The following is a 72,089-nucleotide window of genomic DNA, read 5'->3' as shown; positions in this document are numbered from 1 at the left end:
AATTTTGAGTTAAACGAATAGAGTTATTCGAGTCAACTCGAATTTTTTTCGAATTTCGCGTTCAAATCGAGTTAAGTTTTCAAATTCGAATAATTCGAATATCAAACTATAATATTTTACATTTTACCCCAAACTTCCAAATATTTTTACTTTTCCCTCAAAACTTTTACTCCTTCCCACTTTCTCCCAAAACTTTTACTCCCCTTCCATCCTAACCCCCCAATCTACCCAAAATCCATTTTCCACCAAAATTTTACTATCCCATTTACTTTTTCTCAAAATTTTACTCCCCAAAACCCTCAAAACTTTTTATTTTCCCCCAAAATTTTTACTCCCTCCCACTTTCCCCCTAAAATTTTTACTTCCTTTCCATCCTACCTCCCATCTACCTAAACCCATCCCCCCCAAAATTTTTTAATATTTTCCCTCCAAAATTTTACTCCCCCTATTTATTTACTTTCCCTCAAACTTTTAATCCCTAAAACTTTTATTTTCCCCTAAACTTTTACTTCTCACCCTTTACTCTCAAATAAAAATCAAAATTATCCAAAAAATATCACTAAACATAAATAGTAATAATTTTATTTATATCTACTATTTATATTATTAAATTAAATTTCACATTTTATATTATTTATATTATTGCATTGTTTAGTCATATTGAATATTTATATTAAATTGAATTATTAATTATGCCATTAAATATTCATGTTAAAATTTTATATTGGTATCAATTTCACATTTTATCTTTAAAATAACTTTTATTAAAAATCACATTTTTACATTTTCTATATTTTTAATTCCAAAATATATAATGACAAGAATTTGAAGATAATTGAAACAACTAAGCAAGAAAAGAAGCTAACCCAGTATATAAAAGTTTAATAAATAAATTATGAGGTGATGAAAGTTAATAAAAAATTTGATTAAGGTGGACAAATTTTATTACGATGGGTAACAGTGGTTATAAGGACCCAAAATTATTTTTTAAAATTTAACTCGAACAAATATATTCAATTTGATTCGATTCGGATTCCATCTCACTCGACTCGATTCGAGAAAATTTCTAATCAAATTAGGATGATAAAATATGATTCGTCAATTCGATTAACTCAAAATTTTTTCATTCGATTCGATTCAATCGAACACTTACCCATATAATTCGTAGCTTCAATTTCTAATGCTTAGGTTGTTATTGCTCGTTGTTCATCAGGGTTTTATCACTGACATATTACGCTGCCTTCTTGCTTAGCTAGTATCTTTGACAGAAAACCCATAAAAACAATCACATTTACTCAGCTGGTTTGCTCCACTGCAACTTTAGGAAGATAAAATTTGGTTTCTTCTATCCATCCCACTGCAACTTAGGGGTATGGGATTTGTATCATCTTCAATCCATCCCACTGCAACTCAGGGGTATAGGATTTGTATCTTCTTCAATCCATCCCTTTACAACTCAGGGGTACATGATTTGTATATTCTTCAATCCATTGATCTGGGTAACATGACCAGATGTGTATGCAGGAATGTAGAATGTCATTTTTTTCTAGAATGATATCATTTTAATAATTAGGTTGCTTGTTATTCGTCAAGGTTGTATCACCGACGTGATATCTTATCTCCTCGTTCAGTTGATATCTTTGACAGAAAATCTGAAGAGATAGTCACAATTTAGACTCCTATTTCTCAAACATTTCCAACCTTTAGGTTTGGTGAGTTCTAAATAATAGTCCTCTTTCAAGTTCTTGTACTATTTAAAAGCCTTCAGAGTAATATGCATAACTTCTTTTGTAAAAGTTTTATTAGTCTATTAATCATTATTTCAATGCAAAATGCTTGAAAATATCATAACAATGAACAAGAAGAAATTTGATTGGGAGCATAGCTTGAAATAAATTAATCAAATACAGTAAATGCAATAAGAAGGAAATTAACTCGAAATGAATAAGCTAATCAAAAATAGCAAATGTAATAATAAGGAAAATGATTGGGAGCGTAGCTCAAAACGGATACAGTAGTCAAGGATAAAAAATTCAATATGGGTAAGATGAAAACTAGGTTCCCCATATATCGCAACCTGAGCTTTTCTGTATGAACTTTTTGAGGACCATTTTGAGCTCGACATGTGTTTAGGAGATCTAGAGTACTTTGTCGATGCCCCAATATATAGCATACCTCCTCATTGTTAATTTAGGCATAGCAAAACTACCGCATGCCCCACTTTTGATCAAAATTTGAATTGCCCTTTACGAGTTTTCAATTCAAAACCCCTTTGGTCTCAAAACGCCTTTTACGGTTTTTCGCCTTGGCCTCTCTTTTTTTATTTTTCTTTTCTTTTTTTATATTTTTTTGTTGTTTTTTTTTTTTTTCTTTTGAAGATACTAAATATGACTAAATCTGAATTCACCAGATTGGGCAGGTCCTTACCATCCATTTTGGTCAATATCAATGCTCTTCTAGAACAGGTCTTCTTTACTCCATAAAGTGCTTCCCAGTTTGGCATCCACTTTTCTCTGAAGTTCTTTTGTATAGAAAGGATCTTCTTCAACGCTAGGTCCCCCTCGTGGGATTCTTTAGGATGAACCTTTCTATCGTAAGCTTGCATAATTCATTTTTGATACGTTTGACCATGACGGGTAACTTCCAGCCTCTTTTTTTCATTGGATTCATTTTGTTTCATCTGATTCTTTACTTAATCGAAGCTTGAAGAGAAGGAATCTCGACTTCAATGGGCAAAATCGCTTCCAATTCATAAACTAATGAGAAAGGTATTGCCCCGGTTAAGGTCTTGGCCGATGTTCGATAAGCACAGAGGGTAAATGATGACTTCTTATGCCAATATTTACAAGTCTCGATCATTTTTCCCATGAACTTTTTTTTCAGCTGCCTCTGTTGCACCATTTATATTGGGGTGATATGGCATCTGTTCTTGAACAGATTGCAAACTTTCGATATCGTACTATTGTACATTGTTAGATATAATCCTTTTTGGCATTCATTGTCGGCACATGATTTCGTTTCTTTTTTTTTTTGAATTTGATGACTGTCGACTTTGTAACATTGGCATATGAAGCGATTTTCACCATTTAGCAAAGTAATTAACGACCACAAAGATGACAGTGTCTGACGATATCGGCCCAATAACATCCATGCTCCACATCGAGAAAGTTATAAAGAAATGAAAGAGGCGCATGAATCTTGTCTCCACAAATTTGGCATTTACAACATAACTGATGCGATCCCTTTTCATGGTGGACCAGCAGTATTCGAACCTCGTGATTTGCCTGGCCATTGTAAAACCATTAGCATGTATTCTTCAGACGCCCTTATGGATCTCTTCTAAGATCTTCTTAGCCTTAACAACATCCATATGTCTTAGTAGCCCAGGCATATCTTGATACGATCGTGCAAAAACATCTTTGAATTCTTGCAATAACTCAATGACGTCTCGCTTTGTCACTGTGGTGATATAGGCTCCGATCTTCACCTCTTTCTCTTCTCCTAAGCTCGCGATGTCCATTGACCCTTTGTAAAGAAGGATTTGTTTCTCATCTTATTCTACCATCCTTAACAGATTAGGAGATAGGCTACAATCTCTATCATCTTCAAAGTCCTGAGATCCCTCTAGACACATATCTTGCTCAAAAGGAGATTCTGGGTCAGTAGCAGTGTCGCTTATATCGTTGATATCTAGAGACCTGTTGTAGGACGAAGGAATATTCCAAAGAATGAATAATTATTTGTATGGTATGATCATGAATGAATAATAAAATAATATTTGAAAGAAAGTCCAAAGAACAAAAGAATCTAAGAATAATTATTTATACAGAATAAAAGAATATTTGCTCGAAATGATAGCAAAGATGCATTTTATTGAAATAAAGATTTTGGACATAAGTCTATTTTAGAAAAAGGATTCTTATTGCTTTTAGGCTTAAAGCAACAAGCATGTTTTGCATATTACTCTAAATTGGCTCTAAAAAATACAGGGATCTCTTCCACAGTCCCATTGTTCAAAATACCCCCAAGTACGTAAGGGCAGACGCTTGGAAAATTCTATTCCTTAATTCTCTCTTCAGATACGTTGTTAATGTCTAGATTCCCTAACATTCCTACCGGACCTTCGATATCTTCATAAAATTTGATTTATTTATTGTCCATCATGTCTTGCACCAGGGCCCCGAACTCGATGCATTCTTGGATTTCATGCCCCTATTCATTGTGGAACTCCCACTACATTGAGCGCAGATAGGTCGTCAAACTTCACAATCCCTATTTTAATAAATCTTTCAATTAGTTTTTTTAACGCGGTGCAATTTTCAATTGAACGTTCAATGAATCCAGCATGATATTCGCACTGAGCATTCACGTCGTACCATTTGGGAAAAGGAGTTGTATCGGTTCTAGGTAGAAAGGGGACATCATATGTACATCAAATAGGTTCTGATACAGCTCCCTATACGTCATAGGTATAGGTGTGAACTGTATCCTTTCGATATTCGTCTTTGTATTGGCTTCTTGTTTTGGGGCGCCCTGGTGGTTGACAGTTACCGTCTTCAGTTGGTCTACAATGAGTGACTTGGAATGACATTTTCTGTACATACTCGTGTTGTTCACCTCATTCTTTCTTTTCCTTGGGGCTGACTTCTTGGTACTATCCTCTGCCTCTATTTTACCGCTCATTACCGTGTTCACGATCATTTCGCCAGTTATCACTATATCTAAGAAGCTTTTAGTGGCGCTCTCCAACATATGAGTGATGAATGGAGCCTTTAAGGTATTGATGAATAGATGTGGCCAGACTTGTATAGCAACCTCCCTCCACCTTTGGGCATATTGCCTAAAGCTCTCGTTTGTTTTTTTCTCCGTATTTTGCAAGGTGATCCTATCAGGGGCCATGTCTGTCACGTGACTCTACTTCTTCATGAAAGCCTACGCAAGATCTTTCCATGAATTAATTTGGGTACGACTCAATTGGTTGTACTATTTGGATGCTGCCCCAACCAGACTTTCTTGGAAACAGTGAATCAATTATTGGTCATTATTGACATAGCCTGCCATTTATCTGCAGAGCATGGTAATATGAGCCTCAGGGCAGCTATTCCCGTTATACTTCTCGAACTCAGGAGTCTTGAACTTAGGGGGAAGCACCAGGTCCGGAACCAAGCTCAAATCTTTAGCATCTATCTCAAAGTGATAGTCAGCACTTTCTATAGCTTTGAACTTCTCCTATAACCACTTGCATCAGTCTTCAAATTGTTTCGGGAGCTCCACTCTCGCTCTTTTGGCTTCTACCATGTCATCCAGATCAAGGACTACGGGATTAGTTGGGTTAAAGCCCAAGCCTACTTGATAGTTAATTGGCATTGAAGTACCGACCTGAAATTGCTGGGGCCTGATTGTTATGGATGGCCTTTGCGTGTACTCTTTGGGTTGTGCCTGAGCGTTTGTCGGGGTAAAATCAAGGGGTAAAGAGGATCTTCATTGTCATCCCTAGAATTGACTATAGTGCTTTTTTATTTTTCTTGCCCCCTAGTCAACAACTGGATCAATTGGTTCATCATATTCCTTTGGGACTCCAGCACCTGGTCCCTCATATCCTGTTGAATCTTTGCCAACTGTTCTTGCATCTTTGTGTGCATCTGCTATTGTATTTCCTTCTGCATTTGTTCCAACCTTTCCAGTCATTTATCCATCACTTTAGTTTTTTTTTTAGGTTCTCTAATTATGCGTACTTGGTAGGTTTTTGTCAGTTTTCAGATTAATTGAATTAATTTTTTAACTAATTACGGCACTTTTGTGACATTCAATGCATATGATGAAATGCAATACAGATGCATGAATTCAAAAAGAGACGTTGATTCTGATTCAATTCTGTTAGAACAACTTTTTCTAGATAACAAATCTCTTTACATAAAGCGGAAACATATACGGCCTTGCTCTTATGCTTCAGGCGAAGATATCGATCCCTTTCTTTATATCCGGATGTTAAGATCAGATCTTGCGAAACTTCCCAATAAATGCCTCTACTAGTACCTTTTTACTTGATTCGAGTCGACCCATTGCTCACTCATCCCCGTGAGGCTTGTTAGCTTTTTTAAGAAAGTTGACGGCTCCTGAATAATCTTTTTCGGCTTGAATCCTCGAAGCATAGTCGTATATTCCTCCACGGATTATCAGCCTTCTCTCGTTGTGTTTACTCGAACCATATTCGGACGGCTGTATTATATTTCACTTTATCAAGAAATCCATTTTCCATGACAAGCTCTCTATTTAGCAACTAAACGTGAACCAACACCTCTTTTCTATGATAATGCAACGCAATGTAATCATAAACAAAACAAAACAAAATATGTTAGTACAGAATAAATAACAAATAGAACACCTATTCGAGTAACCATTAGGGTTTAGAGTGGCTCTACCTAGGGTGGGCTCTTAAGGCTCGCTATAAATGGTTTGGTTTTAAATAAAAGGGTACCTGAACCAGCTAATTCCTCGATCCTTACCCATTATAGGTTCATACGGACCGAGTTTAGTTCAGGGGAATACATTTCCCTATGGCTACACGGAGATGAAAATCTTACGAATACCTAAGTATGGATGTATCCCGAAAGCGATCCACTATCCTACACGAAGGTGAAAACCTCACAAATGAGTAGTTTCTCACTCCCACTTAAAAGGGTAAGATCTATTGATCATGTGATGCAATATGCAAATACATTCCAAGACTCGAACTGATAAAACAAATATCACAAAAAAAGACGAATGAAATGCAATGAGAGGATCATAATTTTAAACCGAATTTTTAATTTTTGACAAAAAGACAAAAAATAATCAATTTGTAGCTTGACTCTCTTATTTGAGTCCCCAGCGGAGTCGCCAAGCTATCGAAACCATTTTTTCCTTTTAAAAACGGTTGACTTTTAAAGAAAAAAATTAAAAATGGGAGTCGCCACTAATCTTTTTTTTATGAGGTGTGATCGGATCACCTTGTGATTGATCGTTTTAATAAAACATTTTGATTTAGTAAAACAATAATTTTGGTTTACGAAATTCGAAAAAATGGGTTCGGGAGTCGGTTACGTACGAGAAATGATTAACGCCCTCATAATGCCCAAAATTGGTATCTAATTGATTAACTAATGTCTTAACGTCGAAAGTTGAAAACTTTAAAGGAATTTCAAATACGATCCTTCCCTTTTTATGCTGACTTAAAAAGATGCTTTGATAAATTAAAATGAAAATTAAAGACCCACTCGAATCTAGATAACAAAATGCCACATCCCGTGAGTTAGGACACGACATTTGAACCCTCGAAAATAAGCTTGCCTTTTAATAATTTTATTTTGAAAGTTGTAATTTGATCTTTAAAAGGATATTTGGTTGTTTAGACCTATCAAGGAGAATCAAAACCCTGTAAGCTAGGGCACTACTTTCTCGAGTCTCTAAACATAGAATATTGCCTTTATTTTATTTAAAACTCATGTATTAAAAAAATAAAAAGATGTTCCGTTATTTAAGTTTAATGAGAAAGTCGAAACCCCGTAAGTTAGGGCACGTTTTCTTGAATTCCCAAAATACGAAATATCGCTTATTTTCAAATTTTCATTTATGAATTTTAAAAGATAATAAAATGTTTAAAAAAACATATGCATATTCATATGATTACATTGAAAAATGGTTAAAATGCGGAAAGAGTCATACTTGGCGGAAAATGATAATGCAACATGCATTTGTAGTGACAAGGATTATAATGTGCATGATAAAGAAATGATAAATAAACATGAAAGTATTGAGAGGGACATAAATAAATAACAACGAAAAATCTCGAATGAAATGATAATAATACACCAACTTTGTGCAAATGAGCAATTATAAATAGAAATATGTTTTTAGGACATGCGCATAATAGCAAGCAAACAAAGGAACAAGAAAACATATATAAATGAATAAATAAATCAGATATACATAATATTGGATTGAAGTATCTTAAGAGTAAAAAAATATAAATAAATCAACAAGATGAAATTTAAATATTAAAATATGGATATAAAACAAACTTTGATAAAAAAAAAGGGCAAATTAATGAATAAATGATACAATGAATTAAACAAAAGGTTATATTAAAATCAGTACAAATTTTAAGGGTGTAAATTATAAATAAATAAAAACAATGGACCAAGCAGTAATGCGTGAAAACTAGGGGGTCATCGGGAAAATATCCCCTGTTCCCGAAACGACATCGTTTTCAGATGTCAGTTTCCTCTAATGGTCCTAAAACCAAGTTGAGAACAAAATCAAATTGAAGGGAACAATTAAAAAAATGAATAAAATAGAACCAGATTAAAATAAGAATCGGTGAAAATGCGGAGGGATCATATGCATAAATATCCCTTTTTTTAAAGGAAACATACAGATCCTCAGGTACTGGGTCGGGTCGAGCACGGGTCAGGTAAAACGGTGCATTTTGGGCGTCTGATGCTTGCCCCAAAACGACACCATACCAGAGGACTTTAAGAGTGAATTCTTTTTTAGAAAAAAAATCATTCTATCTCTCATTTTTTACAAAAAATGAAGGAAACTCTCTCATTCCTTCTCCTATTTCCTGCCAAGGGGTCCGATGGCCCTCCGTCGTGGCCCCGCCATAGACGGCGGTCGGAGGGCATAAAATCGACCCTTTTTGGCCTCTTTTCGATTCTCTTTTCCCTTTTTCCACAAAAAATAAAATCTCTTTTGATTTAGAAATAGAAAAGGAAATGTTCCGAAAATACAACAACCCCCATTTTTCTTGCCTTTCGAACCTGTATCAGAGCTCTTATGGGCTTTTGGGTGTTTGGATATTGACGACGTTCGACAGAGGGGAAGGCCAATCGACGGGTAAGATTTCTAATACTTATTTATTTATTAAAAAAGATAAAAAAAAGGTTCATTTTTTCTTTGAATCTGTTTTCAATTGCTATTGATTGCGTAAAAAAAATACAAGATTCATGTGCGACTTTTATAGCCGAGCAATTACAATTTCTATTTTTTCCTTTTTCTCTACTGTTATTGTTGCTGTCGTCTTTTTTGTTTGCTTGCAGGTACGGGGTTTGCTAGCTCGTACGGAGGTACGGAGAGGGTACGTGGCGAGGTGGTCATGGCTGTGGGCGCACGGAGGTCGTACGTGGGGGCGTTGGTTGCGGTGCAAGGAAACTCTAAGGTTCTTGAGAGAGTTTTGATTTTGGGTTATTTGGGCCAAGTTTAATTTTATTATTTTGTTTTTTATTTATTTGGTTTTGGGCTCAGGCTAAAATTAGGCTTTATAGATGACTAAAATAATTTTTTTTTGTAAACTTAGGACAAGAAAAAATCACTATACCAAAATTATAATGATATTGAGTTATGTAGATCACATTTTTGTTAGAAAAAAATAATTGTTTTTGTTAATTTTTTCAAATACTTTAGCTTATTGAAAATATTTTGTCAAAAGACTTCTTTAGTCTCTTTTAATTTTAAAATTGAGCAAATTAGTCTCTTTAAAAAACATCAGAGTGATTTAATCATTACCAACTTTGAAAACGAGCAACTAATAACAATTAATCATTATGATAATGTCTTTTGTTAATTGTATATTTTGATTGGTATAGCAATTTTGTTTACATGTTCTGTTAATTTGGTATTGATTCTAAAAAATCAATAAATTTAGCATCAACATTTACACAAAGGTTGCAGGTTGAATTTGTTAACTTGAGACAGTATTGACAAAATATCTAAATTTTGAGAGCTAATTTTGTTATTATACCAATTAAAATTACATAAAATTGACAGAAAAATTAAAAATAAATTATCATTGATTGTTCACTTTCGTAATTGATGAAGATTAAATTACTCTATTTTTCTTAAAAGGAACTAATTTGCTCAATATCAAAATTTTGAAAGTTACTTTAGAGGCTTTTTTACTAAAATATTTCAATTCAGTAATTTGCTGGGTATGTACAAATAGAAGAAAACTGTTGGGCCAAGCATTGACTCGCTAAGCCCAAACAATAGTAACACTAATACATGGCAGAGCAGCAAGAGAAGAGAAGAGAAGAAAAGCCGCAGGAACCAATAATCCCTCCATTTCCCAGCAGAAAATTCCAGCGATGGGTTACATGCAGGAAGCTCGTGAGAATCATGTCAAGAAGAAAGTTGAGGAAGGTAATAAATTACCCTCTGAAAGGGAGAATGAAAAAGAAAAACTTAAACCCATTTCTCATCTAACCCTTGCTTTTGTTTATGTTGAAATTTTTTTCATGAAAAAGGAGGGGAGGTTTGGTCATAATTTTGAGGTGGATTAATTTGGGTATTTTTTTTTCAGCTTTGAGGAGCAAGATGAAGCAAAAAGCACTAAAAGAATGCGATGAGTACACTTCGAAATATGCGCAGTGTGCCGCTGGGAAGACTCTTTCTATCGTATGGCAATGTCGTAAACAAGCTAAAGAATTGAATGATTGTCTTCATCAATTGTAAGTTTGTTTTCTCTCTCTTCCCCCAAGTTTATACTTTATACACACGCATAAATTTTACATAGAGGAAACCTTTGCATAATATATCTATGAAGTTATTTTCTTCATTTTTCATCCTTGTCTCTAGAGTTAACAACGTCCTTTTCTTTTTCTTCGTACTGCGTTTTGTCCCTTGAGCAAGTTTGGTTTAGCAATGTGTCTTTGACGTGCATGTTTGATTGAGAAATGTGGCCGTTGATTGCACGTCTATGTTAACCATCGTTTAGGAATGTGGCTTAAAATGTAGTTTAGGGTTATGAAAACAATAGATTCTGAAATGTAGTATTTTAGGATGCAATAATTTTAAAATCCTTGTATGCATATATATATTTGAAATATATATATCCTCTCTACCGACTGAGTTGGTTGATTGTTGTTAACTCCTTTCCCCAAGGAAAGCGTTATTAAGTTGTGCCAAGTGAAAGCCTTACTGATGAGAAGTGAAACTTGCCTTAAAATTTAAGGTTATGCACTTGCTTCCATTTGATAAGCCTGGTGACATAAATGTTTATCAGTTGGTTATTTTAACTACTAGGATATTATTGCTGATGAATATGATAGGCTTGTTGATATCCGATATTAGTATATAACAACATATAGGTAGTTTGAAGTGTAAAGTTCAAGTTTGGCTTAAGTTAGACTGTTCATATTTGTGTGATCTCAAGAGATTTTGCATCTTGATTCATTAATCAAGCTATTAACGAAGTGAAAAGAATAGAATGGCTTTAATCTCTTATACGATGGTATAATTATGAATAATGTTAGAGTTAGGCATTCAACTACAAATAAAATGGCTTATTCCCATTTTAGAAAAAAATTGTATCCTGTTTACTTCATTCCTTAAAATCTGCATATTTCATATAGGACTTCTCGAGATAACTTTCTTAATATTTTTCCATACATTCCTTATTACGACCGAATTACACTTATTTAAAGTCATAAAACCTAAGAACTTTTTGTAGTTAGCCTTTGCCTACTTTGCATTTGACACATTTATAGCAATATATCTTTGGCAACCTAGCTTGGGCAATAGTTAGGTTACAGTAATACATTGACCCATTATTGTAGCATGGATTTCATTATATTCTTATAATATTGGGAGCTTTATTTTCAGAAAGAAAAACTGCATAAAAATGGGTTAGAGATGGAACCTGGAAATAAGTTAGCCACCTATAATGAAAAATATGTTCATCGATCTTCTGCACAACAAGTAGCAGATATTGACTTTGAAGGTTTGAAACCATAGCTTAAATTTGACTTTCAAGGACAGCGAGATTTAGAATTTAAACTTTATAATGCACAAATATCTTGCCCTATAGAAACAAATTGGTTTATGGACATTTTATTGTTTAAGTTATTTACAGGTCTAGATTGCTTATACTTTCCTTAATTTATAAATTTATATGAATAGAACTTCAAGGTAATTATAAATAATGAAAGGACCCCATACTATTCTAGTGGGCAATTGTAATAATCTAATTGGATGGTTTATTCTGATACCCCAGATCACATTAGATATAAGCGTGAACGATAATGCCCATATAAGAGATTAAGTCCCACCAGACCAGCCACCTGAGTTTAAACTTTTTTGGTCTGTGGGTTTCTGCCCTAAAGGCTGTTTGACTACTGATGCTTGGGCCCTGGGCATTGAGTATCCATGCCAATTGTTACTCTTTGCCTACTATGTCTTAAGTGTCTTGTGTAACTTTGTAGTCATTGTCAATATATGGCCCCTAAGTCTAAGATGCTGCTTGGGGGTGAAATGAGAAATGAAAAGAATAGTCTGCTTCCTCAAATCAGTATAGTTGAAAGCAGTTAGGTTTCACATTTGCCATCGTTGTATGGATTCTGGAAAGTCATGCAGTTAATTTAGAATGATGGTTACTTTGTGTTTTTCCAGTTTCCCTTTTCTTTCTTACTTCAAGAACTTGTTGAGAAATTTGAATCAAGGAAACTGCATACAATTATATATTTTTATAATATCCATGACGTCTGGTGGTTAATTTGAAGATTAACAGACACATGATGCAAATAATGGGAAAGGCTTTGATTTACTGTAATTTGAAAGAACTCAGTTTCTCTTTTTTTTTGGCAGCACCAATGATGCTGTCTTGGAAGAAATGAAGAAAGAATACATGCTTCAGGAAAATCACAGAGGATCTGCAAGAGTCTAAGATCATTCCCATTTCCTGCGCTGGCCACAGAGTCTTGCATACAAGTATTCAACGTACAACTTATTCGTTTTAATCCATATGCTTGCCTTGGAACTTCCATCTTTTGCAGTGTTATAGGGCAAATATCTATATGCATATTTATATATATGATGGTCCTATCTCCGATAGTTGCAAATACTTTGTGCATTGATTAAATCATGGATCTATCTGGAACTGCAGTTTGAGATTTTGGGATATCTAAACCAAATGTTGTTTTTTAGAGTAGAGTAGATTAACTTATGCAAGTCTTCTTTTCTGTGTTGTTTTCTTTTTTATTTCATTCCATGCATTGTATATAACTCCTCAAAGTCCATTGTTGTCCATCCAAATCCAATGGAACAGAAATTCGGAATGTTACCAACCAATCGTACTATACTGAAGATTTCTCATTCATTTATTTTTATAGAAATTAAGTAGATTTTGTTTTCATAAAAACTAAATTGTACACACTTTGTTATGGGTCTACTTTAATATTGTGTGATAATTTGATAATAAATGGATAATGTAATTCAGAAATAACTAAAATAATGAGTGAAATTTTGAAAGAAATTATAAAAAAATGAAAGCTATTATTGAAGTGATGGACTAAATTTTAGTCAAAGTTACGATTTAATTTATAGGTTTAAACATGGAAGGGTCCTAATGTTCCAAATTTTGAATCTTCAAATATCTCTTCAATGACGTTCATAATAGGGAGTTATGTCGACAATTGTTCTTTTGTAATTATTCTTCGAAATGTGTTTCTTGCACGGATTGCACTTCTTATCTTTGGTGTTTGTTCTTTAAACGAAAGGTGCAATACGGTAGATTCCCTTTATGTATGTATATTGAGTATTGTCACCATGAAAATATAGAGGATCATGAAGGGATGCGGCCTCTCTTAAAAAACGTATACCGCATTTTCAGGCTAAATTGATTTTTTTGAAAATTTAAAGAAATAAATCGTATTTTGAAAAAGTGTGAAAACCTACCTGTTTGACAAAATATATTTTTTTCATATATGGCTAATTTTGCCTCCTTTTCATGTGATTCATTATCATCTCATCTTTGTTCCCTATTTCATGAATATTCTCACTTTATCAGTCACTAAACTTTAAAATATACAATTCAATCATTAAAATTTTAAAATTGTTTTATTTGGTCATATCATTTTTTTATAGGTATAATAATAAATTTAATCTTTTAACTTTTATATTTTTTATCAATTGACTCTAATTTTATATAAAATGATAAAATATTTTAAAATTATTTTTAAATAAATAAGAAAATTCTGAAAATATATAAACTTATAAATATATAATAAATACATAAAATAGATAAAAGAATTTAAAATTATAAATGCATAACGGAAATCGTTAAAATGAAAATAAAAAACAAAGTCTCATATTCTGTCAGGTATTAGGGGCTCTGTCTTTGCCTTTTTAAACTCCATGCCCATCTTTTCCCAATACCAGTCCTTCACTCTTTTAAATTTCCACTTTTAGGCGTTTTATTTCATTCACTCGACTATTCTATTTCATTTTGCTTGGATCAGTGTTAAGGAGAAGTTTCTTTCGAGTGTTGTTATTTATTTCGAAAGGTGCTCTAATCTCACCGAAAGCCCCCAAAACTTGTAGCGATCCAGCTCGGAAGGTGTAAAACAGTCGACAAAGGCACCAGCAACGTGTTAGAAAAGAAATTTAATTGTTGAAGTATTTGATGGAAGAATTGTTTGGTTTATTCGTATGCTTTATCGTCACGAATATATATAGTCGCGCTTACAAAATAAAATATTCAAAAGATAACAAATTAAATCCAAAACTATTTACAAATTTCCAGCAACAACCCAACTAGAAATAATGAAATATTACTCTAGTAAAATTAGGAGACTTATTCAAATGTATATAATACAATGGACCGGGTAACAAGTGTGATTGAGTTTCGGTCTGAATTAAATATAATACAATGGACCGGGTAACAAGTGTGACTGGGTTTCGGTCTGAATTAAAATTTTGAGATGCAAATCAAGGTAAGAAGAAATTGGAAAGTAAGCAAATTGATTTGGCATTAACCTTACACTGAAAGCTAGGGTTACTACATCTCAAGCTCTAATATATATTTTTTATGAATTTATATATTTTTCACCATTACTCACTTAGCGGTGAGTGACTTTAACAAACCATTTTAAAAATTATTTTAAAAATATTAATGATTAAATTATAATTTTTAAAATTTAGTGATTAAATCAGATTATTTTGAAAATATTAGTCACCAAATTATAATTTTTTAACGTTTAATAATCAAAACAAACAATCTTGAAATTATTAACGAAAGCCGAACCTTCGTTTCCATTTAGGGAGCCACTGGAGTAGATATTAGTTTTCATTAGATTCACTGGCTTCCTTGCCGAAAAAAAGAAGAGAGAAATGACTAGGATGAATTACGTGAGAGAGAACGTTCCTCTCTCACGCTTCGGCGTCTTGGTAGCTCAGCTTGAGTCCATCGTTGCATCCGCATCGCAGAAATCTCCCGACCCTCTCCTTTGCTTTGATCTTCTCTCCGATCTCCTCACTGCCCTCGACGACGAGCCTAAGGTCCTTTTTCCCAGATCCTACCTTTTACTATTTCAGTACACAAACTAATTGTAGAATTCTGTCAGATCGTGTTCCCTTTTAGTTATTTATTCTGTTTGTTTATGTGTGATATTTAGTGAAGTTCATGTCTGTGAAGATTTGACTCGCAATTTCTTATAAACTTCCGCATTTTAATTTGGTAAGAAGCGATTTAGTTCTGGTTTGAAATATTGGCGAGGTGTCACGTTTATCATTCAATAGTTAGCTTTATTATGAAAATGAATTGTGATTATACAGATTAATATAGATAAATCACTTGCTTCACTGAAGTACTTATTAGTTCCAAGTTCAATGTAAATGTAGTAGAAGGGGTCTGACATTTGGGTTCCAGTGTTTTTTGTTCTTAGATTTTAGTGACTTTGAAAATTTATTCTTTTGGAGTGGAGTTTTATTTTCTTGACTTGAAAATATTAAATTTCAGGAATCTATCTTGTTGTGGCAAAGAAAATGTGAGGATGCCTTATATTCCTTGCTTATTCTTGGTGCTAAACGTCCTGTGCGTCACTTGGCATCGGTTGCAATGGCAAGGATAATATCTAAAGGAGATAGCATTTCAATATACTCAAGGGCCAGTAGTCTCCAAGGATTTCTTTCTGATGGGAAGCGGAGTGAGCCGCAGAGAATTGCTGGTTAGTGAAGCTGCAAGAAACTGTATTGTGCTTAGATCATTCTTTTTAACTAGAAGTGGCAGAATGTCCTCGTAACTACAATATTGCCTTGGTACAAGGATACTTTTCAACAAAAACAAATAAGCTAGTATTAGCAATACCTTAGAAATTGAAAAAATCTTAATATTCAATTAAGGAATAAGTATGTCATTGTTATTTTCATCCTGATTTAATAAGTTAGCAGCCTTTGCTGTTAAAATTCAATGAAGGAATAAGTACGTCATTGTTATTTTCATCCCAGTCTAAGCAAGCTTTACTGCCAGCAATTTTATTATTCTTATTATTTCTTTGAATTACTACAGAGAAACTAGAGGTTTTCTATAAACCTACATTTTCTAGAGCTCCATCTTCTTTCTTACGTGTTTATTCAGCCCTAATTTTATTGATTTCTTGCTATTTTTTCCTAATCCCTTTCATTATAAGTTAATGCTCATAATCAATAAATTTGGTCCCTTTTTTCTTTTTGCGGTGGGAAGGCCATAAAATTTTCTTACTGAAAGACTGCTTCTCATGATCTCAAGAGGATTTGTTTTTTCCTCTATAGATATTTTTTGAATTATAGATTGTTTCTTGTGTTATGAGCATTTGATTTGAATTTGTAGGTGCTGCACAGTGTTTGGGCAAGTTATATCAGCATTTTGGAAGAAGAATAACTTCGGGTTTGCTTGAAACAACTATTATTGCTACAAAACTGATGAAATATCATGAGGTATATTCTTTTGATATGCATTTTTTTTATACAATTTATCAACTGTAAGCCATAAAATTTATGTGAAAATATCAGAGAAATTATTGAAAGAGAAAAGCAGTGATGTCAAGGTGCATGCCTAGGTGCAGTATAAGACAAAAAAAGTGCTTCAGACACTTTTGGTCGATCATGTGTACACCTGGTGCACCTAAGCATGCTTTCTTAAGTCGATTAAGTGCAAAAAAGCCTTTTGATTGAAGTCATATTGCATTTGTTTTATTTTTGTTTAATTTTTTCCAGTAACTGTACTTTTAGCTGTAAAATGAAGGGATAATATCAAACTCTTAATTTCTCATATTTGAGTTTTTAATCAGCATATTGGCCAAAAAAAAAAAAAGAAAAAATAAATTCTGACCTGTTTTGTAAGATAAAAGTGGATCACTCTTTGGGTTTTATTAACAGCATTATATATCTTAGGCTTATATATATATGTATATACACATGCATGCACGTATTGCACCTTATTTCATTCAAGTGTGTGGTTCTTTCTTTAGAACCTTTAGCAATATAAGGGGTCTAGTGCCTTTGAATGTGCATTGCGCCCTTAACAAAACTATGCAAAAACCAAAAACCCTGATATCAACAATTTGTTAATCATTTTCCGCTACGGTGCTATCAAGAATTTGGTAGTTGAAAAATTGTTGGTATTAATTTTATTACTCATTTATGCCTGTGTCTTCAACATGTTTATCCTGAATTTTAGGAGTTTGTGAGACAAGAGGCTTTGCTCATGCTTCAGAATGCTTTGGAAGGCTGTGGTGGTAGTGCTGCTGCTTCAGCATATACTGAGGCATTTCGTCTCATTACAAGATTTGGCATTGGAGACAAAGCTTTTGTTGTTAGAATAGCTGCAGCACGTTGTTTGAAGGCTATTGCCAACATAGGGGGACCTGGTCTAGGGGTTGCAGAATTTGATAGTTTAGCTACATATTGCGTCAAGGCAGGTGTTCTTCTTTGTTATCTTCTTCTTGTTGCATTTTTTCTTAAAGTACTTTCTTGATCTCTTATATTTTGGGGTTGTTATCTATCTGCTATTTTTACTTCTATTCTCACTAGGCTCTTGAGGATTCAGTAACTTCTGTTCGGGATGCATTTGCTGAAGCTCTGGGCTCATTGGTTGCTCTTGGAATGAATCCTGAGGCGCAGGTATAGACATGTCAGATTTTGTTTTTTATTTCTTGTTTTCCCTTTTGAGTTTATTTAAACTATCATTATAACTCTTGCTAGGTTCAACCAAGGGGAAAAGGCCCTTTTCCTCCACCGAAGAAACTAGAAGGTGGTTTACAGAGGCATCTGGCTTTGCCTTTCACAAAAGGTATGCTCTTGTTTGGTTGGATGTTATTCAGACCTCTATTATTAGTCTAAAATTGTTTATCGTGCCAATTTTTATTTAAATAGATATTTTAGGCCAGTTTAGTCATGGTTAGCTTCTGATTTAGCACCTTTTGATGCTTGAATAATTTGTCAAGGATAATAACATTTCATGATCTAAAAGTTGGTGCGGTGACCCGGAAGATTTGCAGCCTTTGATGTTCTTATCTTTTCTTCTTTCTCATAAGCATTTGCTTTGAACTGTCAATGAATTTTCTTCAGTAACATCTTGTATTTCTTACTGTGAATCGAGAGAAAACAGAAAAATGGAGAGAAGAAAAAAATATGATACTGTCATGAGAAGAAGGAAGATATAGAAGGGAGAAGAAAGGAAGGAAGAAGAGAGATGGAAAAGGGATTTATTTCTGAATATCTCAGCTTGATTATTTCCTCGAGCTTGAATGTGATTTTATACTGTAATACAATGTACATAAAAGGGAATCAACTAAATTACAGCCTACATTAAATCCTACAACTTACATTATTTACATCCTATTATAAGTCCTAAATTTACATCTATCATTACACTTACAAATTCCTTAATTTACAGCTAGTGGTTCTCGGTCAAAGGATATTCGTGTTGGCCTTACCTTATCTTGGGTGTTCTTTTTACAGGTATACTAAATCATTTACTTGCTCCATTTCCCTCTTAAAATGCATATCCTTTTGTCTTGGCTTTTAAAATCTCTCAATTAGAACAAATTAGCTTTTACTATCAAACAAGTAGCATGCCCAGTAAATTTCCTATCTTATGGGTTTACAAATGATGATGATTTAATAATTTTTTCTTTGAATTCTTTCTGGCAGGCAATTCATTTGAAGTATCTACATCTAGATATTGAGCTTCAAAATTATGCTTTGAACATTATGGACATGCTTCGTATGGATACATCTTTTGATGCCCATGTAGTGGTATGTGGTTGAGAAAATTGGATTTTAACATATCTCCAGATTTATTTATTGGGTGACAAATTGGAACAGAAAAGCATCAAAGAATAAGCAAAATCCCAGTGAAAAGTGCTAGTGTCTGTTATACCTTTATTGTTTTCTCATACATCTGATGTATTGGTATCTGTCTTTCTGTTTGGTATTCTTATTTCTGAATTTGTATTACATTAATGCATATATATCAGAATTAAGTAATGCTTATCTATAGAGGTTCATTTGAGGGAAGTTTATGCATGTTAAAGAAACTGTTGCTATATGTTAACATTTTTCTCATCTTTTGTTTGTGAATTTTTTAAAAATGTTTATGGGAAATTGCCTGTTCCAAATTTCTTGCATCATGCTTTGAGGATAGGTACTGGAAGTCAATGCAGATAATCTGGTGTAACATTTAAGCTTTTGGTAAATTTCAGAAATGTCTTACTGGATTCTTGTTCCTTTGTACAACAAATGTTTTTTGTTCTGTTCTGTAGGAATGGAATATTGCTAAAGGTTGAAGCATTGCTAAGTTTTTCCTTGTACTAAGTTTATAAACAGAATAATCATGTGGTATTGTGGTTTCATTCAAAAGCTGAAGAGTTACCTGTTTTACTGAAGGCATGTGCTCTCTATATCCTACGCGTTGGTGTAACTGATCAGATGACGGAACCTTCTCAAAGGAGCTTTACAGTTTTCCTCGGAGAGCAGGTATGCTACAGATTCGTATTCTGTCTCCAGTCTTCATGAAGTTTCATTTCTAAATTTTTTTTCATTTAATTAAATTAAATTTCCTTTCCCTGTGGGTGGGTGTTGTGTGCTGGCGGACACTTGCAGCTTCAATCTCCAGAAGCCAGCCCTTCAATGAAAATTGCTGCCCTGCGTACCCTGTCATATACTTTGAAAACTCTAGGAGAGGTACTCTTGTTAATGCAAAATTTTCCTCTTTCTTGTAAGCATTTCCCAAAATATATTTGATAATAAGTTTCTAGTAGATGATTATCTAGTGCACTTATAGGATGAAGTCTCCATGTTGATCATGATGTTTCCAAATATATTGTTTCATAAGTTGTTAGTTTTAGTCATTCTATGTTCCACCTCATACCAATGATTCAAAGAACATATATATTAAATCATAAAGTTTGGAGTGTAATTGCATTATGTATTCTTAACATTAGTTAGTTGCTAAAACGCTCACATCATTAAGTTCTCTAAGCTTGATACATGTTTTGTCTGTTAAGGAAGGTGAAAATTTTTGGAAAATGAATTTTCCTACTATGAATCATTGGTATGGTCCATATGGTTATCTTTTGTTGATATAAAATTGTGGAGATACATGCACATGAAAAAGAAGTAAATGTGTCATTTTTGTTACATGGACTTGACACTTTTGGTTAAAGTAACTTGTGCAATACAAAACATTGCAAACAGGTATGGTATTGTGTCAACTTCCTCAATAGTGCTAGGAATACAACATGGTATTTGTAGCCAAAACATCATATTTGGAAGTGTATTGCTTCAATTAGAATTTTTTTTTATGTTTCACCTGGAATATTTGACAGTTAGAGATAGCAATCAGGCAAGTAGATGGTTTAGGGATAAATCATTTTGGCCTTGGCTCTTCTAGGTTTTAGGTTGATTTGGTTTGTATTTTGGGTTCTGATAAGCTTTTTGTTTAAATTTGGCTTGATTGTTTGCTTATTCCACTTTGGGACCAGGCTTTCTACTTGTTACCCAACTAATGGAACCAATTTAGATTTGATTTGGTTATTTATTTAGTAACTGCTATCATCACGTTGTCTCCCTGAAATTATTATTTGGCCAAGGAAAAAAGATTCTGAAGTTAGTGCTCATCTCGATGATGCAGTTTAGCTGTTTAATTCCTCTTATCTATGAACGCTCATGCAGTTTCCAGCTTTGCCACTCAATAGGTCATTATGACCAGTCTTGGAAGTTTTCTTGAGCTATGTTTATTTAATTTTCCCTTTTTAGGTTGCTTGTTGTCAGATTACAGTTTACTAATTAAGGAATATTTAAGTGTATCAGATAGGATTCTGTAAATATTTTACTGATTACTATCCCTAACTTTAAGGCTGTTTTTTTAGACAGCATCCCTAGAGTTAGTCTGTTTCCTAGTATAGAGTTTCCTAAGTTAGGCTTACTATGTGTATAAATATTTATGTAATGTCTTATGAATAAAATGGAATAGAAAAAGCCTATTCTTAACATGGTATCCGAGCCAGGTTTTTAGCTCAAATTCTGGGATTTTTTTTCTTTGTCCGCAACTTCTTCTCATTCCCGATCAACCCTCAAGCCTGTAGAATTTGTTCAAAAGAAACATGGCTGAAACTGTCAAAACCAGCAACACTGGAGAAGGAATTCTCAAGAATCATCTGTTGAGTTCAGTAAAGAAGAAATTGAGAAGTTGAAGAATCTGCTGGGATCATTGGAAAAATCTCCTTCAATAGGTACTAGTAGTTTGGTTTTTTCAGGTATATCCTCTTCTCAAAATTCTAAAATCTCGGATATACCCACAAAAGTTCTTGGGTCATTGACTCAGAGCTACTGACCACATGACCCACTCCTCACAAAAATTTGTTTCATATACACCTTGCCCTAGTAGTAGAAAGATAACAGAGTCGATGGTTCTGTGATCACAGTGGCTGGTCAGGTGATATTGTTATAAACAAAACCCTTACTCTTAAAAATGTCCTTCATGTTCCAAAACTATTTACCAATTTTCTATCCATCCAAAGAATTACCAAAAACTCTAAGCTGTAGTGTGGTTTTCTATCACAATCGATGTCTTTTTCAGAAGCGAGAATACGAGGAGGATGATTGGACATGCTAAGGAAGCAAATGGCCTATACTATCTTGAGGAATCCAATGGAGAAGTTAGTGCTCAATTCCTCACCATTATCTTTCATATCCGAATCTATTAAAACCAATAAAACCAAATTTGGCTCCATCACCTCCGCCTTGGTCATCCATTGTTTAGAGTCCTTAAAATTATGTTTCCTTCATTGTTCAAAGGATTAACTGTTGAAAAATTCCATTGTGATGTCGTGAACTTGCAAAACATAAACGTACCTCTTTTTAGGTAAGCAATAAAAGAACATCCGCTCCTTTTACTCTTATTCATAGTGATGTTTGGGGACCATCCACTATTTCAAATATTTTTGGGGCTCGGTGGTTTGTATCCTTTATTGATGATTGTACCGTGTGTCTTGGATATTTCTTTTAAAAGAAATCTGATGTAAGGTCTGTCTTTCCAACCTTTTACAACATGATCAAAACACAATTTGGAGTGAAATAAAAGGTTTAGGTCGACAATGCCAAGGACTATTTCAATCAGTTTCTCTCACCATATTTCCAAGAAAGAGGCATTATACATGAGTCATCTTGTGTTAGCACACCCCAACAAAATGGTGTTGCCAAAAGAAAAAATGGTCACATTTTAGCTATTACAAGAGCCCTCTTGTTCCAAAAAAATGTCCCTAAACAATACTGGGGGGAGGCTGTTTTAACTGCTACTCATATGATAAATAGATTGCCTACAAAAGTCCTTGAAGCCCTCTTGTTCCAAAAAAATGTCCCTAAACAATACTGGGGGGAGGCTGTTTTAACTGCTACTCATATGATAAATAGATTGCCTACAAAAGTCCTTGAATCTCAAAGTCCTATGCAAGTTCTAGCAAAATTCTTTCCTGATTTTAGTACTTCAAGTAACCTTCCTCCCAAAATATTTGGTTGTGTTGCCTTTGTACATGTACATTCTCAAAATAGAGGAAAATTTGATCCACGAGCTGTCAAGTGTGTCTTTCTCGGTTATTCTTCCACTCAAAAGGGGTATAAATGCTATCATCCACCACAAAAAATTTTATGTATCGTGGATGTTACTTTTGCGAACAAGAGAATTTCTTTAATCGTCCTTATCTTTGGGGAGATCTTATTCACGTAAGATAAGGACAGAGAATTCTTTCTTCTTGACATTCCAACTATTGTCCAAGAACCAAACACTCACATTCCAGCTCTGTCCAAGCAACCAAACACTCACATTCCAGCTCTGTCCAGCAACTGAAAGCAGAGCCTCATACACCCAAATCACAAAGAGGGATTCAGGACACTACTCGTCCTTCTTGGTTTACTCAAGGAAGAAGGCACGGTGCAAGTTCAATCATCTTCTCCTCCTATACAACCCGAGGTAATTGCTGAACCTACTCTGAAACTACTAAAAATTTAGATGAATTTCCCATTGCTATTAGAAAAGGGATTAGAGCCTGTACAAAACATCCCTTGTACTTATTTTTGTCTTACAAAAAATTGTCCCATAACCACAAAGCCTTTCTTACTAGCCTAAATTCTATCTCCATTCCCAAAATTGTATCCGAGGCATTAGAAGATGAGAATTGGAAAAATGCCATGAAGGTTGAAATGGAAGCTCTTGAAAAAAATAAGACATGGGACTTGGTGGAATTACCGAGAGGAAAGAAACCAGTGGGATGTCGCTAGGTGTACACAGTGAAGTATAAATCAGATGGTTCTTTGGAGAGGTACAAAGCAAGATTGGTTGCTAAAGGGTACACTCAAATGTATGGAGTAGACTACCTTGAGACATTTGCCCCTGTTGCAAAGATGAACACTGTGAGGGTGTTGTTGTCACTAGCTGCCAACCGAGGCTGGAAATTACAGCAATTTGACATAAAAAACGCCTTTTTACATGGTGATCTTGAGGAGGAAGTCTATATGGATGTTCCACGAGATTCGGTCCAAATCTGAGGATAGGTAGTTTGCGGACTAAAAAGGCTTTGTACGGACTAAAACAGTCCCGAGGGCTTGGTTTGGAAGATTTACCAAAGTAATGCTCAAGTTGGGGTATAAACAGAGTCAAGGAGATCACACTGCTTGTAAAACACTCATCTTCGTGGGGAGTGATGCTTTATATGTAGATGACATTATAGTGATTGGTGATGACCGGTAGGAATGGAGAATTTAAAGAAATGCCTAGTAAAAGAATTTGAAGTCAAAGAGCTCGGAAAGTTAAAATATTTCCTTGGTTTTGAAGTGGCACACTCTTGGGAAGGAATCTTTGTATCTCGGCAAAAATACATAGTTGATTTGTTGAGAGACAGCAAGTTGGGATGTAAACCAGCAGACACACCCATAGAGATGAATCACAGACTTGGAGATGCACTAGAAGAAGCAGCAGTTGATAAAAGTTCATATCAAAGACTTGTAGGAAGCTCATTTACTTGTCTCATACTGGGCCAGGATATTGCCTATGCAATCGGTGTTGTAAGTCGGTTTATGCACAACCCCAAAGAATCACATCTTAGAGCTGTGTATCAAATTCTACAAGACTTAAAGGGCACGCTAGGTAAAGGAATCCTATTTAAAAGGGGAGAATTTAACCCTTGAAGCCTATCTTGATGCAGATTATGCGAGGTCTATGGTTGATAGAAGATCAACCTCTGCTATTGCACTTTCCTAGGAGGCAATCTTGTGACTTGGAGGAGTAAAAACAGAATGTTGTGGCTAGATTTAGTCTGAAGCTGAATTTAGGCGATGGCTCTTGGAATTTGTGAGCTATTATGGCTAAAAATTATTTTGGAAGATTTGAAGATCAAGTGGGAAGGTCCAATGAAGTTGTATTGTGATAATAAGTCGCTATCAATATTGCACATAATCCGTTCAACATGATCGATGCGAAGCACGTTGAGGTTGAGACATTTTATAAAGGAAAAACGGACGGTGGCTTAATTTGCACTCCATTTGTGTCCACCGATAGTCAACTAGCGACATACTTACCAAAGGGTTGTGCGGAAAGTTGTTTCGAAACTAGTAAGCAAGTCGAGAATGGATGATATCCACTTTCCGGTTTGAGGGGAGTGTCGAGTACGTTTACTAATTAAGGAATATTTAAGTGTATCAGATAGGATTTTGTAAATATTTTACTGATTACTATCCCTAACTTTAATGCTGTTTTTTTAGACAGCATCCCTAGAGTTAGTCTGTTTCCTAGTATAGAGTTTCCTAAGTTAGGCTTACTATGTGTATAAATATTTATGTAATGTCTTATGAATAAAATGGAATAGAAAAAGCCTGTTCTTAACACTTGTGGTAATATGAAGGGGAATACAATGATCTGTGAGATCATACTCATAGATTGCACCAGACATTTAATTTTCTCTCTAAAGTGATTCTTGTGCTCAAGCTAACTATGGAGCTCTCAAGATGAAGTTCATGGATATTTAATTGTTCTTATCCTATCTCTCCTAACTAAAATTGGAGCTAGATGGTAGCTAACTGTTGAAACTCGATTTAAATATCTTAAATTAACTATGGGATGTGAAGAATCCTGATTTATTTGTTTTCTTGGGGTGCATAAATATGCTAATATGCCTAATTCTTTTGGCCTTTGTATGTTACTGTTTGAAAAATGCTTACCTCTTCTATGATTATTTAGTTGAGTAATTTGTCTTTTATAAACAAAAATTTGACGTAAGAGGACTTAAGAAAATCTGATATTATTTCTATTTGTATGTGTGAGCATGTTAACATTGTGAATTCAATATGTCTTTATGTAGGTTCCACTTGAATTCAAGGAGGTGTTTGATAACACAGTTGTTGCAGCAGTATCTCACTCTTACCAGCTTGTAAGCTCGTTATACATCTCTTACATTTTACAGAAGTTAGACATATTTGGTTGCATTAAGAGATTCTCATAAGTTATTAAGTTTACTTGGTTTAGGTTTTATATGTATTTGTATTTTATTGAAATTGTTAGAAAAACATTCATCCATCTGTTGTGAAATAAAATAAAAGTAGACAAGCATAAATCTTGAAAAGTGACTTTGATTTGGGCATTAAACTCATGCATCGGAAGCTTAATTCTATTTTGTAAAATTTCATATATTGTTCAAACCTGCAGCTTCTCATTTTACAATGTACCGCATTAGCATAAGTTAATATTATTTGAAAATTTATGGAAGGTACGTGTTGAGGCTGCTTTGACATTGCGTACATTGGCTGAGGTTGATCCAACTTGTGTTGGTAGTTTGATATCTTATGGAGTGACCATACTAAATGCTTTAAGGGAAAGTGTTTCCTTTGAAAAGGTAATTTAGTATTTTCGGCTTCAAAGCATCTATTTTTGTGCTGTCTTTTTTCATCTGTAATTTGTTGTTGTTCAGTGAAAATCATTTCAATCCCCATGATTTGAAATGTTTTGGTTAGTCCATTGTGGTTCATATTGTTTATTGAACTTTTGGTTTTGTTAAAACTTAACACAAATTGAATAAATTCTCCTACTTTGCTGTTATAAAACCTTTTTAATTTACATAGAAAGAAGAGGTCACATGAAAATCCCAACTTGATTGTTTTACTGGCATAACTATTTTATACTTTTTAACGTAAATTAAGGTAGGAAAAAGTTAAGGTTTATGTAGAATCTTACTTACTTGAAGGTCAATGGTGTAGCCTCCTTGAGTAGCAGAGTGAACCATATTGACTTCTCACTGTTGAAACTGAATGGTGTAAGTTGAGTTCTGCTTGAACAGCTAGGAGTGAAGTATAAATTTCCCCATTTATTATGCTACCTTTGTTCATGCCTAATTTGCTCAAGTAAATGGATGTCAGATTTTTCGTTTTGGTTTAATCAGTAATGCTGTGTAAAATTATCCTAACTGTCATACTTATCGATAACAATGTGAGCATTTTCTTCTGTGTTCCCCTTCGTGGTGTTTATACTCTCTTTTGAAGTGACCACAGACACCAAATTACATTAACATGTTCGCTCATGCGCATAGGACAATGCATGTGTTGCATTATATTTATAATTATTCAAATTGAAAAATTTCACCTTAGAAGCTCTTGTTACTTTCAGACAGCTGATATTCTAAGCCCAAGTTATGAATCTCATTATTATATGCGCAACTTTTATGTTTTAATTGCATTAGCTGTAGACATGCTATTATGACTTGTTCTGACATCAATAACCAGGGATCGTGATTTTTACTTCCTATGTTGATTAAGCATCAATATGGTGCGATATACGTACATGGCAAATGTCCAGGTCCATGTAGTGGTTGTATATAACCAGGAATTTTTTAACTTCTAGGATTCTTCAGATTGTATATGTATTCGTGTCTGTTAGCTATGTAGTTCTCTTTTTGATTAATGTATTCATGACATTCATTACAATTAATTATTTGTTCTTAAACCTTGATAATTCCGACTGAAAAGAAAAAATCTTGAAATGAAACTTAACATCCTTATTTGTTTTTAAAAGTATGACATACGCTGATTACAAAAAATAGGGCTGCCATATGGTGCTAGGCCTATGAATAAAAACATCAGTGTACCATAGCTTGATATCATGCAAGACTGTTTTTCTGCCTTTTTTTTTCTTTTAGTTTTTACTACCGTTATTTTGCATAATATCTTAAGGTTAGCAAGTACCTCTACTAGTGAGGAAAAAAATTATCCCCTCTTGTTGTCACTAATAAAGCTTTTACAGAGATCAATTATAGAAATGGAAGAACTTTCAGCTAATTCTAAGCTTCTTGGCTTCCATTTCCATTTCTCTTTATCTTCCTGTTTTCTTCACTCTCATCCTTTTCTATTTGTGTCTAGTTGTTTCTTTTCTCTTTAACTAAATAACAACAGAAAACTCTTGCTCTTGGTGGTCCTACCTAATCTAAGTTGTACGTCACCATCATGTTAGGGAGGGGAAGGAATATATTTTCCCAATGGTTAAAACCTTTTCTTGATGAATAATACAAGTAAATGTGATAAATTGCGACTAGACTTGTCCAGGGGACAGGCTGGTCCATAGCCCAAAAAGGCCCAATTTGGGCTCGGCTTGAAAGTCTAAATAACTATTTAATATAATATTAAAAAAAAAGTATTTTTATATTATTATTTATTGTATTTTAAAAATTAAATAAAAATATTTTTAATTATTAAACAGTTATTCGGGCTGGGCTTGTGCAAATTACTAATTCTGTTGTCTAAGGTCCAATTTGTTCGAGCCTCGTCTACTTGGTTGGATGGGCAGCTTGACCATTGGACACGTTTGGTTGATTTTCATTATGTTTCTTAAAAGCTAAACTTCTTAATCAATCGAAGAGCAATATAACTAGTTTTATTCAATGAGATACCAAGGTGGATGATTGTCATTCTATACTAGAAATAATCACATGGAATCTTTTGATAAGATGTTCCATTAGGACATTTGTCTAAGTCTTGTGAAACTATTTCATATCAGTTCATTGATAACTTATTTTTATAAGGCAGACTTACTTTATTCCTGAAAACTTGCATAACTTCTGCTTCTGTTGTCACAAAAGATTCACCTTTTTTGTGGGTCAATAATTATGATTTTATGGGCGGAAAAGGGAAGAGAAAGGGTGGGTGCTATTCGCTAGCTCGTGGATATTATTCTATAAAGTTCTCACATAAATTATCTATGTAGCCTTGTGTAGTTCATAGTAGTGTTCCTTCTGATAGATAAGGAACTTGGAGTAAGCAGATCCAACACTACTGGTATGGTGTAATGGTGCTACTGATATGAGCTAAACAACTCACAGAAAAGAGCGAAACAGAGAAGAGAATACGAGAGAAATTTAGAGAGGAAGAAAAAACTGTTCATTTACTGTTTGCTTCTCTCCTCAACAAAACAACAGAAATAAGGAAAAGGAAATGAGACCGTTGTAACAGACATGGCTCACAGCTGTCACAAAAACAAAACTAATGAAACGCATCATTTCATTAACAGACCCAAACATTGAAATGCACTGTTTTCCTAAAAACTCAAAACACCTCGTTTTATTTAAGTTGAAATGCAGTTAAGAGCAGCTTTTTGACAATTGCTTTTAACAACCATATCAGCTACATGATATGGTGAAGTGCTCTTACTCCATAGGTATAACTCTTCTTGCAAGTGCTTTTCAATCTTTCTTTTTCATGCCTTCTTGATTGTATCTTTTATATTCAAGTCTTTACTATCTTTTGCTTGACTTCCTGTGAGCTGACTGACTAGTTTTTAAATGCCTAAACTTCTTAGTAGAATGAAGTGGCTTTAAATCTTGACTCCTATCTTGCAGCCTAATTTAGAGTGGATATTAAAACACTGACTTTAGGCACTAACCTGATCAGACGGTCAGTACTGTTTAAAGGGGTCGGTGTTGCAATAGCCACATTGACTGCCCATCTCAATGGGGCTATGGTGTTATTCTCACCTTTTGATTTTCTTCTGTTTTCATATATTGTGAATCTTTTTGGGTATGATTCCAAAACATAATTAATTAAGTATTCTAGTCCATTGTGTTCAGGGAAGCAATTTGCAAGTTGATCTTAATTCTTTGCACGGGCAAGCAACAGTTTTGGCTGCTTTAGTTTCCATTTCACGAAAATTACCCCTTGGTTATCCAGCCAGGTAATGTTCTTTTATAACAGTTTGCTGTTTATGTTTGCGAGGTTGCTTAAGTTTTGCTCTTGTGGCCATGGCCAGGCCTTAGTAAAAAATACTCTATTGAAATCATAGTTTGGTTCCCACTCTTTTGGGTAAATTAACTTGAAAGTAAACTAACATGTAATTGTCCTTAGATTGCCCAAGGCAGTTCTTGAAGTTTCAAAGAAATTGCTGACAGAATCCAGTAGTGATGCTGTTACTGCCAAGGTGGAACAAGAAGCTGGGTGGTTACTCTTATCATCATTATTATCTTCCATGCTGAAGGAGGTATAGATTATTTCTGTGTTGGTCATTTTGTTTTCTTTCTATTTCTCCCCTTGTATAGGAATATGTTGGTCATTTTCTATAATCATTGTTAATATCTTATGAAGCTATTTTTGATGCATGCAGGAGCTTGAGGATCAGGTATTCGATATTCTTTCCCTGTGGGCTGGTCTTTTCAATGGCAACCCCGAAGATGTAATTGGAGAAAATGGAGATCTACAACCTAGGATTCGGTAAGTCTGTTGATAAGTGTGCTATTCTATACTAGCTTATTTGTTTTGCTATGATTAGTTAGGGCTCTCATGCCTGAGTTGTCTGTCATGGTTCCCAATGGTTTGATTCTAGTCTAGATTCTACAATGGTTTCTTGACAGACTATCATTAGATAAAATTAATTAATTTATATTATAGTACTAGTATGTCTTTGCTGCAATATACTTCCTTGGTTCAATTTAATGATTTTAAAATAAAATTTTGTTCAAATTTAAGCAATTATTTGATTAAGTTGGGTTTATTTATAATTAATTGAAACATAGAAAATAAATAATAAATGTGATTAAAAATAAATAAAGAAATTGTAGTTTTAATTAAAAATGAATACCTATCTAGCCCAAATTTTTGATTCAAATATAATATGACATTTTATTTTTGAATTTGAGACTTGAGTGTCTGTTAGTGTGTTACGTTTTAATAGTAAATTACAAACATCAATTTTGAATACCTAAGTTGATTAAGAATTTAAGATTACTGTTTAAGGTATACAACAACACCGATATTTCTCTTTTTTATTCTTTCTTGAAGGTAAAAATACCTTTATTTTTATTCCATTTGATAGGGTTACTTTTTAATTCCAATGCCTCCAATTTATCACTGAATGAGTAATATGTTGGTGTAATATGTTTTGCATATTAAATAATTATTTACATTGATATTCGAAAAGATATTCTAAGTTTCAATTAAATTGTCACAGTTGGCCTTTTTGGGTCAAATATAAACTAATCCTATGTTTAAAAGTTGTCATAATAATATAAGTATAGATCTTAGGCAATAAAATAATTAAACTATTTTACGTGTAGATCAGAGAACAAATATAGGAACTGGATGAATTTATACATAGCAAATGGCAATTGCATTCTTTGTGGTAATACAAAGTGGTAATTATAAGATAAAATTTTAAAAATATTAGTAATTTATGTAGGCATCATTTTTATTAAAATAATATACATTTTCAAAAATATATTTAATTTATGTTTTGGTCATTTTGGGTTAACTACTCGAGTCATTTTTGGTTTGATTTGTTCCAATTTTAGGTCAATTCTGATTCAAATTGTTTCATGTTCATATCATTTCGGGTTTGTGTTGGGCAGGTTCAAGTTTTTAAGTTTTTAATTTCTGTGGTTGAATTGTTTTATGTTTGGCTTGGGTTTTGATTGATCGGATTGATTTTTTGAGTTTGGGTCATAATTGACATGTCTAGTTTGGACACTTTCTTGAAACTTTTCCATCTCATGCAAAACTAGCTCTCCTTTAAGCATATGAGATTTTACTTGTTTTATCTTCATCCACCCTTATCTTTGGGCTCATCGCCTATTGTCAGACTCATCATTGGCAGCATCATGTCAAATTGACATTAATAATGAAGTGGTGATAAAAAGAAATCCTAAATTGGGGGGAGGGGGGAAGGTATCCTAGACGTATAAATATAACAGGAGCCTTTCAACTATTACCAATTGGTTTTAGGTTGGGTTCCCATTGTAAAATATAACATGGTATCATAGAAGGTGTTACCTTTGTTTCCATGATAGGTCTGTTATACCTAAGATGCGAAGTAGCCTAGTTATCCCGATGTGTTAACGTCATGCCATGTGATAGTCCTATTGCCCCTACACATGAGTGAACTAATTGAGGGCTTGATAAAATGAATCCCTTATTTGTAAAATTGGGTATCATGGGTACTTAAATAAAATAAGGGCTTTGCCACTTATTGTCATTTCATTTTAGATTGGATCAGCGTCATAAAATTCAACATGATATTAGAATAGTCATTTCTCCCATTTATTGGTCCATCCATAATAGCTATGTTTTACCTACAATGTGAAGTTCATTTGGCATGATGGGCCCGTCATTCCTAAATGTGAATTTCATGCCATGTGATAGGTTTGTTATTCCTACACATGGAAGGGAGTATTGAAGTGGTCAAATAAAGACCACATCTCTTATATTTGGGTTATCTAGGTCATTGGCCTGCTAGTTTGTGTATTTATGTCTTGCTCATGTACTATCCAATGTCATAAATGTGTTTAAGGTGCTTTACATTGAGATAAGTTTTGATCATTAATGATCCATATTATATAGATTTGGCACGTTCATATATTTATGTTGTGTTTGTGTTTGTGTTTTTCTTTTTCATGTTATATCTTGTTTTACATCAAATTTTAGTTATATTTTTCATTTCTTGTTCATGTCCAATATTGCCAAATCTACTTGAGCACATAAAGATAATATGGATCTCTCCACCTATTGCCAATTGGTTTTAGGTTGGATTCCCATTCTAAAATGCAACAATTAGCAAGAAAGAAAAAGAACTTGGGCCAACTTTTCAGTGTTATGAAATTTTTGTTGTTTCATCACCTGTTTTGACCTTAATAATCTCAACTAGTCTTAAATGATAGATTACTTTTTTTCATAGGAAGGTATACTATTACAGTTTTTGCCTTGGATAACTTTTTCTCCCCCTCTTTTCTAGTGTGTGGTCTGCAGCAATTGATGCACTTACATCATTCATACGATGCTTCGTGTCATCCAATTTGGCAGCTAGTGGGATTTTGCTTCAGCCAGTGATGCTGTATCTCAATAGGTATGACCTAATATGCTACCTTTTGTCCAACAAACCCCTGATCCCGATGTATATCCGATTCTAGTATATCATATTAATATAGTATGAAATTGGAGTGGCATTGCACAACTATAAATATAGGAAAAAAAAATTAATATGCATTGCAAAACAGGGCTTTGTCCTATATCTTTCTGTTGGCAGCCAAAGAACTACTGGATATTAAGCCTGAAGTGGACATATTCATCATCAGAACATTAATGGGCTATCAATCCCTCCCTGATCCAATGGCCTATAAGAGTGACCATTCTCAAATTATACAATTATGTACAATTCCCTATAGGTAATTATAACTCATCTCTTATGTCATTTAACTTATCTACCCCCATTTTTTCACCCTTTTTTTTCGGAAATGAAGAAAATTCAGATATCTTTTCTGTTGAAAACATGAATGGTTGATTTTGCTGTTTGCTTTTGTTCTATGACAAAGAAATGCTTCTGGATGCGAGGAAAGCTCATGCTTGATGTTCCTGTTAGACAAAAGAGATGCATGTTTGGGCCCCTGGATTCCTGGAAGGTGTCTGAATATGTTCTTTTTGCTATAATTTTTTCTTTCTTAACATTTTTGAGATTTTATAGCATCTATTGGTTAACCTTAAGCATTTTTTGAGTAGAGTTTATTTCTTCAAGTAGAAAATTTAAGAGTTTTCCCGGTGTTATTTGTCTCTTCTCAGGGATTGGTTTGAAGATGAACTCCGTGCTTTTCAAGGTGGAAAAGATGGACTCATGCCTTGTGTATGGGATAATGAATTGTCGAGTTTTCCTCAGGTAATTAGTTGTTTTTATGTGCCTCAGATTTGACTGGGGAGGGCTGTGCTAAGATTATTTTGGTTGGTAGAAAGTATGCATTGTGTTCCCCTGTTCCTTAGTTTCCATGAGCTACAATCTTCTGTTTGTAATCCACATGGTAAAGATTTCTGGGAATGCTCTTAATTAACAGAATGGTTGGAAATAAGCAGAAAACAACACCATAGCTGGAGCTTCAAAAGAACTTACTAGTCCTTCAGGCTTATTTTTTCATTGGAAATCTGCACTCTCATAAATCTCTCCTCCCTGCTTTGGTTTTCCAATTTTGAATAAGAAAAAGTTTTCTCTTTCTTAGTTATGCAACCCATATGACCTCCTTTTTGAATATAACTCATGAATCATGTTTATGAGCACTCCTGTTTTTTTTTTTCAGGCTAGTCTTTTACTTTTCCTTCTGTTAAGATGGCCTGCATTTTGTCTTCGTCACCATTGATTTAGTATTTCTAAGATTTTTGGGTGTTTCCATTTGTATTTAATTTTTGTGTAGCCGGAGACTATAAACAAGATTTTGGTGAATCAAATGCTTCTCTGCTTTGGAATCATATTTGCTGCTCAGGTAAGATAATACTATGTTGTTTGATGTTTATTTTTCTTTGTTCCAGTGAAATTATACCATTTTGTTGGTGTTTTATTTTATTTGTTTCACTTAAAACTCTGGCTCTCCAAATTACTTCCACATAAATCGGTCTATCTAAATGGCAGAATAGTGGTGATATGCTGTCACTTCTTGGAATGATGGAGCAGTGCCTAAAAGCTGGGAAAAAGCAACCATGGCATGCTGCAAGCATGACCAACATATGTGTGGGGTTACTTGCTGGGTTGAAGGTGCTTGCTATCCTTATATTTTTTGTATTGGAAAAATTCAGTGGGTATTTAATCTTTGATATATTTATTAACCTCAGGCTTTGCTCGCGTTACGTCCACAATCATTGGAGTTAGAGATATTGAATTTGGCTCAAGCTATTTTTAAGGCACATCTCTTATCAGAAATAGTGATTTTTATTGCATAGTTGAGCATTACTTCCATCTGGTCATGACTTGTTTTGATTTGATAGGGTATACTAATTGAGGGGGACATTTGTGCATCACAACGTAGGGCGTCATCAGAGGGTCTTGGTCTTTTAGCTCGCCTTGGAAATGATATCTTTACAGCCAGAATGGTCAGTTTTTACTTGTGATTTTCATGCCCCGTTTTTCTGGTTTTTTTTGTTAAAAATAGGCCTTTGAGATCCCAGGAAAAATACATTTGGTTTCTTTTTTCTTTGCTTAATAAAAAAAGCATTCAATTTAGTGACATCTATGCTTTCTGTTCTCAAAATTATAGGACTCTTTGAATTGTTTTATTTAATTTGATTCAGCAGCCGTTTGATTTGACTGGAATGAAATGAGAGGATGTCAGTAACTAAGTTTATTTTTGCTAATACAGACTCGATCATTACTTGGGGAGCTAAATGGTATAACAGATTCACATTATGCTGGCTCAATAGCTCTTTCCCTTGGATGTATTCATCGCAGGTGAAATATCAAAACTTTTCTATTGCAAATGATTGTTTTTATGTCTTAGTTCTTTTGCTTAAAAATGGATTCTTAGCTTCTAACTGAAAAGTGAAGGTGTAGGATATATTGTTTAATATTAAATTTGCTGTCAACAAAATAATTTTTTAACAGAAATGGGTACTGGGCAGTGGGTTCAATGTGAGTTCCTCAAGGAGTCCGTGGCTCTAATTTAAAGATTCTAAAATTTAAATTTTTATATCTAATCTAATTGCATTATTTTTGTTTTTGTTTCCTTTGAAATTTTGGGACTGCCTACCAGAAGTCATGGATTACAAAATATGATCTGGATAAGATACCAACTTATGCACATGGGTTGAATCTGACTTGAATTTGGGAGAAGGCAAACTTGTTGCTCCAGTAGTTCTTTGTTGGAATGGATTGGTAGCAACTTTTGTTTTCAAGTCTTGTTAATTTCACTATTGGCTCCATTATTATTTTTATCTCCACCCTCCTATAATTCTTGGGTACATTCATGACCTTTTACAGCTTTTTTGTTGAATTGAGTCCCTGCTACTGATTTTATATTGTTTTATGTTGCAAAATCGTCCATTAATAATTAATTTTAATCATCCTAACTTCATCTTTATCAAATATCAGTAACTCAATTTAAGGTTCCTATTGAAGTCAAATCAAGTGTTTACAATTGACTGCCAATGAATCTATTTGGGAATGAAGGAATTAGAATTCATTTGCGCAAAACCTTTTCTGGTGTTTGTGGTGTTTAATGGATGCTTAAACCAAGACTTGTGACTTAGCTTTGTCAACTGGTGCTACCTTTACCGTGAGGATTACTGATTTGACCTTTGTATGATGTTTCAAGATTAGAAATTGTTTTGCTTGTAACGAAACCATTTAATGAGTTACATTATCTCTGGTTTAGCTTCTTAAATGCTGGTTTACCTTTTCATTTATTGTTTGAAGTGTTATTCTTTATTAATCTTCCCATGGGGTTTTGCCACATTTCACTGTTGCTCCCGTGCTGAACTTTAAACACAATGCCATAGTTAGATCCTTGTTAATCTTATATTACTATTTTTTTATTATCTACAATGATAGTTATATGGTTGTTTGCAATATCTTAAATATAGAGGGATGTATGTTCATAATTATTTTTTTATATTCTTTGTTGCAGTGCTGGAGGGATGGCACTTTCAACTTTAGTGCCTACCACTGTAAGCTCAATCACTTTGCTGGCTAAAAGTTCAATCCCTGCCTTACAGATCTGGTCGTTGCATGGACTTCTTTTGACTATAGAAGCTGCTGGCTTGTCCTTTGTATCTCATGTCCAGGTAATCAAATTCATGACTCTTGACTCGTGAAAAAAGCAGATACTGCTGGGAGTCTCTATGGTTTGGAGTGTCTTTTATCCATTCATTTGGTTTCTCAGAGTTGGGTGGTAATATTTTTTGAAAGCCCTGGCATACGGAAATCTCTTGAGCTATCTATTACATAAGTATTGATTGGAGCAATGAAATTTATTCAATAGTAGTCTCTTGGATTAATGCCAAGCAGCACATTTTGAAAATTTCATCACGAAGGATTTTTGACTTGTTAGGAAAAAATAGCAGAGTAATTGACTAATTGCTAAAGAAAAGGTTGTTTGATGCCCCTTATTTTTCTACACTTGTTACATCCATTTGTTTCAGTTGTTAGTATCAGACTAGAGATGGAGGAGAATATTATGTTATCATAAATTGGGTAAATTTAAAGTCTACTATTCTGGCTTTATATCTGGATCTGTTCTCTGCACGTATGACCAATTGGTACTAAGTTGGATGAGTAGCCGTTGGGTTTAGGTAGATATTTCATTGATAACAACTTCTTTTGCTCTTTCCACATTCTCTGCTTTCCCTCGTAAAACACAGGCCACACTGGGCCTCGCTTTGGAGATTTTGTTGTCTGAAGAGAATGGAAGGGTTGACCTCCAACAAGGTGTGGGCCGTCTTATAAATGCAATTGTTGCCGTTCTTGGTCCTGAGCTTGCCCCTGGCAGCATTTTCTTTTCACGTTGCAAGGTACTTTTTTCTCTGAATTTCCCTTTTGATCGGATGTAGATTTGGTAGGCTACAGTATGCGTGAATTAGAACTGTACTTATTTGCATCCTCCATTTCATCTTGAACTTATTATTGACATCCCTTTTTTTTTCCAGTCTGTTGTTGCAGAGATTAGTTCCTCAGAAGAAACAGCTACACTACTTGAGTATGTACTGAAAATATTCCTATTTCTATGTTTGCTCTCTCAGTTTTTCTACTGTGCCACCACTGCTTGACTTGACTACACATTGGTAGAATTTTATGTTCTACTTTCACAATGGATGATAACTTAATAGCTTATTAATCTTTCAGGAGTGTTCGTTTCACACAACAGCTTGTTCTTTTTGCTCCACATGCTGTTTCAGTGCACTCCCATGTCCAAACTCTTCTGCTGACTCTATCATCAAGACAGGTTCTTTCCTCTTTACTTTGAAAGTTCTCAAGGGCATGGCTTAAGTTTTTGTCCAGTCTGCTACTAAGCAGGTTTTCTTTGAAACAGCCTGCATTAAGGCATCTTGCAGTCTCCACTCTACGACATCTCATTGAGAAGGACCCTGTGAGTAGTGAAATCATAAATTTCCACATTTTTATATTTCCATTTTCTAATGCCTTAATCTCTTTTTTGTTTTTCGAAATACTGTGTTCATGGTATCCTTTCAGGTTTCTGTCATTGATGAACAAATAGAAGATAATCTGTTTTGCATGCTAGACGAAGAAACTGATTCAGAGTATGTGGAGGATACCCATTTAAATATTAATTTGATTTTTAACTACCAAAATGTTGAAATGACGTGAATGGTAGAATCTATACTTATGTTTTAACATGTTTATTTCCTCATTTTCTTTTTCTCTGCTAGTATTCTCAACATCTTATGATTTTTTATGTCTACTTTACAATTATTAGTTGTATTAAAAATGGTTAGGTTGTAAATGTATGTTGAATTTACCCTTTGTCTAATGAGATAGTTTAAATTGGCTTCCTGTCCAGTCAATCTTTCCTCTACATATATTGAACGTGTTGGACTCTAATGAACTTTGGCGCTTCTTGATAGTTAATGCATCTTAGATGTCTTCCATTAGCAATGTTTCTATTTTTTTATTGTTATTTTATTCTATTTTTACTTTATCACTTTTATTAATGAAATTTCCTTATTTTTTTCCTGTTAAATGCATCTTTTATTCTTTCAAGGTATCATGTTACAAGACCAAGAATTTCTTGTGTATATCATTTTATATAACCATTGAATTTGCAATAAACTAGTTTCTCTCTTTAAGTAGTGAAATGAATAGGTGCGCCATAAGAACAAGATCGGTGGTAATGCTCTGGCCAGTGATTTTTTTATTTCTCTTCAGTGATTCCTTTAGAGTTCCAAGGTGTGAGGTCTTTGGTGTGAGGTTATTGCACCAATTTCCAGGGTTCACTGAGTTGATGATTAGTTCACCATGTTTGATAGGAACTTGGTGATCCTATGTGATGATAGTCTTATGGCCTAAGATTGTTCAGGTGACTGCCTTGGGAGTGTCTAAATCCAATTTGAAAGGGCAGGAACGTTTCATGTGTTGATCTGGGGAATTGATTCATGGAATCATTTTAATTTTATGTGCATAAAAAGTGTACTTCCTTTCCTAAGTTTCAGTTATTTTTATATGGTAATTTTTCCCTTTCAAAAACAACTAGACATTTAGGCAGGTTACACACTTGTCCCTACTTTATTTATTTATTTGTTTGTTTATTGTTAAAAACAGGCTATTTCAATTATATTTTTCACAAGAAATTATATAAATATTTATAGACATAGTGAGCCTAACTTAGGAAACTTTACACTAGGAAACATACTAATTCTAGGGATGTTGTACTTAAAAACAGCCTTAAAGTTAAGGATAAAATATTTACAGAATCCTATTTGATACACTCAAATATTCCTTAATTAGGAAGTGAAATCGACACTCCCCTCAAGTCGGGAAGTGGATATCATCCATTCTCGACTTGCTTACTAATTTCGAAACAACTTCCTGACAATCCTTTGGTAAGTATGTCGCTAGTTGACCATCGGTGGACACAAATGGAGTGCAAATTAAGCCACCGTCCGCTTTTTCCTTTATAAAATGTCATCAACCTCAACGTGCTTCGTTCGATCATGTTGAACTGGATTATGTGCAATATTGATAGCAGACTTATTATCGCAATACAACTTCATTGGACCTTCCCGCCGATCTTCAAATCTTCCAAAATAATTTTTAGCCATAACAACTCACAAACTCCAAGAGCCATCGCCTAAATTCAACTTCGCACTAGATCTAGCCACAAGATTTTGTTTTTACTCCTCCAAGTCACAAGGTTGCCTCCTAGGAAAGTACAATAGCAGAGGTTGATCTTCTATCAACGATAGATCCTGCATAATCTGCATCAAGATAGGCTTCAAGGGTTAAATTCGCCCTTTTAAATAGGATTCCTTTGCCCGGTGTGCCTTTTAAGTCTTGTAGAATCGATATCGACTCTAAGATGTGATTCTTTGGGATTGTGCATAAACCGACTTACAACACGTCTTGCATAGGCAATATCCGGTGCGGTATGAGACAAGTAAATGAGCTTCCCACAAGTCTTTGATATGACCTTTTATCAACTCACTGCATCTTCTAGTGCATTTCCAAGTCTGTGGTTCACCTCTATGGGTGTCTCTGCTGGTTTATAGCCCAACTTGCCCGTCTCGTCAACAAATCAACTATGTATTTTTTTTGAGATATGAATATTCCTTCCGAGAGTGTGCCACTTCAATACCAAGGAAATATTTTAACTTACCGAGCTCTTTGACTTCAAATTCTTTTACTAGGCATTTCTTTAAATTCTCCATTCCTTCTAGATCATCACCAGTCACTATAATGTCATCAACATAGACTAATAAAGCAGTCACTCCCTCTGAAGATGAGTGTTTTACAAATAGAGTGTGATCTCCTTGACTCTGTTTATACCCCAACTTGAGCATTACTTTGGTAAATCTTCCAAACCAAGCCTCGGGACTGTTTTAGTCCGTACAAAGCCTTTTTAGTCTGCAAACTACATCACGTATTTGGACCGAATCACGGAGGAACATCCATATAGACTTTCTCCTCAAGATCACCGTGTAAAAGGCATTTTGATGTCAAATTGCTGTAATTTCCAACCTTGGTTGGCGCTAATGACAACAACACTCTTCTGATGTTCATCTTTGCTCTGAGGGCAAATGTCTCAAGGTAGTCTACTCCATACATTTGAGTGTACCCTTTAGCAACCAATCTTGCTTTGTACCTCTCCAAAGAACCATCGATTTATGCTTCATTGTGTACACCCAATGACATCCCATTGGTTTCTTTCCTCTCGGTAATTTCACCAAGTCTCATGTCTTATTTTTTCAAGAGCTTCCATTTCAACCTTCATGGCATTTTTCCAATTCTCATCTTCTAATGCCTCGGATCATGCTTTTTGAATGGAGATAGAATTTAGGCTATTAAGAAAGGCTTTGTGGTTATGGGACAAATTTTTGTAAGACAAAAATAAGTACAAGGGATGTTTTGTATGTGCTCTAATCCCTTTTCTAATAGCAATGGGAAATTCATCTAAATTTTCAGTAGTTTCAGTAGTAGGTTCAGCAATTACCTCAGGTTGTATAGGAGGAGAAGATGATTGAACTTGCACCGGTGCCTTCTTCCTTGAACCAGTAAAGGACGAGTAGTGTCCTGAATCTCTCTTTGTGATTTGGGTGTATTAGGCTCTGTTTCAGGTTGCTGGACAGGAGCTGGAATGTGAGTGTTTGGTTGCTGGACGGGAGCTGGAATGTGAGTGTTTGGTTGCTGGACAGGAGCTGGAATGTGAGTGTTTGGTTGCTGGACAAGAGCTGGAATGTCAAGAAGAAAGAATTCTCTGTCCTTATCTTTCGTGAATAAGATCTCCCCAAGATAAAGACGATTAAAGAAATTCTCTTGTTTCGCAAAAGCAACATCCACGATACATAAAATTTTTTGTGGCTGGATGATAGCATTTGTACCCTTTTGAGTGGAAGAATAACCGAGAAAGACACACTTGACACTCGTGGATCAAATTTTCCTCTATTTTGAGAATGTACATGTACAAAGGCAACACAACCAAATATTTTGGGAGGAAGGTTACTTGAAGTACTAAAATCAGGAAAGAGTTTTGCTAGAACTTGCATAGGACTTTGAGATTCAAGGACTTTTGTAGGCAATCTATTTATCAAATGAGTAGCAGTTAAAACAGCCTCCCCCAGTATTGTTTAGGGATTTTTTTTGGAACAAAAGGGCTCTTGTAATAGCTAAAATGTGACCATTCTTTCTTTCGGCAACACCATTTTGTTGGGGTGTGCTAACACAAGATGACTCATGTATAATGCCTCTTTCTTGGAAATATGGTGAGAGAAACTGATTGAAATAATCCTTGGCATTGTCTGACCTAAACCTTTTTATTTTAGCTCCAAATTGTGTTTTGATCATGTTGTAAAAGGTTGGAAAGACAGACCTTACATCAGATTTCTGTTTTAAAAGAAATATCCAAGACACACGAGTACAATCATCAATAAAGGATACAAACCACCGAGCCCTAGATATATTTGAAATATTGGATGGCCCCCAAACATCACTATGAATAAGAGTAAAAGGAGTGAAAGTTCTTTTATTGCTTACTGGAAAAGAGGTACGTTCATGTTTTGCAAGTTCACAGATATCACAATGAAATTTTTCAACAGCCAATCCTTTGAACAATGAAGGAAACATAATTTTAAGGACTCTAAATGATGGATGACCAAGGCGAAGGTGATAGAGCCAAATTTGGTCTTGATTGGTTTTAATAGATTCGGATATGAAAGATGAAAGATGAAGGTGAGGAATTCAGAGCACTAACTTTTCCACTGGATTCTTCAAGATAGTATAGGCCATTTACTTCCTTAGCATGTCCAATCATCCTCCTCGTATTCTCATTCTGAAAAAGACATCGATTGTGATAGAAAACCACACAGCTTAGAGTCTTTGGTAATTCTTTGAATGGATAAAAGATTGGTAAATAGTTTTGGAACATGAAGGACATTTTTAAGAGTAAGGATTTTGTTTATAACAATATCACCGACCAGCCATTGTGATCACAGAACCATCGACTCTCGTTATTTTTCTACTACTCGGGCAAGGTGTATATGAAACAATTTTTGTGAGGAGTGTGTCATGTGGTCCGTAGCTCTGAGTCAATGACCCAAGAACTTTTGGTGATCAGATTCGAGACTTTAGAATCTTGAGAAAAGGATATACCGAAAAAGCCAAACTACAAGTACTGTTGAAGAAGTTTTTCCAATGATCCCAAAGAAATTTTTAACTTCTCAATTTCTTCTTTATTGAATTAAACAGTGATTCACGAGAATTGTTTTTCCATCCAAATTGTCTTCTTTGTATATGCTCGTCTTTGTCCCTTTGGTTGTCCACCTTTTTCGAAAAATTTTTATTTGTTGTTTGTGGCTTCCCATGGAGTTTCCAGCATCTTTCTTTAGTGAGACGGGCCTTTTTACAAGAGGTGCACCATACGGAATCCTGTTAATAGGCTTTGTACGTTCTGTCTGTCTATTATCTTCACTATTTGGCTGTTCAGGCCAAATCTCCTCTCACTTACAGCTTTTGTAACCAAGGCTGAACTATCCACTTGACTGTTCTCAACCATAACTCCTCTTCTTCCTTCCTCAAGACAAACAATTGCAATTGTCTCATTTAGTGATGGTAATTCCTCTTTTCCAAGTACTTGAACTCTTCTGCATCAAACTCAACATTTAGTCCAAGAAGAAAATCATAAATTCGATCCTTTGCAACGAACCTTTTCAGAGTGCTGCATCTTCACCGCACTTCATCCGAATGCACTGGTAATGATCCATCTCTTGCCATAAACTTTGCAATGATTGGAATACTCCGTGATTGATCGACTTCCTTGCTTGGTAGATGAAATCTTAGTCTTGATTTCATATATTTGAGCAACATCTCGAACTTTAGAATAAGTCTGTTTCACGACTTCCCATATTTCTTTGGATGTGTTAAGAAACATGCATGTATCATTGATTTCGCATCATAGAGTTCCATAACCAAGACATTACCATCGAGTCTTGTTCATCCCAAGCATCAAACTTAGGATCTCCTTCTTTAGGTCTAGTTCCGAGTGACTGACTCAGTTTTCCTCTTCCCTTCAAGAACGTACGAACCTGTTGAGACCACTTCTGTAATTTTTCCCATTTAGCTTGTAGGCTACTTGGATGTTCAAACTCACTTGTTGGGTTTGAGTTGTTCTCGAAACTTCGAGACATCCCGATGTTCTTGATCTTGACAGTTTCAGTCATGTTTCGTTTGAACAAATTTTACAGGCTTGAGGGCTGGTTGGAATCAGGAAAAAAATCGCCAGACAAAGAAAAAAAAAATCCCAGAAATCGGGCTAAAAAAGTTCTGATACCATGTTAAAAACAGGCTATTTCAATTATATTTTTCACAAGAAATTACATAAATATTTATAGACATAGTGAGCCTAACTTAGGAAACTTTACACTAGGAAACATACTAATTCTAGGGATGCTGTACCTAAAAACAGCCTTAAAGTTAGGGATAAAATATTTACAGAATCCTATTTGATACACTCAAATATTCCTTAATTAGGAAACTGAAATCTGACATTTATAGTCAATGTTTTTAGCTTATTCATTCCTCCCTCGGTCCCATGTGCTTTGTCCATATTTTGTTTTTCGGTATAACTTAAAGTTCTGTGGTTCGGTCTTTTTTGTTTTTTACATTCCTCATCAGCTTTCATGTTTCTAAACTTTCTCCATTAAAAACTTCAAGTTAGCATGTAAAGAAAAAAATTCACTTTTTAGTATGAACTACATGATTTTTTCCACCTTAACCTCCCTGCCAATTTGAACATTGACAATGAAATGTCAAGGATGAAGTATTACTTGATGTACTTTATCTTTTAATTCAGAGTTCTTTTCCTTAATGTTCTTTGATAATGTTAAAATTTATTTAATCAAAGATAGTCTTAAATTGTTTTTCTGTTTTGGTTGATTGCATATAACCTTAACTATGAAATGAAATATTATAATCTTAGAGATTGTTACTAGAATACTAATATAATAGAATCTTCTTTTGCACATTGTACTAGATTATGCCTTGCTTTCATGCAACACCAAACACCTTGATTAGATCTCCACTTGTAGCATGGTCAGTGTAGTAATTACATACGAAGGTCACTACATTGCCATGTTGATGACAATACCATCCAATGAACCTTTGGAAACTTCTTAATGTTGATTTGATCAATGTGTAATTTTCCTAAAAAGTTATAGTACCATTTTCAGTCCGAATGCTGTGTATATGTTGGTTTTTGGCAAGTTATCCTTGCAACAAGAGGAAACAAATATCTTTTCAACATTGCAAGTTTATCCTCAAGATTCCTCTTTTTTTTTTCACTTCATCTTTTTATGCCTTTCTATCAAACCAATTTTTTCTCTCCCTTTTACTCAAAAATAAGGTGATAGTATCACTTTCAATTGTAAAGCTGTGCTGATGAGGCTGCCTGAAGTTTCTACTTTTGCCTGGAACAGATCTTTATCTGGCTCTTTGTTTTGTGTCAACTTTTTGGTCATATGTATACTTCTGTCATTGATATATTCGTGGTTTTGGATAACATGACAAGAAAACAAAAGAGGGCATGGGTGGGGGCGGGGATAATAATTGGCTTTAAAGCTTTTGTGGTGTAGTATTTTTCTTTATGTAAGGCTTGGTCTTTCAGTTGCTGCATTCATTTTTTTATTATTATTTATCTTTTTTGTAGGATAGGGAATTTAATCCGTGGCACAATCATGCGACTGCTTTATGTGTCTTGCCCTTCACGTCCTTCTCGATGGATATCAATTTGTCGTAACATGGTGAGTTCTCTGCTCTTCCATGGCATATCACCCCAAAATGAATTCTGTGTTTAGTTGATGCAGTACTTCTTGGCTTTGATAATATATAAAGGTTAAAGGGATGTTTCCTGGTTACAGAAGGATGTTTGCCATATTTTACTATTCAATTTAGTTAGTATTTTTAGCCCCTTATATTTACAGTTCTGCCAATGCTGGAAGGGACTTTTTTATTTGCTTGTTTAGTTTTATTCTTGTAATAACTTAGCTAATAACTTTTGAAATTCTGTATCCATATCATCTATAAGCATGAATTCATGTGATCCTTGTGAGATCCTCTTTAGAGTATTTTCTTCTTTTGATAATATACTAATGTGCTTTTTCTTCTGTCAATATTGTTTTTCTCTTCTATTTTATTTTTTGTGCTATTTCGTCGCGCCTCTCTTGTGGTCTCTCTCTCTCTCTCTTTCTGGTTTCAGTAATGAAGACAAATACTTATCGTCTTCATATAACTGGGGCACAGAAGAACTTAATAGGACTTTCCATTATGATTGGGATGAAAGATGGTAAACCCATTCGGTTACTTATCCACTGAGTAGTTACTTAAATAGAAGCTTAGCAGATTCTTCCGGTTTTTCCGGATGTGAGGGACTAGATAAGTGCTATTATGTAATTTTTGTGTTAAATGTGTATGAGAGTCAGATGCTTTCCTTAGTCTTCATTACATCTGGAATTGTTGGCGAGTTGATTTTGGTCCTTTCTCCTGTTATTCAGGAAAACTTGGAATGGAGAAATTTCATTTTTCCATGAGATAATATACATTGCAAACTTATAGAAGTGATTTATATCAATGTGTGGATAGATGGTGTTTGCTAACCTGAGACTGGTTGTGGTTCTATTCTGAAACCCATTTGAGTCTTGTCCTATTGGCGTTGCTCCTCCAAGTCCTTTTGGTGCCAACCACTGGCTGGAAGCTATAGTTTACCATTGTCGCTTCATGCTAATGGCATCTTCATCTGTGTGTGCGTATACAATCTGCACATTTTTATTTCAGGCTAATGGCATCTTCGTGTGTGTGTAAATAAGTTTGTCCAACACTGCTGGAGGAAAAAGATGCTCAAGGCACTCCGCTTTAAACGATATCCATTATGTTGGGTTTCTATATCTACATTAAGAGTTGTAATATAAATTAGTTTTTCAATAACTGGTGCTGTTTTAAATCTAATGGATTTGGAAAAAGGGAAGACGATTATAGTGGAATAGCTAGTAACGGAAACTAGAATTCTTAATTTCATAAATGGCTTGTGCAAATGGTGAGTTAATTTAAACAGCCAAGGTTGCCATTTTTCATTTGCCAATTATTGTCTAAATTGAGAATTGCAGCTCTCTTTCTTAGATATTTTGTTGCACGTTGGCTATCTGATGGCTTCTCATCTAGTGATGGACAAACCGATGGCTTAGAACGTGCATTTCTTGAGAAAGACAGAAGCTCAGGAACTGGAGACTTTTTCTTACTTATTTCAACTTCCCTACAAGGTGTGGAATTCATTTTTCAGAAGATATGCACTAGAAGTATGGAAGACTTGATGGTAGAGTATTCTTTGAGGGTGAAAGTCTGCTACTAATTGATGAGGATAATTTAAGAGAACAGAGAAAATTTCCTTGGAAAGCAGTTTGGAGAACGCTAGTCCTAACCAAGGTGGCCTTTTTTGCATGGAAGCTTTGCCAGGAATCTTGACCCTTAATAACCTCCAAAAAGGGGATAATTTCATTTGAATACATTGTGTAAGGCTGCAGCTAAATCAGTCGATGTCCATCTTTATGTTGTCTTGGGTGAAAAGGATTTGGTTGCCTGATTTTGTGATGCCATTGTCAATTGGGTTTTAATGTGCTTGGTAAAGAAGTAATGGAATGGTTAATAGGCAATTGTCCGTGGTGGTGCCTGGTGCTTTAGATTTTATTGTTTTGTGTACTGTAAAAATATGCCTTGTTCTTGTTCCTGTTTGTGATTTTGTTTTATTCACTTATCAAACAGGATAGTAGAAAGTTTGCAGCAATATGAACTTTCCCTTTATTTTCTTTAGTTATTTCAGGTGGCTTTTAAACCAAGAGTTCCTTTTAAGGGGGGTTGGGGGGTGGGGTATGTCAGATAGCTTGGTTGTGGGGCACTTGGCCATAAGTTTCTCAGGGCCTGAAATTGCCATACTCCTACATGGTATCATTTTCTTGTGGGAGAGATTTATGTTACCACAAGTTATGTGGCCCCTTTTGGAGAAAGGGAAAAAGAAAAATGATATTTTTCTTCCCCGTGTTAGTTTTTGTGCCAAGTTTGAAGATTCTGGTCATGGTGAGTTGGATTTTAGTTGAAAAAGGTAAACAACAAGAACTTGGCTTTCATGCATATGTTCTTTTGTGGTATCCTGTTGTGTTGAATGATGGTATTTGCTAAGAGTTTTTGACATGTTGTTTTCTTTGGAGTATGAAGAGCTGTTGAGTTCAAGCATTTTTTTGTTCTTGTTTGTAGTTGTTTATTAAAGTACCAGAAAATTTCATTTCCAACTTTTCTCAGGTCCTTGCCATGTCAACAAGAGCTACTGCTGAGATTAGTTCCGGAAATGATTCTACTAGTGGTCCAGATGGTGACTCAAGATTAAATTTTGGAGATGATGATGAAAACATGGTCTCTGACTCTAAGCACATTCCAGTTCAAGGTCATGCATTTGTAACTTCTATTGTTGGTCGCAATAGAGATAAGCACCTCAGATACCGAACCAGGGTTTTTGCTGCTGAGTATGTGATTCTTCTTTATCTCTACATTTTGCTAACCTGTCATGGTTCCCTGATTGTCAATGAACTAAGTAATAGATGTAGCTCTTCTTCTGCTTGTTTATCTGTTAAGCTTTCCCTTTTTAGTAGTTGAGGAGGCTGCCAGGGATTGAACCCAAAGAGTTCAACATTGTACCAACAGACAACATGGCTGTTGGCATGTAATTCTTTCTTCTAAATGTTCAAAACCAAATATCCAGTTCTCAAAATATTTATGCTTTGCAGAATGTCTTCTGGCATGCTCATTATATGTTTATCTTGAATAAAAGTACAATATCTAGTGGAGGAATAATCTTGTCGATTTGTTGGAATGTTCACTTGAAATTTATTCTGTTGCCCTTAAGCCATCACATTGTAAAATCTATTCAAGTAGAACCTATCATCTAAAGTTCTTTGCTTTCTGTATGGAGTCCAAATGATATGATTCCTATGGGAAAAAGTTTGAAGTCGTAATCTGAGCCTTAACTTTAAACTAAACCTGAACATGTAGGCCTACAAAGCCTGCAAAATGTACATGTAATATGTCCATAAAGATGTCACTTTTTTCTGACAGGATTCATCTTTATCAGTAATAAAATTTTCTAGTTAAATAACTTGCTGGTTTGTAGGTGCTTGAGTTATCTGCCTGAAGCTGTGGGCAAGAATCCTGCACATTTTGATCTCTCTCTAGCAAGCAGAAAAGTTGCAAATGAACAAGCCTCTGGTGATTGGCTAGTCCTCCAAGTTCAAGAGCTAATATCAGTTGCTTATCAGGTTCTGCATAAAAAAATATAAATAAAAAGTCAATAGTTTATGGAAATATTGTCACTTAAACACATGAAATTTGATTGAAAGCTGACACCATATTTTTCTATATGTTATTTTTCATAGATAAGTACAATTCAGTTTGAAAATATGCGGCCAATTGGTGTCCGACTTTTAAGTTCAGTTGTAGACAAGGTTAGTATGGGGAATGCTAGTTATATCATTTAATCAGGTAGTTTTCTTCGGCTAAATACCTGTTTGAATTTTGAACTAATATTTAATGGCATAAACTAGATACACTTCAATCTTTATAAATGTTCCTAATGTACATTTTTATTTTGCTAACCAAATAATATGTCCAACTTTTTTTGTAGCTACTGATATTCTCTTGTTATTTGTTCATTTAACCAATATATTTTTGGCATTAACTTTTGAAGAGTCTCCAACTAAGCAAAGTAGCAATGGATGCTAATACAACCTATAACTTTTCATTTAGATTTCTTGGGTTCAAATTTAAATGATGGCTGAGGGATAATATATCGAATGCTTAATGTTGGACAATGTTAATTTGTTTCTGCTTTCCTTGCTCTGTATTTCAGTTTGAAACAGTTCCTGATCCCGAGCTTCCAGGACACTTTCTACTAGAACAGTATCAAGTAAGCTGATGCAGTTGTTGTGTATTAGTATTTTCTCTAAGGATATCAGGGCTCGGTGTGATTTCATATTGTGCAACGGGTTAGTAATTATTGAAATCTTTATGAAGTTTAGGCCCAACTAATATCTGCTGTTCGCACTGCACTGGATACATCATCTGGCCCTATTCTTTTGGAGGCAGGTCTGTTGCTGGCTACCAAGGTGGGAGCATTTATATGTTTATAATATTCAAAAAGACTTTTGGACATAAATATGGTTGTGGTGACATGTTACAATTTCAGGTAATGACAAGCGGAATAATTAGTGGTGACCAAGCTGCAGTGAAACGTATATTTTCATTATTATCTCGCCCATTGGATGACTTCAAGGACCTATATTATCCGTCATTTGCAGAATGGGTATCATGTAAGGTATGCTGGTTGCAGAACAATGAATGCACTGTGTAAAAAAGATCCATCTCACATAGTTAGTACTAGTATAGAGTGGGTGGTTGTCTCTATTTTTTCATTTTTGCTTCTGGTATGGCTGTTTACAATGATGAAGCTCTTACTAATTTACTATTTAAAATAGATCAAGATACGACTTCTAGCCGCTCATGCCTCTCTCAAGTGTTATACATATGCCTTTTTGAGGAGACACCAAGCTGTTGTTCCTGATGAGTATCTAGCATTGTTACCATTGTTCTCAAGAAGTTCAAGCATTCTGGGGAAGTACTGGATCTCTCTTTTGAAGGATTACAGTTGTGTGTGCTTGCACCTAAATCTCAAAAGAAACGTAAGCTGAACTGGTTGTGAACCTGTTAATTTTAACAGATGTATAATACTTGCACATAGACACAAAAACACTTTGTCTAAAATATAATAAACATAACTTCATTAACATTGTATTTTCTGGCTCATTTCTTTTAGTGGAACTCATTCCTTGATGCTATTCAATCACCTCTGGTCTCGTCTAAGCTGCAGCCTTGCTTGGAAGAAGCATGGCCTGTTATTTTGCAAGCACTTGCTCTGGATGCAGTTCCTGTGAATGTTGATAGGAATGGAAACTCTGAAGCTGCTGCTGAAAATATGTCAGCAAGCAGCTTAGTATCTGGGTACAGTATGGTTGAACTGGAATCCGAAGAATACCAGTTTCTGTGGGGCTTTGCTTTGCTTGTTATATTTCAGGGACAACATCCAGCCCTTTGTAAACAAGTTATACCGTTAGCCTCAGCTAAAGCGAAACATGATGGAGATACTCCTGCTGAGGATACAACTTCTCCAGGCTTGAAGTTTTATGAAATTGTTTTGCCAGTGTTCCAGTTTCTTTTAACACAGAAGTTTTTCTCAGCTGGTTTTCTTACCGTAAACATCTGTGAAGAACTGCTCCTGGTAGTGATCTCTCTCTTTTCGTTTCCTGTTTACTTTAATTTTTGGTAGCATTTACTTTGTGCCTTTTTTTCATTATGCTTTCATAGTTTTTTATCTGTTTGTTCCTCAGTTTCTAGATTAAATAAAAGGAGTTTAGGGATGCGTTTTTGTCTTCTCACTTCAAATTCTTTGAAAAATTGTGCTACCTGAAACATTCTTTTATTCCATAATCATGCTATCAAGTGGCAACATTCTGACCGAAATCGGTTTGGGTGCCAATGCAATTGGTTGAACCTATACTCTTTTGGAATTTTTATTTGCTAAAAGTTACTACTGTCCTAGGCTGAAATTGTGTATACCCCAGATGGTTTACTATTTTTATCATTTCTGTAGATTAATTGTTATGATATAATATTGACTTATTTTTATGGGTACCAAAGGTGGTGGTATTTGGTTTTGGTAATTTTGATGAAAGTAAGGACTTCTATAGTTGTTTACCATTAAGGGCATCTTCTACATGGCGACTCCATTGTCCTTTGAGATTGAATGGCCTGATTTATAATTTGACTCTGCCAAAAATAGTGAGAAAAGGAGAAGGCTAACTATAAAACCCTGAAGAAAAGAAAAGGAAAAACCAAAAGGAAAGAATTGAGAATTTACTTAAAAGTATACATGGCTTACATATTATCATCAGTAGTGATAGCTAGTGGATGGCATTACATATTTGACCAAATTATTCCCATTGTGCAAGTTTAAGGATCAGATTACACCAAATAAAAATTGTGGAACTGCAATAAACATGTGAAATGGTTTTGATGTCCCCATACCTTTATTCCACTTCGCTATTAAGGCTCTAAAGACCAATATATTTGTATGTGTTTGTCTGTATATTTGTTTCTATATGACAGCAGAAGGTATAGTCTTTTAAATCTGCATGGCAATGTCAAACAAAATAATTCTAGGTTGCTCTAATTTCAGTTTAACCCTGATGATTGTGCCATGATGATTTCTTCTATCTAGTTTGGAATAATTTTTACTATCAAATTGTCATATCCAATCCATGCAGGTCTTCTCTTATTCCATCTACATGGATAATTCATGGAACAGTCTTGCGATATCTGTTCTATCTCAGGTAACTCTCAGTTTAGCTGAAATAAATTCAAGTTCTTGCTTCAAATTTGATCTCACGATGGCCTTTTATTAGTATTGTTGGAGAAAAGCATTCACCAAACTCAAATTACCTGTGATCAATTTTTGCAAGTGATCAACTACATGACTGAGGATGTGTTTCCTTCCTAAATTTCCATCTCTTTACCATCATGCTTTCTCTTTGAGATATTTTGCTATCCCTGTAAATCTGCATTTTGTTACACATGCATTACTGAATTCTTCACTTTAATTCTACTTCCCTTCTATTATTAGGTTATGAAGTTTTGATTCTTTTAGCAAAACCAACAGGAGATGTTTGTTTCCCCAAAATTAGTTGTATAAGTTTAAAATGATGAATTAGTATAGAGTTGATGCTGAGAGTTCTGTTTTCTGTCTGCTTCAATAGATCGTGCACAACTGCCCTGAAGATTTCCTTGAAGCAGAAAATTTTGCTTGCCTAGTGGTGGAACTTTGTTTGGGTTGCCTTTTTAGAGTTTTTCACTGGTATAAAATTTACCATGATATTTAAGTAATTTTAGTAGATTGCTAGTGAAACTCATTGACAATTCTAACCTTGGGCAATAATGATCTTGTTTTCTGCATTCAGTGCTAGTGCATTCTCACCTGTTCAAGCCTGCTGGGAAGATTTATTATTTCCACTATTTGTTGCTGCGAAGACAATAATGAGGCGTTTTCAACCAAAAGTGTGTTTGGTGTATTTTTTCAGATTTCTATTATGCCATATGTTTTTGTCTTGTGATTCTTTACCAAGATTTGACTTATTGCACTCTTATTGGTTTTTGTTTTTAATTACTAACTCATTGCCTACTGAACCACATGTCTCAAAAGATGCAGAAACACCTGCATTCAGTAGCATTGGCATTTCTTTTGATTGGCTACAAATTCATCAGACAAGCTTCAACTGAGTTGTCCCTATCAAAAGTTACTGATATTGTGAAGTGTGTGAATTCCTTGTTGAAGAAACTCATTGATGGTGAGCATTTTTCCTGTTTTTTCTGTTTACATTTATAAGAATACACCTACATTTTAAACATGTAATTTCTGTTTCTTCGTAGGTCATTAAGATGATTTAGTTAAGGATCTGAAAATAATATCTAATATTCATTAGATTTGTTAGTGAGTATTTTTGTTATTTCATTGAAATTTAACATTGTTTTTCAGCTAGATTTATGCATCAAACTATGTTATGTGGAAAATTAACTTTTTGTGCTTCAATATTTGAATTTTTATTGTATCAAAATCAGTGTTCCAGGAAATGTTTATGCCTTTTTATTGCCGCGAATAAAGTTCTCAAATGGGCTTCTACAATGTCTCGAAATTAATAGGGGAAAATTATACTGCTACAAAGTAGTAGATAAATCACATTAACAAAAAAGATTTCTTAGCTAAGCAGTGTTTGTAAATTTGTAGGTAAAAGGGAAAATTGTTTAGAAGTAAGAGGAATGATCAGTGACATTTAAAGAAAGAATCATGTTGAATACGTAAGCCCATGAAATTAACAATAATTAAAGAAAAAAAGCTTTTTCTGCACTTATGCTGCCGACATTAACCATCTGATTTCTGAATACCACATTTTATTTGATGATTAATTTTTCTACAAATGTTCTTGAAAAGGAGCACATACTCTTTTTTTGGGTGAATGACGAGGAGAAAACACATCATTTAAGAGTGAGGATTTGGTTAGATTTATTGCATTGTCATGTGTATCAAATATGATCATATTGTGGCTGTTTACTCATTTATGGTTGCATGGAGGCTAATTGAAATTTATGTTGCAGATGCTCCTAATCTTGGTGATGATGCCATTGTCCACCTGAGAAATATTTTATGCACTTCTCTAGATGAACTTGCTGATTTGACCAAGGATTGCATTGAAGGCATTCATCGCCTGCATAATAAGAGATCTGACTTACGCAAACTACTGCTATTGAAGCTTGCATTCTCTATTGAACAGATAGTTATGTTGCCCAAGATAATGCATGAAATTCAATGTCTAGAAGGCAACAAAGATAGTGGTCCTATCTACTTTTCAGTGTTTAAATTTTGCACTGATTGTATGCTTACTATACTAACTGACTCAAATTTACAGGTAACTTAAACCTTTCATGTCTTTAATGTCCAGGTCTACCTGCCTGTTTTATGTACAAAACAGTGTATGACTGATAATCAAACACTTTTGGGGCACAGGTACAGGCTATCAGTTTGCAGGTGCTGAAAAGCGTGGTACTGAAAAGTAACAATATGGAAGACAACAGTTCCATCGTATTCTTTATTGGAGAGCTGGTTGGGGGCATTCTCACCATAATCAAAAACATGTTAATGGTGCACCTTCTATTCGTTTCCACAAATTTAAACCATGTTGCTCCTTGCAAGTAATTTTCTGAGGATTTGTGTTATTCTTGGTGACAGAAATCCATGACTAAAGAATCAGTTGTTATTGTGGGGGAGTGCTTACAAGTCCTAATGCTGCTGCAAACAGTTTCAAAAGAGAGTGATTGCCAGAGAGGGTTCATGAGTCTCTTTTTGGAAGCTATTGTTATGATCTTCTCGGCATCAGAGGATAATTGTTCTCAGGTAATTTGTTCAAGAGCCTTCAACATTTGAAATTGGAACAAGTATTTCTATGGTTGTTTTAAACGATCTTTTGTTTATGATCATGTTGGTAGGAAGTCAATGACATAAGAAACACCGCCATCAGGCTTGTTTCTCATCTTGCACAAATTCCTTCTTTGGCTGGTCATCTCAAGGATGTGTTGTTATTGATGTCTGAGACGCATAGACAGCAACTTCAGGTGTTTTTGCTTTCTATTTCTTTCTATATAGATGACAAGTTTTTCTATTGTGATTGAAAGAACCATAAAATGGGAAATTTCAAGTTTGGTAAACTTGTTAATTGTATTGTTAGATCGAACCTGATGGCTTTGTTTTTTCCTTTCAAGAAACATAGATCTAGTTCACTAATAGTTTTTCTCCACATGTTTCTGGTAGAGCAATGGATTCACTTTTTTGATAGAAATAGGCAATTGAAGACTTTGTTGCCTAAAGTTTTGTTTGATTTGCAATTTTCATTTTTCCCATGGCCACATTGTTCAGAAATAATAATCACCATTCTTTTTTCAGGGGGTTATTCGTGCTTCAGTAACACTGGACCATAGTGTTGGAGAAACGAAATCTGTGGCACCGCAATTAGAGATTAAACTACCAGTTCCACTTGAAATGAGAAGAGAGGACAATGCCTTACCATCAGCTACTCAAGTGAAGCTTAAACAGCAAAGTGAAGAAAGATATTCATCTCCATTAGCCACCCCTATAGGTACCAATAATGATGACATGGAAGAAGATGAAGAGGATGAAGACGATTGGGATGCCTTCCAGTCTTTTCCAGCCACAAAGAATGCAGCTGAAACTGATTCTGTAGTTGAGAGGACAGTAAAAGAATCGGACCATGATGAGTCCATCTCTTCTGCTTTGGAAATCAGTACTGATAATAGTCAGCAATATTTATCTTCAGAAAATCACAATAGTATAAATAACTCTAATGCGGAGCATTCAGAGGTTGCAACAGAAATATTATCTGATTGCTCAGGTGACGGAGGTAACAGGGAGAAGATTTTGTGTGATCTTGCAGTTGAAGAAGTGAAAGAAATATCCACAAAGATAGAGGAGCATGTGCAAAGAAGGGCATCAACTGAAACTGGAAATAGTGAAGATGCTGAAGGATCAATCGATGTCGGAGGGGATGATGAGCAGCAAAAGGAGAGTTCAGATAATAAAGTCGATACTGATTTAGTATTAGATACTCTGCCTCATGTAGGGCTTTCCGATACTGAACATAATATGGATCAGGAACAGCATTGAAAGCTGGGGAGGGACATTGATGATTGGAAGATAAGTTTTTTTTTTTTTTTTCCCTCGTGAAGTTTTGTATGTTTTGGCTGCCAACTGATGAGAGAGAGAGAGAGAGAGAGAGAGAGAGAGAGAGTTGCTGATAGCCATAGAAAGGTTTGAAATCACATTGAACGCCTTATTGCAGGATGTTGACCCGTGACTTTTTATAATGAAACCAATAAGCAGCCGGGCAGTTAATCTTACTGCAAAATGGTCAAAGGAAAAGAAAAAATTACTTTAAAAGTTTGGGCCCCGAGAAAACAATTTCTATTTGTATTTTCTGAAAATTGAAAATGAAAATCTATTTCTCAAAATAAATATATGTACTATTATGAAATTATTTTCATAATTGAAACATGAGATATAATTACTAAATAGTAATTAATTTAGTGTAGGTTTTAATTAAATTTGTTATTAATGTAAAATAAAATTAATTTAAAAAAAAAAGTGGTTCTAGACTTCTAGTATTCGTGGCCATCTCTCCGGAGCTGATGGTCTATATGCATTTTCTTACTAAAATATTTCGAATATAATGGAGGTGTCTGCGAATTTGTTTCACAATATTTGCAATTGGTCAATTTGAGAAATGGATTAATAGACTCTTCTTTTCTTAATCTAGAAGATTGAGTTTCTTAAGAAAATTCAATAGTTTTGTACGGTCTTGTAAAAAATTGTTACCAAAAGGAACAAAAAATTAAGACCATTCATACTAACCTGGGCAGTTCTTAAGCAATCAAGCTTCGATCCTCCTGTTGGAAGATGCATCGTTGATAATATTATTATTGTATAAAAATGATTCATATATGTGAGAGGTCAGGCAAGTAAGAGCGGGTGGTGACTAAAATTAATCTCGAGAAAACTTATGATATATTGGATTGAAATTTTATAGAGGATGTACTTGTTGATATTGAGCAACTTAGTCAATTACATAATTTTGTATTGTGTCATAAATTGAGAAATGGATTAATCAGACTCTTCTTTTCTTAATCTAGAAGATTGAGTTTCTTAAGACAATTCAATAGTTTTGTACGGTCTTGTAAAAAATTGTTACCAAAAGTAACAATTAAGACCGTTCATATTAACCTGGGCAATTCTTAAGCAATCAAGCTTCTATCCTCCTGTTGGAAGATACATCGTTGATAATATTATTATTGTATAAAAATGATTCATATAATATGTAAGAGGTTAGGTAAGTAAGAGCGGGTGGTGACTAAAATTAATCTCGAGAAAACTTATGATATATTGGATTGGAATTTTATAGAGGATGTACTTGTTGATATTGAGCAACATAGTCAATTACATAACTTTGTATTGTGTCATAAATTGCTTTCTATGTAGATTGTTTGGAATTATAATTTATTTGAACATTATTTATTTGTAGCCGAATCAATTACTCAAGCTGTGAGTATGGGTAGATGGGAACTAATTAAGCTAACAAGTGGTGATTCGAGTGTTAAGATGGCTTAATTTTGTTTATAGAAGTTTCGATTGAGCAAATGAAACTTGTTAGGGATAAATTGGATGCCTTTTGTTATTACTTCATAAGCGAGTAACTAAAGCTACGTATCAATATTACTAATATGAGATAAAAAGTGTCTAAGTGCAAGCTAAAACTCTCTTGCTATCAAAAGAAAAACTCTCACCGAGACATGTTAGTTGTTGTTCTTATATATGCAATACAATGGACTTTTCTACAGAAAGGAATAAGCTCGATAATAGAGAAAATCATACAAAACCTTGTTTGGGGCACACAGATAATTTTTTTTTTGACAACAAGACCTAAAGAGATCAACCTTCAATTAATAGCATCATCAATTACAATATTATGGATCACCGTGAGGTTATCCATACCAAAAACCAAATGACCCTCGTAATGGCATAATTGCACAAAAGGTCTGCCACCTTATTACAGTTACAATTGACCAATTAACAACCGCATTATTGAACACATCCATAGTTTTAAAGCATTCATTAATGCGGTAACCCGTGATAGTAATATCCTCCCTACGCTTCTTAATTCTGTTCGCGAGGCTGGCAAGAAGACAAAGATTTGATTTAGTGAAAAGGGGTGATATTTGTCAACCAACGTCTTAGGGTGGCCTTGGAATTAAAGGGTTGGATTGACAGAATGCTGTCTTGGGTTTTATCTGGTGCTTTAAGATTGATCAACTTTGGTTCAACTGCTACGAACTAAGTATAAGTGAGGAGTTAGGCGTGGAATCATATGGAATATTGGGGATGGTGTGAGGTGGATTTTGGGCGCGACTTTTGGTTAAAAAACTGTGAGCCTTTGATGAACAGTAGTATCCAACCGGACCTTGCGTCATTCTAATAATGTGCCTATTTGTAATATGACGGATCATATTGGGGATTGGAATTGGACACAATTCAAACACTTACTGACTGAACCGATAGCTTTAAAAATTAGCGCCTTGCGGCCTCCTCTGCAATCGAATATCCCTGACTTCCCTGGCTGGCGCTGGGAGAGAAGACATGTCTTTATCACTATGTCAGCTTATTATTATGCAATGGATAACCAAAATAGCTTGGAGCCTGATAAACAATGGCGATGTTTTTGGAGTTACGAGGACCATCATAGAGTCAATTTTCATGTGTCTGGCGACCAGCAAAAGCTTTTGATCAAGGAAAATAGATTCCGGAGGCACCTTGCTGGCAATCCGATGTGCTGCTATTGTGGAGACGACAGCTCATATTGTCGTAACCATTTTTTTGAAAAATGGAACGGGGATCGACTTAGATTTGAAAATGAAAGAACGGGAGTCGCTACCAATCCTTTTTGATGAGGTGTGATCGGGTCACCTTAAATTAATCATTTTAATAAAAGTTAAGATTTACTAAAACGAAAAATTTTTTGGTCTATGAAAAATCAGAAAATGAGTTCGGGAGTCGGTTACGCACGAGGAAGGATTAGCACTCTCGATACGCCCAAAATTGGTACCTAGTTGATTAATTAGTGTCTTAATGTCGAAGATTGAAAACTTGAAAGACTTTTGAAATACGATCCTTCTGTATAAAAAAAGCTCAAGTGTTAAGGACCTTCTCGTCTCAAAATATGAAATGTCACATCCAGTAAGTTAGGACACGACATCTTGAATTTTCGAGAGCGAGCTTGCCTTTTATATAAAATTCATGTATTTTAACCCCCTTTTAAAAAGGATGTTCGGTTATTTAGGGTGAACTAGGAAAATCAAAACCCAGTAAGTTAGGGCACGTTTCCTCGAATTTTCGAACACCGAACATTGCCTTTATTTGCAAAAAAAAAAAATCTTATCTCGAGGTAATAAGATGTCATATCCAATGAGTTAGGACACAACACCTTAAATCTCAGAGAGTAAGCATTTTATTTAAAACTCGTATTATGATTAAAAAAAATATTTCGTTATTTAGGTTAAATGAGAAAAGTCGAAACCCAGTCAGTTAGGGTACGATTGTCTCAGATTACCAAATACGGAATATTTACTTTTGTGAAAGAATTACTATCGGATTAGATAAAACCTAAATTCGTAATGAAACGAGATAATAAAGAATGCATAACAAATAAAAATTGATAATCATAACAGGGTAAACATAAACACAAATGGGAATGATGATGATAAAAACGAAGATAAAATAAATGCGTCAAACGAATAATAACAAAGGAAATAATAAATAAGCTAAATGTTTGAAATTATTTTTTAAGAAAACTATAAATAAAATAGATGATGAAATAATAATAATAAGGCTAAATGATGTATAAATAAAATAAATGTGCTAAAATACATATATATTAAATTAGTTAATGTAAAAATAATAACATATAAGTAAATAAAAAGGAAAATATAAAAATAATAATAGTAATAATACAATAGTAATAATAATAAAGAGGCGTTATAATATAGTAATCTGAAAATAAAATATATCATGTAATAATAACAATATAAAATTATTTAGTTTAATAATATGATGATAATAATAATAATAATAGTAGAACATAAAAGTATATGAGAGAATACAAGTAAATCAACTTGAATTATTAAAAATAGGTGAGGAAATAAAATAGTATGATATAAAAAGAACAGTAGTATCAATAATAGTGACAATGATATTAATAGTATAATGAAAATCAAAAGTTTTAAATCTATATAAAAGATATAAAATAATAAGAAGTAAAATGATAAAACGAAATGAATAAATTGTAAACAAATAGTTGACAAATAAATACAAAAGGAGATACAACAACAACAATTATAATAATAAGAATAATAATAATAATGATAATAGATTTTTTAAAAATAATTATATATATATATACAATCTAATATATTTTTCTTTAATATACAAAAAAGAGCGATAAGTTAACGAATAGGTGATAATAAAATAATAGATTATAAGGCAATAATAATAATAGAAGCATAAATAAAACAGAACATAGTAAATAAATATATGCAAGGATTAAAAATAAATAAAATGACAATATATGAATAAGAAAGTAAATGTTTAAACAAATAAAATAAAAGAATAATGAATAACTAATCAAATTAGTAAATAAATGGACAAATACATAAAATAAAAAGGCTTGACTAAAAGTTTAAAGGAATTTAAAGAACGAGAAAAAAATATAATGAAGCAGGGGACCAAACTGTAACGCGCAAGTGAAACAGAGGGTTCGAAAGGGAAAATATCCTTATGCTCTTAAATGCCATGTTTTATGCGGGACTAAAATGGGATACCAGCAGATTTCTGAGCCAAAATTAAAAGAAAAAGAAGGGACAAAAAAGAGGGGCCAATCGAAGCAGATCAAAAGAGTGGAAGGACCATTTGCAAAATTTATCCCAAAAACAGAAATATACTTATCCTGGGGGTTGTGACGCCGTTTCACTAGTTATTAAGACTAAAAAAATATAAAAAAAAATCACTTGAATGGCCATCTGCCATTTTCTACAAAAATCAAAACAAATCCCTAACCCCCATTCTTTATCCCTCATTTGAAAGCCAGGCATCCTTAGCCTACAATTGGAAGAAGAAGGTTTTCCCTTTATTCTCTTTTGGGCTCGGTTTCGGCGATGGAGAAGGAGACTCCGGCGACGTGACCGTGAGGCGATTCAGGTAAGTTTTTCTTTTCTTCTTCCTTTTATTTTCATATTTTTATTTAAAATAAATTTATAGGAAAATAAAAAGAAAAACAAGAAAATGAAGAGACAAAAGATTAAAACGAAACCTTTTCTTTCTATTTTGCTTTTTTGATTTTTCATATCTGCCCGCATTACAGTGTTTTTTTGTATTCAAAAAAAGAAAAACCCCTATTTACAATTGTTTTTCTCTTTTGAAATATAAAAAATCCTCCCCCTCTTACAAATGATAGATTTCGGTTTTTAAAGCCAATGTTTTTCTTGTTCCCTTTGTTTATTATTTCTTCTCTGTTGTTCGCGTGCCTTATTTGTTCCTTTTCTGTCCTCTTTTTTTGGTTTGCAGGGATGGCAGAGATGGTTGAAGGCAGAAGGTATGGGCGATGGTATGGGACACCTATCTCGGGCGTTGTGCACGTTGAGGCCAGCACATGGAGGCAGCAGCGCAAGGGTTAGGGGCTAGGGTTGATTATTGAAAATTTTGATGGTTTAATGGGCTATTATTTAGGCTAGGGTTTGATGTAAATTGGGTTTGGGTATTTTGGTTTTGGGCTGGGCATAATTGGGCCTGTACACATATATTGAGAAGATGTTTCCCAACCATGTCAGGCTTGTTAAACGAGAGAGGTTTCAAGAATTTTTGAGCTTACGTATTCATGATCAATTGTATGCAAATCTTTTCAATCCCTCATATTTTGCAGTGGATGGGATATGGTATTTGGAATTCTTAGTTGGAGCTTGAGGAATGAGATGAATAGTAGGATACTGAATGAGGCATTCTTTGCATGGGAGAACATCCTTGAAAGAGGAAGTCGATTGTGGAATGAGGTGATCAAAGCAAGGTCAGATTTGCAAGCAAAACCTGGCAGGGTCGTACTAAGGAATGGGAGAGAGACCACCTCTTGGTTGGTATAAGATTTAATACTGATGATGGTAGAAGCAGTACAACCGGCTTTGCTGCCAAGGGTGGGGTATTATGGAGGTCGTTGGTTTAGGGGATTTGCGCATAACCTTGGTTGTTGCTCAGTCACTGAAGTAGAAATGTGGGGGGCGTATGATGATTTTCATAACATGCTTGGAACATGGGGGCGAGAAGGAGGAGCGCCTTGCAGTGGTCTAGCTGCTTCGTAATAAAATAGAAATGTAGAGTAGCAATGCAGTCTATCCTTCAAATTGAAGTATGTTGGAAATGGGTCCGAACGTTAATATTATGTGAGTCTACATGGAAGGAAACGGTCTTCCTTCCCACTTCACATTTCATTTACTAAACCAATAACTGGCTTGATCATTCTTGTCTTCATGGAAGAAGGAAACTGCAAAAGATAGGATAAAACCGCCCCCTCCCCCCTCCCCCCCCCAAAAAAAAATTACTAACATTGTGGGGAGGGATAACTCCAAACTCAAACATGGACAATAAAATAAACATAAAAAATACCAAATGTATATATAATTATCGATATCTAAACGATCTGGTATGTTGGTATTATGAATTTATTGTATTCTAAAATCTCGTTTTAAATATATATTTTCTTAAAGAGAGACTCTGAGAGAGAGAGAAGACATGTAGAAGAACATTAGGAGGATTCTTCTCAAAATTGCCAACACAGTCACTTACACTTTCATAATATCAACTTACAATTAACTTAAAAAGAAGAGACAAGTAACAAATTTGAGGTCTTATAAACAAGACGTATGTCAAAATGCTTATGCAATTAACTACTACTTCATATTTACTAAACCATTCGGCTTGGTCTTCTTGTCTTCATAGAGGAACTTGCAAAAGATAGGGATGAAACCATCATACACCCCCCCCCAAAAAAAACAAACCAATGCAATCAACCTTACAACATAAATATAATTACTAACCTTGGATGATATTGTGGGGAGAGATAACCACGATTTTCTTAGAGAGAGAGAGAGAGATGACATGTGGAAGAGCATTAGGAGGATTCTTTTCAAAATTTCTAAGAGAGTCACTTACACTTTTTTAATATTGACTTATAATTAACTTAAAAAGAAGAGACAAATATATAGCAATTTTGGAGTCTTATAAACAAGCAAGACGTATGTTAAAATGCTTATGCAATTAACAACTACTGGACATTTACTAAACCAATTGGCTTGGTATTTTGTCTTCATGAAACTTGGTAAAGAGAGTGATGAAACCATCATACACCCTAGAAAATGACAGATAAAATCACTAACCTTGAACGATATTGTTGAAAGAGGCAGTTACAAACTTAAATATGGACAGCAAAAACGATATCTAAACAATCCGTTATGTTGGTATTATGAATTTATTGTATTTCAAAAATTTATATTTTCTTAGAGAGAGAGAGAGAGAGAGATGGAGAGAGGGAGAGGGAGAGAGAGAAGGAGAGAGAAAGGGAGAGAGGGGGAGAGAGAGAGGGAGGGAGGGAGGAAGGGAGGGAGGGAGGGAGAAGGAGCATTAGGAGGATTCTTCTCAAAACTACTAAGAGAGTCACTTATACTTTCATAATAATGACTTACAATTTGCTTAAAAAGAAAAGACAAGTAACAAATTTGGAGTCGTATAAACAAACAAAACTTCTGTTAAAATGCTTATACAATTAACCACTACATCACATTTACTAATCCAATTGGCTTGGTCTTCTTGTCTTCACGGAGGAATCTGCAAAAGATAAGGATGAAACCATTATATACCCCCCCAAAAAAACCAATTCAATCAACCATATGTTACATAATTACTAATATTAAACGATATTGTAGGGGAGAGGTAACCACGATTTTCTTAGAGAGAGAGAAAGGATATGTGGAAGAGCATTAGGAGGATTCTTCTGAAAATTGCCAAGAGAGTCACTTACACTTTCTTAACTTACAATTAACTTAAAAAAAAAGAAAGAAAAATAACAATTTTGGAGTCTTATAAACAAGCAAGTCGTGTGTTAAAACGCTTATGCAATTAACCACTACTTCACATTTACTAAACCAATCAACTTGGTCTTCTTTTTTTCATTGCAGAACCTGCAAAAGAGAGGGATGAAACCATCATACACCCCCCCAAAAATGACATAGATATAATTATTAATCTTGAACGACATTGTTGGGAGGGACAGTTACGAAATTAAACATTGACAGTACAATGAACATGAAAAATACCAAATATATATAATCACCGATTTCTAAACAATCCGGTATGTTGGTGTTATGAATTTAGTGTATTTCAATATATATATTTTGTTAAAGAGGGAGAGAGAGAGAGAGAGAGCATTAGGAGGATTTTTCTCAAAATTGCCAAGAGAGTCACTTACACTTTCATAATACCGACTTACAATTAACTTAAAAAGAAAACCAAATAACAATTATAAAGTTTTATAAATAAACAAGACGTGTCTTAAAACACTTACGCTATTAACCACTATTTCACATTTACTAAACCAATTAGCTTGGTCTTCTTCATGGAGAAACTCCCAAAAGTGATGCAACCTATCCACGATGATAGTGATGAAACCATTATACAACCCCCTCCCCTTAAAAAAAAAAACATTTTAATCAATCTTACATGATGGATAAAATTATTTACTTTGAACAATATTATTCAAAGGGGAAACTATAAACTTAAACATAAATAGTAAAATGAATATTAAAAATACCAAATATATATAATTACTGATATTTAAACAATTTTGTAGGTTGGTATTATAAATTTAGTGTATTTCAAAATCTCGTTTTAAATATAAATTAGAGAGATTCTTCTCAAAAGTCACTTACACTTTCATAATACTGACTTAAAACGAAAAGATAAGTAACAAGTTTAGATTCTTATAAACAAGTTAGACATGTGATAAAATGCTTATGAAATTAACCACTACTGCCCCCTAATATTTCACCTACGCAATCTAAATTGCTTCGTTTATCTAATGTTTTGTGTGTTCCGACTATAAGGAAAAATCTCCTATCTGTATCTCAGTTTGCCATTGACAATGGTGTGTTTTTTGAATTCCACCCAACGTATTATGTTATTAAGGATAGCATGACTCGGGAAATATTGCTGAAGGGCCACATTCGTGATGGGCTCTATCATTTTTCTCTGTTGGTTGCATTTGCTCAGTTTGCTGTAGCTTCTTCTACTACCCACATTGGACTTCAGAATCAGTCTGACGACTATGCTATATTTTCTGTGGCACAAACGCCTTGGTCATCCCTCTACTTCTGTTGTTAAATCTATTTTAAATAAATTTAGTATTACTTCAAATAAAGCCTCTCTTGATAATGTTTGTACTACTTGTCAAAAAGGGTAATCCCATAAATTGCCCTTTCCTGATTCGACTACTGAATACAATAATCCGTTTGCCTTGGTTGTCTCTGATCTCTGGGGTCCTGCATCAGTTGCCTATGGTAATAATTGGTATTATGTATCTTTTATTGACATGTGCACTCATCTTACTTGGATTTATCTTCTTCGACGAAAGTCTCAGGTCGTAGATTGCTTTGTTCAGTTTCAGTAATTAGTCAAAACTCAGTTTGGGAAAACTATCAAACAATTTCAAAGTGATTGAGGCGACGAATATCGAGCCTTCACTTCTATTCTTGCAACTCAAGGGATAATTCATCAGTTGTCTTGTCTGCATACCTCTGAACAGAATGGAGTGGCTAAATGCAAACATCGGCATATTGTTGACATGGGCGTCACACTTTTGGCTCAAGCGAATCTCTCTATAGAATTTGGGGCCTATGTATTTTTTTGTGTTGTTCATCTCATCAACCGTCTTCCTACCTTGGTTCTGAAAGGACAGATTCCGTATCACATTCTTCATGGACAAGATCCCACATATGATCATCTACGCGTATTTGGGTGTTGCTATTTCCCATATTTATGTTTGTCTCAGCGTCATAAATTGGATTTTTGGTCTCAACCCTGTACGATCTTGGGATATAGTTCTGAACACAAAGGATATCAGTGTCTTCTACCGGATGGTAAGATTATCCTTTCTCGTCATGTTGTGTTCGATGAATAATGATTTTTGTCTTCTTTTTCTGCTACGCAGGGTTCTATGTCTTCATCTGGTTCCATAACGACATTTGTTCCTATTGTAAAGACTATCCCTTCTCGGCCCGTGGAGCTCTCATCTCCTCTACCGTCATCTTTTTCTCCTATTTGCTACCTCTCACCTACTGTTTTTGAGGTTCCTTAAGCTGAGGTGGGCTCTGGCCGTGAGACTCATAGTTCTACCTCATTACCCAATGGTGATGTTGATTCTAGCTCTACCATGTCTCCTACTACTGTTTAGTCCTCCCTTTTGGTTCAAGAATCTTCTTGGCCTCTGAAAAATACCCATTCGATGGTTATTCGGTCTAAGGCTGGCATTTTTAAGCTCAAGGCTTTGTCTTTTGAGGCTATTAAGCCCCACACCATTGAGTAGGCTTTTTCTACCACCGAATGATGTACTACAGCTCAAGCAGAATTTGATGCTCTTATTCATAATTCCACCTGGGATTTTGTTCTGTTACACTTAATCGCAAGGTAATCAGGTGTAAATAGCTTTTCAAGGTCAAGAAAAATACTGATGGTATTATCGCCCGTTGCAAGGCTCGGTTGATTGCTAAAGGATGTTCTCAGGCCCTTGGATCTGATTTCAAGGAAATGTTTAGTCCAGTGATCAAACTTGCCACTTTTCGAGTCATTCTGTCAGTTGTTGTCTCCAACGAATGGCAGCTCCGTCAAGTTGATGTGAATAATGCTTTTTGAATGGTGATTTTGCTGACGAGGTGTTCATGCAACAACTTTCGAGGTATGTTTAGTATGGTTCGAATGGAAAATCATTAGTCTATCGTCTGAAGAAAGCTTTATATGGGCTTCGTCAGGGCCCACGTGCTTGGTTTGATAAATTGAAGACTTTTCTCATTTCTATTGGCTTTGTTATATCCAAATCTGATGTATCTTTGTTTGTTCGAATTACAACTAACTCTACTCTTTATGTGTTTGTGTATGTGGATGACATTATCATTACTGGAAGTATACATACTTGTATAACTAGCTCTGTTCAGCAGTTGAACGACAAGTTCTCACTTAAAGATACGGGCTATCTCCTCTATTTTCTCAGGATTGGGGTTACTCGTTCCTTCACAGGGTGTTATCATCATTGCCAAAGAAAGTACATCTGTGATCTACTCGACAAGAGTTCTATGACTCAAGCAAAGAGTGTCCATACTCCAATGATTAGCTCATCTACTCTGCCCAAGGATGAAGGGGACCGTCTCAGTTATACTACTGAGTACAGAAGTCTTGTAGGTGCTTTACAGTATGTGGTTTTGACTCATTCGGATATTGCTATGCGGTAAATCATATATGCCAGTTCATGCATGCACCCATTACTGTTCATCTTGTCGCCTTAAAAAGAATCCTGTGATATTTATGTGGTACACTTAATTATGGGATTTTTTTTCGTCCATCCGTCCGACTTTCTTTAGTTGGTTATGCAGACGCTAACTAGGGGCTGAATTTTGACGATCGTGGCTTTACGACAGGCTATTGTGTATATTTTGGTCACACACATGTCTCTTGGTATTCCAATAAGCTGTCATTGATTTTGCAATTTACGACTGAGGCTGAATATTGAAGTCTTTTTGTAGCTAATAGTGATATTACTTGGTTGGTCTCGTTACTAAAGGAGTTGCAACTTCAAAATGTTGATCCACCTACTATTTGGTGTAACAACTCTTATGCAGTTGTCGTAGCTACCAATCTTATTTTACATTCCAAATTCAAACATGTCAAGCTTGATCTATTTTTTGTACGCGAAAAGGTCGCCGACGGCTCCATTGTTGTTGGTGAGGTTCTTGCGTGTGATCAAGTCGCCAACATTCTCACCAAGCCACTCCCTGTATCTTCCTTTGCTAGATTTCGAAATCTTCTTCGAGTCTTACCTCTCAAGAAGATGGATGAAGGTTAAGAGTATAGTTGACTCTATTATTGAGGTAGCCTATTAGCTGTTAGTCTGTCAATCAAGTAGTTAAGCTGTTAGCAATAATAGTTACTCTTGTATTCTATAAATACTATCACTATAATATACAATTCAACATATACTAGTCCAGATACAAAGATTTCTTTCAAATACTCAACATATTTCTAGTCTATCTTTTCAATACGTAGTAGTGCTTTCATTCATTCAATTATCAATATATTAGTTATTCACCATAAATGTTAACAATATGGATTAGGAACAACATTGAAAGTCAGGGAGGGACATTAATGATTGGAGAGAGAGAGAGAGAGAGAGAGAGAGAGAGAGAGAGAGAGAGAGAGAGAGAGAGAGAGAGAGAGAGAGAGCCATAGAAAGGTTTGAAATCACATTGAACGCCTTATTGCAAGATGTTGGCCCGTGACTTTTTAAAGTTGTTTGTTATAAAACCATGACTTTTTTTTTGATTGGTGGTTTATAATGAAACCAATAAGCAGCTGGACAGTTAATCTTATTGCAAAATGGAAAAAGGAAAAGAATAAATTACTTTAAAAGTTTGGCCCTCGAGAAAACAATTTCTATTCGTATTTTTTGAAAATTGAAAATGAAAATCTATTTCTCAAAAGAAATATATGTACTATTATGAAATTATTTTCATAATTGAAACATGAGATATAATTACTAAATAGTAATTAATAGTGTAGGTTTTAATTAAATGTGTTATTAATATAAAATAAAATTAATTTATATAAAAAGTGGTTCTAGACTTCTAGTATTCGTGGCCATCTCTCTGGGGCTGTGGTTTATATGTATTCTCTTACTAAAATATTTCGAATATAATGGAGGTGTCTGCGAATTTGTTTCACAATATTTGGAAATGGTCAATTTGAGAAATGGATTAATCAAACTTTTCTTTTCTTAATCTAGAAGATTGAGTTTCTTAAGACAATTCAATAGTTTTGTACGGTCTTGTAAAAAATTGTTACCAAAAGGAACAAAAAATTAAGACCATTCATACTAACTTGGGCAGTTCTTAAGCAATCAAGCTTTGATCTTCCTGTTGGAAGATGCATCGTTGATAATATTATTATTGTATAAAAATGATTCATATAATATGTAAGAGGTCAGGCAAGTAAGAGCGGGTGGTGACTAAAATTAATCTCGAGAAAACTTATGATATTTTGGATTGGAATTTTATAAAGGATGTACTTGTTGATATTGAGCAACATAGTCAATTACATAATTTTGTATTGTGTCATAAATTGCTTTCTATGTAGATTGTTTGGAATTATAATTTATTTGAACATTATTTATTTGTAGCCGAATCAATTACTCAAGCCGTGAGTATGGGTAGATGGGAACTAATTAAGCTAACAAGGGGTGATTCGAGTGTTAAGATGGCTTAATTTTGTTTATAGAAGTTTCGATTGAGCAAATGAAACTTGTTAGGGATAAATTGGATGCCTTTTGTTATTACTTCATAAGTGAGTAACTAAAGCTACGTATCAATATTACTAATATGAGATAAAAAGTGTCTAAGTGCAAGCTAAAACTCTCTTGCTATCAAAAGAAAAACTCTCACCGAGACATGTTAGTTGTTGTTCTTATATATGCAATACAATGGACTTTTCTCTGAGAAAGGAATAAGCTCGATAATAGAGAAAATCATACAAAACCTTGTTTGGGGCACACAGATAATTTTTTTTTGACAACAAGACCTAAAGAGATCAACCTTCAATTAATAGCATCATCAATTACAATATTGTGGATCACCGTGAGGTTATCCATACCAAAACCAAATGACCTCGTAATGGCATAATTGTACAAAAGGTCCGCCACCTTATTACGATTACAATTGACCAATTAACAACCGCATTATTGAACACATCCATAGTTTTAAAGCATTCATTAATGCGGTAACCCGTGATAGTAATATCCTCCCTACGCTTCTTAATTACATTCGCGAGGTCGACAAGAAGACAAAGATTTGATTTAGTGAAAAGAGGTGATATTTGTCAACCGACGTCTCAGGGTGGCCTTGGAATTAAAGGGTTGGATTGACAGAATGCTGCCTTGGGTTTTATCTGGTGCTTTAAGATTGATCAACTTCGGTTCAACTGCTACGAACTAAGTATAAGTGAGGAGTTAGGCGTGGAATCATATGGAATATTGGGGATGGTGTGAGGTGGATTTTGGGCGCGACTCTTGGTTAAAAAACTGTGAGCCTTTGATGAACAGTAGTATCCAACCGGACCTTGCGTCTTCTAATAATGTGCCAATTTGTAATATGACGGATCATATTGGGGATTGGAATTGGACACAATTCAAACACTTACTGACTGAACCGATAGCTTTAAAAATTAGTGCATTGTGGCCTCTTTTGCAATCGAATATCCCTGACTTCTCTGGGTGGCGTTGGGAGAGAAGACTTGTTTTTATCACTAAGTCAGCTTATTATTATGCAATGGATAACCAAAATAGCTTGGAGCCTGATAAACTTTGGCGATGTTTTTGGAGTTACGAGGGCCATCATAGAGTCAATTTGGGGCACGTTGTAGGTAATTCGGTGTACAGCTATTGTGGAGACGACATATCATATATTGGGAAGATGTTTCTTAACAATGTCAGGCTTGTTAATAAGAGAGGCTTAGAGAATTTTAAAGCTTATGTATTCATGATCAATTGTATGCAAATCTTTTCAATCCCTCATGTTTTGCAGTGGATGGGATATGGTGTTTGGAATTCTTAGTTGGAGCTTGAGGAATAAGATGAATAGTTGGATATTGAATGGGGCATTCTTTGCATGGGAGAACATCCTTGAAAGAGGAGGCCGATTATGGAATGAGGTGACCAAAGCAAGGTCAGATTTTGTTGGGTTTTTGAACAATTTATCTGGAGGAAGTATGAAGCTTAGTGTAAAACTTGAGCAACAACGTAATAAATCTGGATAAAGAATAAAGGAAGATTGAGCTTCAAAAGGCTCAATATTTTCAGGATAAACAAACAGAATTTTACTTGGAAAAGAACGCAAAAATTGAGAGAGTATTTTTCTTGAATGACTTCTATTGAAATTCATTGATAAAAAAGATTGCATAATGCCAATACATATACCAGTCATAAGCTGGTCAGCTTTGACAGGTTTCACTTACTATTTTTAGGCTTCATTGCAACTTACAAATCACAATTTGCGTAATTAGGTAAGCTGATCTATCAATCTTATTAGCACCGAATGAATTAAATACATTACCTACTTGGTTCAAATTAAACTAAGTTACAAAATATTACTTAAAGTAACAAAATGAAACCGAAATTGAACAGTAACATCAACTTCAGTAGCTGCATGTACTTTTTCTGCATATACTATAGCAGCTTGATCTTTATTTTTCACCCACATAACTTGGACTGCATGTACTTCATTCGCATAACTTATGTTGCATTCTCTGCTTCTTGGCTGCTTCATGTGCTGCATGCAGGCCAACTTCAACACTCCTCATTGGCTTGCATGCTACAAACTCCCATTTTGGTTATTAAATCTTCAAATCTTAACACAGTAAGGGGCTTTGTTAAGATATCAGCAAGTTGTTCTTTAGAACTGCAATGAATCAGCTTCACTTCTTGAGCTTGCTCCATCTCTCTAACAAAGTGAAATTTGATCTTGAAGCGTTTCGTTCTCCCATAAAACACTGGATTTTTTGCAATTGCAACAGCAGATTGGTTGTCACAATTGATCTCTGTTGCTTCCCTTTGGTGTAGATTCAAAGCAACCATGATTTTTCTCAGCCACATGGCTTTATTTACAGCACTAGTAGCTGCTACATATTCTACTTCAGCAGTTGATTGATCAACAATATTTTGCTTCTTCGAACTCTAGCAAAAAATGGTTGAACCAAGGGTGAATAGATACCCTGAGGTACTATTCATATCATCTATTGATCCAGCCCAATCACTATCAGCATAGCGAATTAATTTCATGTTTTCAACTTTGCTAAACAACATTCCATAGCTTTGTGTACCTTTGATGTACCTGAGCACTCTTTTGGCAGCTTAAAAGTGCTTTTCAATGCAGCAATGCATGAATCTTGAAAGCAAACTTACAGCAGACATAATGTATGGTCTAGTGGCAGTTAAATAGAGTAAGCATCCAGCTAGACTTCTGTAAGTTGATTCACTAACCTTTTCAAAATCACCTTGGCTTGATAGTTTCTCTCCAATGGCAACTGGTGTACTTGTTGCCTTGCAATTTTGCATGGAGAATTTGCTCAGAATTTTAGAGACAAAAGCTTTCTGGCTTAGGAAGATCCATGATGTGTTTGTGATACTTCCATGCCAAGGAAGTAAGACATTTGTCCCAAATCTAACATCTCAAACACTTGTTGCATTTTGCATTTGAA

General features: G+C 34.6%; 2 protein-coding genes and 1 long non-coding RNA gene across 5 annotated transcripts; all 3 read left to right on the top strand.

The window, feature by feature from the left end:
• Positions 1–10,022: 10,022 nt before the first annotated feature.
• On the top strand, positions 10,023–12,947 carry LOC108458397 (uncharacterized). Its single transcript, XM_017757776.2, has 3 exons — positions 10,023–10,179; positions 10,340–10,487; positions 12,622–12,947. The coding sequence occupies exons 1-3, from the start codon at positions 10,125–10,127 to the stop codon at positions 12,698–12,700; spliced, it is 282 nt and encodes a 93-aa protein (XP_017613265.1). The 5' UTR covers positions 10,023–10,124; the 3' UTR covers positions 12,701–12,947.
• A 1,833-nt stretch (positions 12,948–14,780) lies between these two features.
• LOC108459881 (protein SWEETIE) lies at positions 14,781–55,946 on the top strand. Of its 3 annotated transcripts, none has more exons than XM_017759278.2 (48): positions 14,781–15,312; positions 15,773–15,980; positions 16,622–16,728; positions 17,471–17,707; positions 17,824–17,913; positions 17,995–18,082; positions 18,689–18,753; positions 18,946–19,050; positions 19,681–19,770; positions 19,897–19,977; positions 25,647–25,715; positions 26,052–26,177; positions 29,394–29,497; positions 29,668–29,800; positions 29,924–30,030; positions 32,543–32,653; positions 32,805–32,972; positions 33,120–33,206; positions 33,364–33,457; positions 33,984–34,052; positions 34,199–34,321; positions 34,399–34,467; positions 34,552–34,656; positions 34,923–35,011; positions 36,186–36,342; positions 36,919–37,068; positions 37,204–37,253; positions 37,400–37,499; positions 37,587–37,643; positions 37,748–37,815; positions 44,928–45,021; positions 47,567–47,787; positions 48,432–48,576; positions 48,694–48,762; positions 49,167–49,223; positions 49,336–49,422; positions 49,503–49,631; positions 49,792–49,995; positions 50,130–50,591; positions 51,637–51,702; positions 52,126–52,223; positions 52,327–52,423; positions 52,575–52,713; positions 53,519–53,829; positions 53,928–54,062; positions 54,150–54,314; positions 54,407–54,532; positions 54,861–55,946. In XM_017759278.2, the coding sequence occupies exons 1-48, from the start codon at positions 15,145–15,147 to the stop codon at positions 55,596–55,598; spliced, it is 6,618 nt and encodes a 2,205-aa protein (XP_017614767.1). In that variant the 5' UTR covers positions 14,781–15,144; the 3' UTR covers positions 55,599–55,946. The 3 variants fall into 3 exon arrangements, with proteins under 3 accessions (XP_017614767.1, XP_017614766.1, XP_017614768.1); XM_017759277.2 differs by having other exon boundaries at positions 52,569–52,713; XM_017759279.2 differs by lacking the exons at positions 14,781–15,312; positions 15,773–15,980; positions 16,622–16,728 and having other exon boundaries at positions 17,584–17,711; positions 52,569–52,713.
• A 4,605-nt stretch (positions 55,947–60,551) lies between these two features.
• LOC128295548 (uncharacterized) lies at positions 60,552–61,647 on the top strand. The gene is made up of 2 exons (XR_008286051.1): positions 60,552–60,734; positions 61,101–61,647. It is a non-coding gene; the product is annotated as an uncharacterized LOC128295548 (long non-coding RNA).
• The last annotated feature ends 10,442 nt before the right edge of the window (positions 61,648–72,089 follow it).

The sequence above is a fragment of the Gossypium arboreum genome, chromosome 7 (genome assembly GCF_025698485.1).
Source record: "Gossypium arboreum isolate Shixiya-1 chromosome 7, ASM2569848v2, whole genome shotgun sequence".
Taxonomy (NCBI): domain Eukaryota; kingdom Viridiplantae; phylum Streptophyta; class Magnoliopsida; order Malvales; family Malvaceae; genus Gossypium; species Gossypium arboreum.
The sequence above is the reverse complement of the archived record's forward strand: the minus strand, read 5'-3'. Positions and strand labels throughout refer to the sequence as shown.

Coding starts and splice junctions, on each gene's coding strand:
- LOC108458397 (XM_017757776.2), top strand. CDS start 10,125: ATGGGTTACATGCAGGAAGCTCGTGAGAATCATGTCAAGAAGAAAGTT. Junction 10,180..10,339: donor CAAGAAGAAAGTTGAGGAAG/GTAATAAATTAC, acceptor TTTTTTTTTCAG/CTTTGAGGAGCAAGATGAAG. Junction 10,488..12,621: donor AATGATTGTCTTCATCAATT/GTAAGTTTGTTT, acceptor TTTTTTTGGCAG/CACCAATGATGCTGTCTTGG.
- LOC108459881 (XM_017759277.2), top strand. CDS start 15,145: ATGACTAGGATGAATTACGTGAGAGAGAACGTTCCTCTCTCACGCTTC. Junction 15,313..15,772: donor CCCTCGACGACGAGCCTAAG/GTCCTTTTTCCC, acceptor ATTAAATTTCAG/GAATCTATCTTGTTGTGGCA. Junction 53,830..53,927: donor TAACTGACTCAAATTTACAG/GTAACTTAAACC, acceptor TTTGGGGCACAG/GTACAGGCTATCAGTTTGCA.